The following is a 72,089-nucleotide window of genomic DNA, read 5'->3' on the forward strand; positions in this document are numbered from 1 at the left end:
ATTGGATAGGCATATGGATGAGAAGGGAATGGAGGGTTATGGTACGAGTGCAGGCAGGTGGGACTAAGGGGAAAAAAATAGTTCGGCATGGACTTGTAGGGCCGAGATGGCCTGTTTCCGTGCTGTAATTGCTATATGGTTATATGGTTATATGTGTCTTCAACTTTGCTAAATTACCACCACCCCTCACCACCCCCCCCCCCCCCCCCCCCATCGTAACTTCTCAAAAAATAAAGATCATACTTCAAACTGGTAAGTTCTCGTTCAATCTTACTATTTTACGTCGGAGTCACGTGAGTAACGACGTGAAGATTTCAAAGCTCTGTGAGTTCATGCCGTGGAAATGCGTCACACACTGCATCAGTTGACCAAGGATGAGTGAAAATTAATAACGCATTCAGACATGACACAGATATAGACATGTTGATGCTTTTTTATTAACAAATAATGATAATAGTAACCCACCTCAACCGGAAGAAAACTATAAAACAGTATCTAAAATAGATTTGGCATTTACCTCCGGTCTGGCAATGGGTTAGTTCTAAAATGTTTGGAAAGATCGTTCGTTTGACCACACTGCCCCTAGGATGTGGTCCAGCGAAACGCCCATAACCCTGCTGCTGATGTTGTTGCAGTCCTGGTGGAGTGAGATTTGAAAATGTCAGTGTTCACTCCGGTATCAGCCAGAACCCGTTTCATCCACCCGGAGATGGTCTGTACTGATACCTTCTTATGAGGCATTATGTAACTAACAAATATTGCTAGGTCAGAGTCTCTAAGTTTCTTAGTGACCTTAATATACTGGTGTAGATGTGTGGCCACACACAACCGAAGGACCATGGGACATGCCAACCAATCTAGTTTGAGACCTGATGCCCCTTGTCTACTCTGCTTGACTAAGTCATAAACATAACATGTTATTTTGCCTGCAGATGTAATCATCCTGTCCAGTCACAGCTTATACAATGACTGGACTAGTTGCGCTGAACCCAGCGCCATGAGCATAACCACTGTAAGTGAGTTTGACCAAGGACAGGGATGAAGCTTGAGCCCACCGGCGAAGCGGCGTTAGCACAATGTAAACATCCCATATTTCTGCGTACCTGGGCCAGGGAGGTTTTCAGTTAAGGATACCCATAATCCAGGTATCAGAGGGTGAGACCCGACAGAGTGGATCTTGCTCCGCGCTGCCAATATGATGAGAAGGCACGTTTGGCACAGTTAATGGCACTATAAACTTAATGATTGTCAAAGACCCATATAAAACTCCAAGACGTCAGTCATTCGTGCCGAATTATATGTCATATTAACATTTAAACATTATATTTCACATCTTCTTACTGCTGTTTTGGTGTTAACCCTGCAATCTGCAGTGCGCATGGCCATGGTTCGGTCTGACGAGAGGCCGAGCCGCAGGAACGGTCTTCTCAGTGTCCGAAAGTCAATGAAGTGATTTTATCATGCAGAGGATGGTTTCCCGAGTCACGGGCTAAACCAGCAATTGTTGTGTCTAGACATAACCATATACGGTTATATTAGCATTCCCAACGTCAGCAGGAACCGTGGCTGTATAGGCCAGTCAGGCACTGCGAGAAAGGCCTGAAGCGGGAACTGATGAGGCAAAATGGAGGAAAGACATTAAAGGACATTCCTCCCCAGTTTAGCGAGAATGCTTCTATCGCCACTGCCAAGCCACATTTTTTTGCGACTGGTGATTGAGCCTGGTTGCAAAACATCTCGATTTTCGGACAATGTCATTAAATACTTTATGATCCAACAGCCATTCTGTGTTATCATTGATTTTACGTGATGATACACCAGCGCCAAATGAGGTTATGTAAACTATCACAGGGTACTGAGTTGATCGCTCCCATGTGATTAATATATGCCACCACCAAAGTGTATCAACTTGGAGTTGAGCATGCAGATTATGCATATGCGCATAATAACCATTTTGCCGTAGAATGCACCCAGTGTCTACATGTAGTAGACAGATACAGATACCATATAACTGAAAAAATGGTTACTCATGCAAATCGCATCTGCCTCCGTAACTAGAGATGGTATTACTCATTTTCCATCTTTCAGCATTGGCATCAGGTTGTAATATAACTGAAGATTTACTGACCAAAAGTTATTACCAATGCTGAATACTGTTCGTCCACCATTGTGACTTTGATAGCTTTCGCTGGCACTAGCCTATGTCTGTTAACAAGGCCCTAAATGGTACTAAAGAGCATGGTCCTTTGCACGTTTGTATATTCTGATAATGCAAGGTCCAACTTGCGCTGCTGAAAAGAACATCCACTATATTGCCAATTACACGGGTCACTTGATGCGCTTCTACTGATTCTAATCTCTTGCCCCAGGGCGGTGTCACAGACAAATTAATAAAGTTAAAGGTAAATCCCAATAATCAATAACTCCAGTTGGTATCAACTTACATTTACCGGATGGATGAGAATCTCAAGTATTGCTTGCGGCTGAAACAGTTAATTTTAGCAAAATACAGAGTTTAGAATATCTTCCAGATATGCCATAACAAGTGATTTTGGGCTCTGGGCAGCCCAAGCCCTGGGTTTTAGTAATTTGGTAAAAAAAACCTGGGAGCTTTTATTATTGTCCCATCCAGTTAAATTTCAAATATCTCCGGTGATCCATTGAATGGGAACTGGATATTATGTATCTTTGAGATCTATGCATGCCTATGTAAATCAGTTGTTAGACAGAACGAAGTTTCCTATGCTGAAATGTCTATACTAACTTCATGGTATTATTGTTATTTGTACAAATCAAGTGTAAATATTACCAACGTGTAAATGGTCCACCTACCCGATTTGTTTTGGAAAAAACCAGACCCACCTACCTCCATGGTCACCGGTGGTCTAATGGTTAGCCCAAAACGCCCCTGATGCGGGTTCTATTTCCGTCCTTAGTTTGGAGAGAAGTACTGCTGGGGTGCGTGAATTCCATATATTTACTGAGGACCGGCTTGGGCCTTGGCCTTGGCCTGGAGGAACTTTGCCCAGATTCAGTGAACCGCTTACTGCCGATGGAGGCGTGGGGTGTGATGTCATCGACAAAATGAAGCTTTGCTTGTTGATGGTACCATGATTAGTCCGACAGCTTTGCTTCGTCATCCAGGTTTTATCTGTTCGATAGGTCTTCCTCGAAGAGAAGATTCGCCTGCTGAACATTGCTGGCTTTACATGAGCCTGCAAATTTGGTTGTAATGTCTGATGGCGAACCAGTGCATTATGAAGTGTGCATTGTACAGCACCAGGCCCGTAATATTTAAACTTTGTTGGAGTTTTATCTCCTGGATTTTCATGCCCCTTCCAATCTCACCCCAGATAGCGCTGTTCACTGCCGGTATGTCAGGAACAATATTATGTTCCACGGACATCCTTCCCACTTTGGAGTCAGTTACGCACTGACCCCTCGCACTCCACTCCACAGAGAGGGAGATCTGTAAGTGTCATGGTTTTAAGACTCAAAGTTTCGATAAGATGACACAGACATGAAAAAAATATTCAAGATGCCGAAAAGCCTTTATTTGCAATCAAATTTTGGCTTGGAACATTCAGAGACAACGCGGCCTGGTCACTCTTTAATTGTTCACTGATTTATAAAACCAGACAGCTTTTTATTACAGTTTCAGCCTTATCTTCGGCTACTTGGCATGCATGCTTCTGTAACTTTAATCTCTCACTATGTCCTTGCCCTTTAACTTAAATCTCTGAGCCTACCACGGTGTTCTAGCTAAAGCAACATTAAAAAATAAAAGCAACTTGTTTTTGTGCCTTCATGTCTGATCACATACAAATAAGTTTTCAAACATATGTATGAAGTAGGAAGTAACCTGTTTCTTCTATATAACTTCTATATAAGCAGCCTTGAAACAGGCGCTGCCGCAGGCACCGAAGAGACCTGCGCTGATATGGCCCCGTTTCATGGTCCATATCATGATGGAGCATAGAAACATAGAAACATAGAAAATATGTGCAGGAGTAGGCCATTCGGCCCTTCGAACCTGCACCGTCATTCAATATGATCATGGCTGATCATCCAACTCGGTATCCTGTACCTGCCTTCTCTCCATACCCCCTGATCCCTTTAGCCGCAAGGGCCACATCTAACACCCTCTTAAATATAGCAAATGAACTGGCCTTAACTACCTTCTGCGGCAGGGAATTCCAGAGATTCACCACTCTCTGTGTGATAAACGTTTTCCTCATCTCGGTCCTAAAAGATTTCCCCCTTATCCTTAAACTGTGACCCCTTGTTCTGGACTTCCCCAACATCGGGAACAATCTTCCTGCATCTAGCCTGTCCAACCTCTTAAGAAGTTTGTAAGTTTCTATAAGATCCCCCCTCAATTTTCTAAATTCTAGCGAGTACAAACCGAGTCTATCCAATCTTTCTTCATATGAAAGTCCTGACATCCCAGGAATCAGTCTGGTGAACCTTCTCTGTACTCCCTCTATGGCAAGAATGTCTTTCCTAAGATTAGGAGACCAAAACTGTACACAATACTCCAGGTGTGGTCTCACCAAGACCCTGTACAACTGCAGTAGAACCTCCCTGCTCCTATACTCAAATCCTTTTGCTATGAATGCTAACATACCTTTCGCCGTCTTCACTGCCTGCTGCACCTGCATGCCTACTTTTAATGACTGGTGTATCATGACACCCAGGTCTCGTTGTATCTCCCCCTTTCCTAATCGGCCACCATTCTGATAATAATCTACTTTCCTGTTTTTGCCACCAAAGTGGATAACCTCAAATTTATCTACATTATACGGCTTCTGCCATGCATTTGCCCACTCACCCAGCCTAACCTTGCATCCTCCTATAACCATATAACCATATAACAATTACAGCACGGAAACAGGCCATCTCGACCCTTCTAGTCCATGCCGATTACGTATTCTCCCCTAGTCCCGTATACCTGGGTTCAGACCATAACCCTCCATTCCTTATCCGTCCATATATCTATCCAATATATTTTTAAATGATAAAAACCAAGCATCCACCTAACATCCTCCTCACAGCTAACAATGCCCCCCAACATCGTGTCATCCGCAAACTTGGAGATGTTGCATTCAATTCCCTCGTCCAAATCATTAATATATATCGTAAATAGCTGTGGTCCCAGAACTGAGCCTTGCGGTACCCCACTAGTCACTGCCTGCCATTGTGAAAAGGAACCGTTTACTCCTCCTCTTTTTGCATTTTGCGGGATAAACGCCCGAGGACGCTATCAATGATCCATCTGGGTTAAACGTCCGAGGACGTACCCTTCTCGACAGGACTATGCGTCTTACTCTTGACTTTACCCCCTTTCTGGGGAACCATCGCGGTTCCTATCCGTCTTTACCCTTGGCTTTACCCACTTTCCGGGGTACCACCGCGGTTCCTATCCGTCTTACTCTTGGCTTTACCCCCTTTCTGGGGAACCACCGGGGATTCAAGAGGCACCCCGAAGTCGCTGACCGCATTGCCAGTCACTCCGGTAGCGAATCTGACGGCCGGCGTCTACTCGCACTTCCGCGGTCTCCGTAGCAGGTTCCTCGCGGTTCGTAGCCAGTCTTACCCGCGGTGCGCGACCGGGTTTACCCGCGGTCCATAACCGGTTCCCCGCGGCCCCGACCGGGTTTACCCGCGGTCCATAACCGGTTCCCCGCGGCCCCGACCGGGTTTACCCGCGGTCCATAACCGGTTCCCCGCGGCCCCGACCGGGTTTACCCGCGGTCCATAACCGGTTCCGCGCGGTCCCGACCGGGTTTACCCGCGGTCCATAACCGGTTCCGCGCGGCCCCGACCGGGTTTACCCTCACTAATTCTTCTTCATTGCACAATAACCAGTCTATGGTGGCCTGTCCTCTAGTCGGTTCGTCTACATATTGGTTTAGAAAACCGTCGCATATACACAGAAGCATAAATGTTTCAGTGTTTCTGTTAGAAACACAGAAACTAGCAAGATTAGGCCACTCGGCCCTTTGAGCCAGCACCGCCATTTAATATGATCATGGCTGATCGTCCAAAATCTGTACCCCGTTGCTGTTTTCTCCTCATAATACTTGATTCCGTTAGCCCCAATGGTTATATCTAACCCTCTCTTAAATAACGTACCCAGTTCATTAGCCTCCACTGCGTTCTGTGGCAAAATAATCCACAGGTTCGAAACTCTCTGGGTGAAATCGCTTTTCCTCATCTCAGTCCTAAATGGCCTGCCCCGTATTCTTTACCTCTGGACTCCCTCAACACCGGTAACATTTTGTGTGCATCTATCCTGTCCAACCCCTTAAGAATGTTACATGTTTCTATACTTTCACACGTTTTCGCACATTTAGATGGTGTAATGGAAGTTCCTCATTTAAACTTTGCCACAGAAACTTCCAGAATTGTCAGAAGAGTTGCTGGATTCCGCCAGTGATATGTTTTTGTTTTGCTCCAGACTCCCGTAACTTCAGTTTCGTGTGTCTCCAGGGAACAAGTATAACAGTTTTCTTCTTAACTGGAGACTGTACCAATTATGGTCTAGGGTTAAGGATTGTATTTGAAGAATATTATTAATTTTTAGTGGAAATTGAAATGATGATCCTCTTAATTTTGACTGAGCAAATACAATCATGAATCTGTCTTGTTTAATATTGCAGTCGTCATGGAAAGACACCCTGTTGTCCCCAAGGTTTAAACATCAAATACGTTTATATTGCTCCCTTGTTACCTTCTTCTTTATAATTTTGAACAGATTATTTGGAAAAGAGCTTGTAATCTTCTACAAAGTGAGGTGTTATTTAAACATATCAACATACAAAATAGATGCAGGAGGAAGCTCTTCGGCCCTTCGAGCCAGCACCGCCATTCATTGTGATCATTGCTGATCGTCCTCTATCAACAACCCGTGCCTGCCTTCTCCCCGTATCTCTCGAGTCCACTAGCCCCTAGAGCTCTATCTAACTCTCTCTTAAATCCATCCAGTTATGTGGCCTCCACTGCCCTCTGTGGCAGGGAATTCCACAAATTCACAACTCTCAGGGTGAAAAGGTGCTTTCTCACCTCAGTCTTAAATGGCCTCCCCTTTATTCTAAGACGGTTGCCCCTGGTTCTGTGCTTGCCCAACATTGGGAACATTTTTCATGAATCTATGTTTTCCAGTCCTCAGCAAAAAACTCAGCGACACAGGCAGCATCTCTGGAGAGAACGAATGGGAGACGTTGTGTCGAGACCCTTCTTCAGACTTCAGACTGAGTTACACATGCATTTTGTGTCTAACTTCCAATGAAATCAGCATCTGCATTTCTTTTCTCCAACACATAATAAGATATGTGGAAACGGTGAGATAGTATTGATTGCTCTCTTGTCTGCCGAAGGGGCAGTAAGGTAAATTTGTCTAGTCTCCTCTCGAAAAAAATATATGTGTCAATTCTGTTTTGTCGTTAGAAATGCTACATCAGAAGGAGCCTTTGAGGAATATAAAATAAGCAAGTAATAACTCGTGGCCCCAGAGGGATCAAGTGTAGCCAGCTCCTTTGATTAAGATGGGCAGCTGAGAGAATCCATGTATTCATTGGCTGGTGAGCTTCACGTCAGTGTTTGGGCATCTAATTGGAGAGGATTTTCGGGTTAGGATTGGGAAGGACATGGCCTAGTTATGGACATTCAGCACGGCCTTATCCATGGTAGGTCATGTTTTATAGATTGTATTTCGTTTTTTTGAGGATGTGACAATGGTACAGGGCAGGGCAGTGGATTTTGCCTTCATGGATTTTGGTAAAGCAATTGATAAAGCCCCTCATGATAGACTGAACCAGACGATTAAAATGCATCGGATACACATGTTATGCTCCACCTCAGAGCAATTTCGTTGGCCCAATCCATATGTGGTGAACATACGCTGCACTCTCTCAAAAGTGATAATATCCTTCCTCCAATTAGGGGACAAAAATTGCACACAAAATTCCAGGTGCGGTCTCACCAGGGTCATGTGCAACTGCAGTAGGACAATTTTGCTCCCAAACTCAAATCGTCTTGCAATCAAGGCCAACAAGCCACCAACTTTGTGTAGCAATGAACTGCAGACGTTATACCTCGAAAATAACTCATTGCCGACTGCACCCATGTAGAACTCACTGACTACACCAACTCCATGACTAATTTCCATCATACGCTAAAATTCACCTGGACCATCCAACGCTTTCGCCACCTCCTACGAGATCCCACATATGGCCACATGTTCCCGTATCCACGCCTTTCTGCTTTTTGCCGAGACCGTTTCCGCCGCAATCCCTGGTCAACTCGTCCCTTCGCAACTATGTACTTTCCCTTGCAACCGCAGGAGATACACCACCTGTCCTTTTACCCCTCCCACCGATTCTACCCAAGGACCCTTTGCTGGTGAAGCAGAGGTTCACGTGCACCTCATCCAACCTCACGCTGTTCCAGGTGTCAACAACTGTACATTGGCGAGAGCTAGAGCAGACTAGGCAATCGTTTCGCTGAACACCTCCGCTCAGTCAACCTCAATCTACCCGATCTCCAGGTTGCTTAGCAGTTTAATTCACCCTCCATTCCCAATCTGATATTTCGCTTGTGTAGCTTGCACTTCAGCGGTATAAACATTCTTAGCTAACATCAAGTAGCCCTTGCTTTCCCTCTCTCTCCATCCCCTCTCCATTCCCAGTTCTCCTACCATTCTTGCTGTCTCCGAATACATTCTATCTCTGACCCGCTCACTCCCTTGACACCAGTTTCGACCCTAAACCTCAACCATTCCTTCTCTTCAGCGATGTTGCGTGCCCCGCCGAGTTTCTCCATCATTTTGCGCATTCCTTTGATTTAAACCAGCATCTGCAGTACTTTCCTACACATTGAGAGGTTGAGTAGGCTGGGTCTCTATCCCATGGAGCGCAGGAGAATGAGGGGTGAACGTACAGAGATGTACAAAATCATGAGAGGAATAGATCGTGCAGATGCACAGTCTCTTGACCAGAATAGGGGACTCGAGGACAAGAGGATATATGTTCAAGGTAACGGGAAAAATATTTAATAGGAATCCGAGGGATAACGTTTTCACCGAAAGGGTGGTGGGTGTATGGAACACGCAGACATAGGTGATAGGTGAGACTGGGACTATTCCATTATTCAAGAAGCAGTTAGACGGGTACATGGATAAGACAGGATTTGGAGGGATATGGATCAAGCGCAGACTAGTGTAGCTGGGACATTGTTGGTCGGTGTGAGCAAGTTGGGCCGAAGGGCCTGGTTCCACACTGTATCACTCTATGGCTCTCTATGACCAAGTTAACATATTGGGCTGAACCTTTTTGCCTACATTTGGCCAAAATGTAAAGGTTGTTGTCCTTTATCTGAGAGCTTAAACAGTGCGGAAGAGGATTAAACGGAGTAGTTGGAGAATGAATGAATGAATGAATTACATTTTATTGTCACTATACACATGTATAATGAGATTAAAACCAGCTCCTACTCAATGCAGACATGTAATTAATCAAAAACAAAACAAAGGGGGGGGGGGATAAGGCGCACAGTTCTGCGGCGCTATATACATATCTATTAAAAGACAATGGATGAATAGAATGGATAAATATGATTCCTATATACAGTTACAGTACAAATTACAGTAGGTGGATAGATGGAAGTCCGGGGGTTTGGCTGTGAAGTCAATACATGTGTGAGTTCAGGGAGGTTATGGCTTTTGGAAAGCAACTGTTCTTGAATCTGTTTGTCCTTGTTCTGATGCACCTATAGCGCCTCCCTGAGGGCAGAAGGTCGAACAGGCCAAATGCAGGATTGGAGCTGTCCTTGATGATGTTCTTCGCCCTGCTGAGGCAGCGGGAGGTGTAAATGTCAATCAGAGAGGGGAGAGGGCAGCCAATGATCTTCTGTGCTGCCCTAACTACCCTCTGAAGCCTCTCCCTGTCTGCCATGGTGCAGCTGCCATACCATGCTGTAATGCAGTATGTCAGCAGGCGTTCAATGGACGAGCGGTAGAAGGTCAGCAGCAGGTTGGAGTCCAGGTTGTGCTTCCTGAGGACCCTCAGGAAGTGCAGCCGCTGCTGAGTTCTCTTGATAACCGCTGTGATGTCATTGGCCAGGAGATGTCAGCGGAGATGAGGTCGCCGAGAAACCGGAAGGTGTAGACCCTCTCCACACACTCACCGTTGATGTATAGGGGGGCTAAGTCGGTGCTGTGCCTCCTGAAGCCGACAATGAGCTATTTTGTTTTCTTGGTGTTCAGAGCCAAGTTGTTTTCTGGGCACCAGGCTGTCAACCTCAGGACTTCCTCTCTGTAGGCTGCCTCGTCTCCCCTTGAGATGAGTCCGACTACTGTAGTGTCGTCAGCAAACTTGAAGATGCGGTTGTTGTTGTGGGCCGGACTACAGTCATGGGTGTAGAGACAGTATAGGAGGGGGCTTATCACACAGCCCTGTGCGGAGCCGGTACTCAACATGCGAGTGGAGGAGAGGTGGGGGCCGAGTCTCACAGTCTGGGGCCGGTTGGTGAGGAAGTCCTTTATCCAGGCACATGTGAGAGTGGGGAGGCCGAGAGTGACCAGTTTGTCGATGAGAATGTCCGGAATGATAGTATTGAAAGCTGAGCTGTAATCCACAAAGAGCATCCGGACGTAGCTCTGCCCCTGCTCCAGGTGGCTCAGCACAGAGTGGAGAGCTACGGTGATGGTGTCTTCTGTGGATCTGTTTGTGCGATAGGCGAATTGGTGGGGGTCGAAGTCTGGAGGGAGATAGTCCTTGATGTGCTGGAGGACCAATCTCGCGAAGCACTTCGTGATTACCGGAGTGAGGGCCACGGGACGGTAATCATTTAGGCTGGTGATGGGAGACTTCTTCGGCACTGGGACGATTGTGGCTGGTTTTAGGCAGAACGGGATAACTGCCTGGTCCAGGGAGAGGTTTAAGATTCTGGTGAAGATGACGGTGAGCTGGTGGGCACCTTACCAGACCATCTGGGCTGGCAGCCTTCTTGGGGTTCACTGCCAGGAGCACCCGTCCGACATCGTGCTCCCTTACAGTGAGTATAGTAGTACAGGAGCCAGGTGAGGATGGGAGCAGGGCTGTAGCAGATGAGTGCTGCTGTTGTGATGTTTCAAAGCGGGAAAAGAAGCAATTTAGCTTCTCTGCCAGCGACGCACTCAAGTCTTCTGTCGTTGTGGCACAGCCTCTATAGTTTGTGATGTCTTATATGCCCCGCCATACCTCCCGTGTATTATTGCTGGACAGGTGGGACTCTATGCTCCTCTTACTGTCCGCCTTGGCTGTTTTAATTCCACTTTTCAGATCGGCTCGAGCAGCCCTGTACAGAGCTCTGTCACCTGACCCGAAGGCAGCATCGCGGGCTCTGAGGAGTGTGCGGACCTGGCTGGACATCCAGGGTTTCTGGTTTGGGAAAACCCGAATGATTTTGTCCACAGTCACGTTTCCGATGCAGAACTTGATATAGTCCAGCACCGTTCCTGTGAATATTTCCAGATCCTGGTGTTCGAATATGTCCCAGTGTGTCTGTGTAAAGCAGCCCTGTACTTTGGAGAGTGCATTTTCAGACCAGGTTGTAACACACTTTATGGTGGGCCTGGCACTGCGTCTGAGGGGGATGTACGCTGGGGAGAGCAGGAGGGAGAGATTATCTGACTGGCCGAGTTGGGGGAGGGGAATGGCTCTATACGCGTTCTTGATATTGGTGTAAACATGATCCAGCGTGTTCTCCTCTCTAGTAGAACACTTGACATGTTGATAAAATTTCGGCAATACAGTCTTCAAGTTTGCCTTATTAAAGTCCCCTGCAATTATGTGAACACCATCGGGGTGGGCCCGCTGCTGTTCGTTAATGGTGTTCAGCAGGAGAGAGAGCGCCGTGTTTACATTGGCGTCGGGTGGAATATACCCAGCCGTGACAATCACTACTGTTAGTTCTCTTGGTAGAAAAAAAGGCCGGCATCTTACAGACATGTACTCGAGGTCAGGGGAACAATGATTGTCTATGATTGTCCCGTTGTTGCACCAATTTTCATGCACGTAGATACAGAGGCCCCCTCCCCCGCTCTTACCGGAGTCCATAGTCCTGTCCCCGCGGAGCAGAAAACGTCCTGCTAGCTGCATGCTAGCATCAGGTATCCCCGGGTGAAGCCAGGTTTCGGTGATAATCAAAACACAGCAGTCACGAACATATCGATTTCCAGCGAGTTGTAATTCCAAGTCATCCATTTTTTAACCAGGGATCTGGCATTGGAGAGATACAGGCTCGGTAGAGGTGGATTATGTGGTTGTTTTCTTAGCCTTAGCAAGACCAGACCTACGGCCTCGCTTCTGCTTCCTCTCCCTCCTCCGTCTGCGCCGCCTCCTAGACCCGACAACAATCCATGGAGAGCCCGATGGTCTCGCTATGTCGTCTGGGGTGTTATGCGTGTGATGAAAGGCACTCGAAACAGATGCCTGATGCTGGTCACCGATGTCCATGAGGTTCTGGCGGGTGTAGCAGATGTTCGCAGAACCGATAGTGAAGACGTACACGAACAATAAAACGTACACGGACAACAAGAAAGAGCACCGAGACGGAGAGCCGTGAGCCGCTGCGACCGTGCGCGCCGCCATCTTGAGAAGGCAGAAAAGGTGAGAGGCGTGACAAATTAAAGGTAATTTTAAGGTAATACAGGCAATTTAAGTAAACCATTTGACTGGTTGCAACAGAAAATTGGAAAATTAAGCAGCAAATAAGGAAAAAGGCAGTCAACAGAGCGGCCTATTGCGTGATATGTTGTGTGGTGGTAAAGCGCAGGTTTTTCGCGATTGAGTATTCGGCGAGGAGGCTGTGGGAAGGAGGCTATCGGCAGCAGAGAAGGGAATATGTTTAATTCAGCTATGTGAGTATGTCTCGTTCGTCATCTACTGAAATAACGGCAGGCAAGCTGTTTCAGTGTGTTTTTTACAGAATGTGAAAAGTCAGGTTGTCAGCCTCTGACAACTACACCTGCGGAAATTATGTCCAGGTGCAGCTCCTGAAGGACCGTGTTAGGTAACTGGAGCAGCCAGGATAACGACAGGTTCGTGTGCAAGACATACAGTGGGGTTGTAACACCGAAGATACCGGAAGAGCGAAGGTGGATGACAACGATGAGGAGAAGTAAACATGGAGTGTAGAAGACCTCAGTGGGTGTACATGTTTTCAATCGAAAACATGTACACCCACTTGGGAGCTGTCGGGGAGTACGACACCTCAAGTTTGAGTGCAAGTCAGGGCTATGACTCCTTCCCAGGTGCTGAGGCTCAGCGGGGAACAGTGACGTAAAGCAGAGCATTACTGGTGGGCGACTCGATAGTCAGAGGTGCGGACAGGAGATTCTGCTGCAACAGTCATGAATCCAGGATGGTGTGCCAGGTACCTGATGCCAGGGTCCAGGATGTCTCGGTGCCGCTGCAGGGTATCCTCGAGAGAGGGGAGCACCTGGAGGCTGTTGTGCATGTTGGCGCAAATGATATAGGTAGGACGAGGAAGGAAGTTCTGTCACACAAGTTTAGGGAATTATGTGATAGGCTGAAAAGCAGGACCTCCACGATAATTATCTCAGGCTTACTTCCAGTATCTCGTGCTCGTTAACGTAAGACCTGGAAGTTAGGGGAAATGAATGTGTGGGTACAGAATTGGTGCAGAGGGCAGGGATTGAGATATCTGGACCATTGGGATCTCTTCTTGTGAAGGGTCACCTGTACAAAAGGGTTGGTTGCTCCTTAACTGGAGGGGTGCCAACATCATGGTTTGCCTATGCCACGCAGGATGCTTTAAACTAGATTGGTGGGGGTGGGGGCGTCTCATGCAGGACAGAGGCAGGTGAGAAGTTAGAAGTTGGTATGGAGGGTGGTGAAAGAAAGGTTAATGGACAGAATCGGCAGGTGAAATTTAGAGAGCGAGGAAGGAGGGTTAGGTTACACTGCAAGTGTTATAAAGCAAGAGGCCTGACGGGTAAGGCAGATGATATTAGTGTATGGATAGGTACGAACGACTGAGACGTTTTGCCATTATTGAAACCTGGATAAGAGTCAGACAGGACTGACAGCAAATTGAGTACAAGAGCCTCAGGAGCACAGGAGTACAGGAGCCTCAGGAGAAACGGCTAATGGGAAAGATGAGGAGGTTGCATTGTTGGTTAAGGAGCATGTCGCGGCAGTGGTCAAAGGTGACATTGTGGACGGTTCGCCTAATGATGCAATATGGGTGGAGCTGATGGACCGGAAATGGATGATCTCCTTGATAGGGGTGTACTACAGACCCCCCGAATAATCAATGGGAATTAAAAGAACAAATATGCCAGGAGATTGCAGGCAGCTGTATGTCAAATAACGTTGCTGTAGTAGGTGTGAAAATCATAGTGTGAAAGGTTTAAATGGGGTGAATTTCCTCAAAAATGGTGGAGAGTTTTCTCAAGCAGTATGTAGAAGCCCCACACAAATTAGAGGGAAACTATGTGGATCTTGTGTTGGGAAATTCGGAAGGGCAAGTCAATGAAGTGTTTATGGAGGAGCCTTTTGGGACCAGTGGCGAAAGTTCGATTTGGTTTAAGACAGTTTTGGATAGGGACGGAGAGCGTCCACGTGTTAAAATGCTCAACAGTGATAAGGCCGACTTTGAGGGTATGAAAAAAGGTCTCGCTCCTGTTGATTGGGGCAGGTTGTTTACGGGGAAAGGAACATCAGCCAAGTGGTCTGTTTTTAAAAGTGTGATGACAACGGCACAGGATATGCATGTCCCTATTAAAATGTCCCTAGGAAAACGTAAGGAAGCTTGGCTGACGAGAGAAATAGAGGCATCGGTTAAGCATAAAAAGGAGGCGTTGGACAGGCATAGGCAGCTGTGGATGAGTTTCCTAAATAAATAAGGAGCAAAGTTAAAAAAATCTGAAGGGCAAAAAGGGGCAGGAGATAGCTCTGCAGATAGCATTAAGGCCAAACCCAATGGAGTTTTTGCAAATACATAAGGGGTGAAAGGGTAGCTAGAAAGAGAGAGTGTGGCCGCTTATGAATGATAGCGGTCAACGTTCTGTGGAGCCATAGGAGACAGGCATGGCCCTCAATGAGTATTTATCTTCTGCATTTACCGGGGAGAAGGGCAGGGAGACGGAGAAACTCGGGGCAGTCAATGGAAGTAGCCTGAGAGCAGTCGGTGTTATGGTTGAAGAGGGGCTGAAGGTACTATCGTGTATAAAAGGAGACAAATATCAAGGGCCTGATCAGATAATCCGAGTACCTTGAGGGAAACCAGGGGAAATTGCGGGAGCCCTGGTTGAAATTTTCAAGTCATCTTTAACAACAGGAGAGGTGCCGGACGACTAGACGGTGGCAACTTTTGTGCCTCTATTCACGAAGAGCTGCAGCGAAAATTGCTGCGGACTATACGTCAGTGAGCTTAACATCTGTTGTTGGAAAGTTAATAGATGTATAGGATATGCAGGCATTTCGACGGACAATGGCTGATTAGGGATAGTCGGCATAGTATTGTAAGTGAGAGGTCATGTCTCACAAATCTGATTGGGTTTTTGTAAACATGACCAAAATGGTTGATGAAGGCATGTTAAAATAAATTACTTACAGACCAGTCAAACACAAAGTAAGGTACGATTATTGTATTCGTTAGTGGGAGTGTGCGTGGAGCTATACAACTTAGATTTCCTGTCGCACAACTCTCCGAACAAAGAATGGTTAGTACAGTTATAGTAATTTCTTAACAATAAACACACCCACCAAGTCTGATATAGCATGATTGAAAGATTCTGTGGCCTTTCCGGAAATAAGTAATGCTAGACCCATATCAAGCTGTACTTATGCTCCTAGAGCTTACCCCCATAGTCTAGTTCAGTAAAACACAGAATCAAGTAATTATGGCCAATAATAACATTCCTTACTTCTATCACATGAGAACCCAGAATACAATAGTGACTGCTTCATTCCAATGGATATCTTAACAAACAGATGCTGATGTATTTTCCCAGAATTTCAAGCTTCCCGAGTTTTCGTGATTTCATGATTTCAGTCTGATGAGTCTTCACCACCAGAGTTTTCGTGGGCGCGAATCCATTTTGATAATTTACCCATGATGATTCGTAGTACAGTATGACGGCTCTAAGAGAACCTGGAAGAAAGTTCGTTAGCAGTCCCAATTTCCACTGATACTCTTACAGTGGTGGACATGTATCCATGCATTCCTTCATTCTATGTTCAACAAAAGGCCTCTCCCTATATACTGGTCCTACTCTACCACATAATTCTCTCGACACTAAAGTTAAGGCTAGAATGTGGTCGGTCACCTCCGAAGTCACGTGATGGAGATTGATCATTTTTATTACATTTTGATTCTATGGTATGGTATTTTTGAGGGTCTATCATAATGATTTCAGCTGGGTTCAGTCCAGATATCCCTACAGGCATGACTCCTATTTGAAACAAACAATGAGAAGTAATTTTAATCAAACAAATTTCAGTCTTGCCTTCAATTTAGCCAATTTAGTTTCTAGGGTCTGATCTGATCTTTCTACAAGTCCAGCAGCTTGTGGTCGATATTCACAATACAATTGCTGCTGGATCCCCAGCAGTTGGTATAATTTTCAATAATTTGTTCCAATATGACGTGGATCATTATTTAAACTAAGTCGAATAAGGATGCCAAATCTAGGGATATTTGTTCATCAACACCTTGATAACCATAATATGGTTGTGTTCTTCATTAGGATGGAGAGTGACATCGTTAATTCAGAAACAAGGTCCTGAACTTAAAGAAAGGTAACTTTGAGGGTATGAGACGTGAATTGGCCAAAATAGACTGGCGATTGATTCTTAATGGGTTGACGGTGGATATGCAATGGAAGGCATTTAAAGACTGCATGGATAAACTACAACAATTGTTCATCCCAGTTTGGCAAAAAAATAAATCAGACAAGATAGTGCATCCGTGGATAACAAGGGAAATCAGAGATAGTATCAAAACAAAAGATGAAGCGTACTAATTAGCCAGAAAAAAAACAGCCTACCAGAGGACTGTGAGAAATTCAGAGACCAACAGAGGAGGACAGAGGGCTTAATTAGGAAAGGGAAAATAGATTATGAAAGAAAACTGGCAGAGGACATAAAAACTGACTGCAAAAGCTTTTATAGATATGTGAAGAGAAAAAGATTAGTTAAACAAATGTAGGTCCCTTCCAGTCAGAAACGGTTGAATTGATCATGGGGAACAAGGACATGGCAGACCAATTGAATAACTACTTTGGTTCTGTCTTCAGTAAGGAAGACATAAATAATCTGCCGGAAATAGCAGGGGACCGGGGGTCATAGAAACATAGAAACATAGAAATTAGGTGCAGGAGTAGGCCATTCGGCCCTTCGAGCCTGCACCGCCATTCAATATGATCATGGCTGATCGTCCAACTCAGTATCCCGTACCTGCCTTCTCTCCATACCCCCTGATCCCCTTAGCCATAAGGGCCACATCTAACTCCCTCTTAAATATAGCCAATGAACTGGCCTCAACTACCCTCTGTGGCAGACAGTTCCAGAGATTCACCAGAGGGTCTAATGAGATGGGGGAACTGAGTGAAATACAGGTTAGCCCGGAAGTGGTGTTAGGTAAATTGAATGGATTAAAGGCCGATAAAACCCCAGGGCCAGATAGGCTGCATCCCAGAGTACTTAAGGAAGTAGCCCCAGATATAGTAGATGCATTAGTGATAATTTTTCAAAACTCTTTAGATTCTGGAGTAGTTCCTGAGGATTGGAGTGTAGCTAATGCAACCCCACTTTTTAAAAAGGGTGGGTGAGAGAAAACAGGGAGTTACAGACCAGTTAGTCTAACGTCGGTAGTGGGGAAACTGCTAGAATCAGTTATTAAAGATGGGATAGCAGCACATTCGGAAAGTGGTGAAATCATTAGATAAAGTCAGCATAGATTTATGAAAGGTAAATCATGTCTGACGAATCCTGTAGAATTTTTCGAGGATGTAACTTGTAGAGTGGATAAGGGAGAACCAGTGGATGTGTTGTATCTGGACTTTCAGAAGGCATTCGACAAGGTCCCACATAAGAGATTCGTATACAAACTTAAAGCACACGGTATTGGGGGTTCAGTATTGATGTGGATAGAGAACTGGTTGGCAGACAGGAAGCAAAGAGTAGGAGTGAACGGGTCCTTTTCACAATGGCAGGCAGAGACTAGTGGGGTACCGCAAGGTTCTGTTCTGGGACCCCAGCTATTTACGATATATATTAATGATTAGGACGAGGGAATTGAATGCAACATCTCCAAGTTTGCGGATGACACGAAGCTGGGGGGCAGTGTTAGCTGTGAGGAGGATGCTAGGAGGCTGCAAGGTGACTTGGATAGGCTGGGTGAGTGGGCAAATGCATGGCAGATGCAGTATAATGTGGATAGATGTGAGGTTATCCACTTTGGTGGCAAAAACAGGAAAATAGATTATTATCTGAATGGTGGCCGATTAGGAAAGGGGGAGTTGCAACGAGACCTGGGTGTCATGGTACACCAGTCATTAAAAGTAGACATGCAAGTGCAGCAGGCAGTGAAGACGGCGAATGGTATGTTAGCATCCATAGCAAAAGGATTTGAGTATAGGAGCAGGGAGGTTCTACTGCAGTTGTACAGGATCTTGGTGGGACCACACCTGTAGTATTGCGTACAGTTTTGGTCTCCTAATCGGAGGAAATACATTCTTGCCATAGACGGAGTACAGAGAAGGTTCACCAGACTGATTCCTGGGATGTCAGGACTTTCATATGAAGAAAGACTGGATAGACTCGGTTTGTACTCGCTAGAATTTAGATGATTAAGGGGATCTTATAGAAACTTACAAAATTCATAAGGGGTTGGACAGGCTAGATGCAGGAAGATTGTTCCCGATGTTGGGGAAGTCCAGAACAAGGGGTCATAGTTTAAGGGTAAGGGGGAAATCTTTTAGGACCGAGTTGAGGAAAACCTTTTTCACGCAGAGAGTGGTCAATCTCTGGAACTCTCTGCCACAGAATGTAGTTGAGGCCAGTTCATTTGCTATATTTAAGAGTGAGTTAGATGTGGCCCTTGTGGCTAAAGGGATCAGGGGGTATGGAGAGAAGGCAGGAACAGGGTACTGAGTTGGATGATCAGCCATGATCATATTGAATGGCGGTGCAGGCTCGAAGGGCCGAATGGCCTACTCCTGCACCTATTTTCTATGTTTCTATGTTTCTATAACAGTAGCCGCTTCATTATGAAGGGTTAGACATGTTTTTAACCTCCGGCCGAATGCATCGACTTTGACACCAAATACCTGCAAACCTGGCCCCTCTTCTCATTTGATGTAATCCTTCTTTAATGTCTTAAATAGACTTGTAGACAATAATAGTTATTTATCACTAGGTGGTTAGCATTGACATCTTGGAGGAGACTTGCTACTTACTATAAATCTATCTTATTAATGTAGTACTATTATCTCACGTTCCCAGGTTCCATGGGTAATTTCACTGTCAGACTAGTCCCGCAATTCCTGACACTTGCTAGAGTTTGTTCTCTCCTTGATACCCGCTGAATAGGCCTGTCCCTCTTCTGACTGCTCTTCTGGGGGTGAGTCAAGAAATTAAACTAGATTAATTTATATACCGTGCACAAAGCAAATGTTTCAATGATCTCTGAAATTTATTCCATGCCATTCTGATGGGCCATAGTTAAGTGCTACATTTGTTAAGTGTTATTCCAATAATTTTCTGATAAAGGGTAGTTAAATGTGGGTGCAGAGTGGGTGTCCCCGGGCGACAGAGCAATGTTTATCTCCATATTTTTACTTGAGATAGCCCGTTCAGGCAAAATAGTGCAGTAGAGCTAGAAGGGATAGTTGTACAATGATCTTTCCAAATTTGGAGCTTGCCTTGATGATCACTTTGGAGGCATCCTGTAACTTTTTTTAATTGACTGTGACTCGATTCGTCTTCCTTGCTGGTACGAAGTGCTGGGTTAGTTAAAATGGTAGCAGGGTTTAGCACTGGTATATATATGAAGCAGATTTTCAACTGAGTTAATTGTTGTTAAATTCCGTATCAGTTTATGTTGATTTTCTTCATTCAGTTTCGGAGCTGCAAGAGTAAGGATGTTACCACGTGGAGCAATTCGTACATGGTTTCGTTTTAGTTTTATGCCGGCATTTCCCTAATCTATTTATCAGTGTTGCTGGTGGCCAATGGTTTTCATGGTAAGGTATTACCACTTTCAGGGGAGCTAGTTGAATGAGATTGATGCCCACACATCCTACCTGAGCTGTGTCTTCTGCCCGTTCTTGCAGGTTCACATCCTCATATACCTCATTCCCCAGATGACGTCGTTGATAGGTAACACTGTCCTGAAAGTCTGATAAAACTCAACAACATTTATGTTGGACATTTTTGCGCTAATTGTCCGGGTCTGCCATAATGATTGCTCCTCTCCACTGCATCCCTAGGTATCTTGCCTCTTCATACAGCTCCCTCCTCTTCTTTCAACTAGTGCCAAATGTATTTGCGTCAGTTCCTTCATCTCACCACAGTTACTTTGTCTCGCTTCTTAGTTTATTTATTGCATCTAATTGCTTCTCATACTTTGTTTTACTTTGGCTCTCTGTTGGGCCTACCATGTTCTATTGTTCTAATTGGCTATAATTAAAGCAGACTCCCGAGGCTGCTACTTTTCTTTAGAGTCCACCAGGTGTATGTAGGCCTTCATGCAGTTTTTTATCTGGGTTATTCTCCCTTTCTGTCTCTCTGCACCAATCGCAGTGCTGTGAGAGGGTGTACTCACCTGCCTTAGATGCTTCTAATAGGACATGATGAATGGCGTCAAGTTATTTTGTCCGTAATTCTAGACTGGCTGGCTGATCAGGACTGCGAAAATGGGTTGGTTTGTGAGAAGGGTGTCTGTCTTCTTGATCCCTGATCCTTCGACCAGCTCACCCTCGACTCTTACCGATCCCTAGGATTTAAAGTTCTTCTCTATTCCCTAGGATTTAGAATGTTCCTGCAACGTCTAGTGTCCCAGAGGTTCCTCAGATCTCGTGACCCTCTTCTTTGACCCCTTCCTCCTGTTCGTTCTTTCATTGGACCTGATCCGCTCCAATGCCCTGTTTCAACACAAATATAGCAATTAATCTGGCCCTACCACTCTATTCCTTCTCCAATGTAGTTGAGGTGAAATCGTGTCCAAGGCAGATATGTCATTGAGGTAATCTGGTGGGAATTGTTTTTTTCCAAATCACTAGCTATCTTTACTTAGGGTTTCCCCTTCCTAAATCTAATTTTGACGTCTCTTTTTTAGCCACGCACTCTGTCTCTGTTTTGTCTGCAGGCCCTTTATGCTCTCTCTTCGGTGTTATTTCCACATTTCCAGCTGGATCAACTCATCTTCGGAATGTATTTGCAAGGGCAGTGAAAACTGCCTCGTTTCTTGCACTATCCTCTGCCATTACATCATCCGATGCCTCATATGTTGCATATCCTAAGGCTGCTAGAAATATGATGCATTCTGTGAGAGTAACTGACGCTTGCACCGCCTCCCATTGGTCTCGGGAGCTTGCATAATGCCCACGCATTGTAAATTTTAATTAGGCTTTAAAGGCAGCAGACAATTTATTTTTATCAGGAATGTTGTCTAACACTGTCGTTGTCTCGTGATGCTTCCATGAGGTGAGGACATCTGTGGTACGGGTATTATTTGCACCAACTGCACTAACCAAATCAAAAGTACATTCCTAACTGCAAACTGCGGACTGGTTATTCGCTCTGCTCTCATAATCTTTATTATTAAATCTCTGATCTTGACCGCTTTTGGCCCACTGTGCTGTAATATCCGACAGAACGCCGCCACCTACGGCCGTCATTTTTGGCCACCTCGCTCGCTCAAATGGTGGTTTTGGTGCTTTGGCTTGAAGTTAAAGGCTCTACTTACTGCAAATGGTGGCTTGGGTGTGGCTTGGGTGTGGCAAAGTTGAAAGACATCAGTTACTGCAAATGGTGGCATGAAGTTGAAAGGCACGATTTACTGCAAATGGTGGCTTGGTTGCTTTGGCTTGGTTGAAAGGCACTACTTCCTGCAAATGGTGGCTTGGGAGCTTTGACTTGAAGTTGAAAGGCACTAATTCCAGCAAATTATGGCTTGGGTGCATTGGCTTGAAGTTGAAAGGCACAACGCACTACAAATTGTGGCTTGAAGTTGAAAGGCACTTCTTACTGCAAATGGCGGCTTGGGTGTGGCTTGAAATTGAAAGGCACTACATACTGCAAATGGTGGCTTGGGAGCTTTGACTTGAAGTTGAAAGGCACTGTTACTGCAAATGGTGGCTTGGTTGCTTTGGCTTAAATTTGAAAGGCACTACTTACTGCAAATGGTGGATTGGGTGTGGCTTGAAGTTGAAAGACACCACTTACTGCAAATGGTGGCATGAAGTTGAAAGGCACCACTTACTGCAAATGGCGGCTTGATTGCTTTGGCTTGAAGTTGAAAGGCACTACATACTGCAAATGGTGGCTTGCGAGCTTTGACTTGAAGTGGAAAGGCACTACTTATTGCAAATGGAGGCGTGGGAGCTTTGACGAAGTTCAAATGCATTATTACTGCAAATTATGGTTTGGTTGCTTTGGCTTGAAGTTGAAAGGCACTACGTACTGCAAATGGTAGCTTGGGTATGACTTGGGTGTGGATTGAAGTTAAAAGACACCACTTACTGCAAATGGTGGCATGAAGTTGAAAGGCACTACTTACTGTAAATGGTGGCTTGGTTGCGTTGGCTAAAAGTTGAAAGGCACTACTTACTGCAAATGGTGGCTTGGGAGCTTTGACATGAAGTTGAAAGGCACTACTTCCTGCAAATAATGGCTTGACTGTGGCTTGGGTGTGGCTTGATGTTGAAAGGCACTACTTACTGCAAATAGTGGCTTGGGAGCTATGGCTTGAAGTTGAGAGGCACTATTACTGCAAATGGTGGCTTGGGAGCTTTGGCTTGAAATTGAAAGGCACGACTTACTGCAAATGGTGGCGTGTTTGCTTTGGTTTGAAGTTGAAAGCACTACTTACAGCAATTGGTGACTTGACGTTGAAAGACACTACCTACTGCAAATGATGGCTTGGTTGCTTTGGCTTAAAGTTGAAAGGCACTACTTACTGCAAATGGTGGCTTGGTTGCTTTGGCTTGACGTTGAAAGGCACTACTTACTGCAAATGATGGCTTTGGTGCTTTGGCTTGAAGTTAAAAGGCTCTACTTACTGCAAATGGTGGCTTGGGTGTGGCTTGGGTGTGGCTTGAAGTTGAAAGACATCACTTACTGCAAATAGTGGCATGAAGTTGAAAGGCATTACCTACTGCAAATGGTGACTTGGGAGCTTTGGCTTGAAGTTGAAAGGAACTATTACTGCAAATGGTGGCTTGGTTGCTTTGGCTTGAAGTTGGCTCGTCAACCGACCATAAGGTTTTTTATGACTGACCCACAAGGCTTTACATCTCCCTCGAATATTTTGGTTGTGTCTATGTAGGATAGTAGGTGGGTCATGGCACATAACCGTGGTTCTGGCGGGTAAGCCCGGAATTCCACGAGTGGACAAGGTGTTCCTGGTCTGCTCTGTGTGATCAGTCTCTGGGTAACGACAGAGATCTGGTCTGGAGCTGTGAGCATGCTGTCCATTCGCAATAGGTGTAGTGTCTGGACCCTCTGGGCATCCCCTGAGGTATGTCAGGACCACTCTGACATCCCATGGATGGGTGTACCTTGGTCTAGGGGGTTAGAGTTGTAAATACCCTTCATTAGTTTGACCACCAGCGGTTGGTCCATGGCCTGTTGTCCTGCAGCTGGTTTTAAATAGACAGGCAGGGCACTTCTAGCTATGTTGATGGCTCTGTAGCTGCGTCCTACATCGTGGTGAAGGTTCGCCAGGAATTCCAGTACGTTGTTAACTGTAGCGGTTGAGTAGGTGGCCCTGTATCCAAACAGTACTTCTCCCATTTTTTGATGCTGGACAAGTGCTGTTTTTAGTGGATGTTCGGAGGGATGCTGACATGGTGTCGACGGTTTGTTCTGATAATCCCAGTCCCAGAAGTGGTTTGTGCAGAATCTGCAACCCAGGAGTTTGATTTTTCTTTTGTTTTTCATGGCACGGGTTGCTTGTGCCCGACACTGGGTGTTAATAACTCTGGGTCACTGGGGAATACCATCGGGGCTTCAACAACCATGTCATGGGGTATTGGGAACCATGGCTGTGTAGGCCCGTCGGGTACTATCAAAATACCTGAAGCAGAGTCCATTTGTATTGTGGGTAGTCCCCGACTGTTGAGGCAGAAGGGAGGAAATGCATAGACGAAGAATGTCTCCAATCCAGCGCGAAAGCATCTGCCGCTGCTGCCTCAGGGTTTGGTTCCCAAGCGACATACATAGGTACCTGGTGATTTAGCCTTGATGCAAATAAATCGATATCTGGCGTGCCATATTGCTCGATAACTTTTGCGAAAAAAATGTTTTGGGGTTTTAACATCCATTCGATGTTGTCATTAAATTTACGTGACCTGGTGTCTGCCACTGTATTTCGCTTACCTGGCAGGTAAGTTGCCTGTAGCCAAATCTGTCTTTGGACACACCATTGCCAAATTGTGTTGACCAACGTGTCGCATGATACCAATTTTATGCTGCCCATATGGTTAATGTAGACCACCACCGTAGTATTATCTATTTGTAACCGTACATGCAAGTGATGCATATTTATGCATATGCTTTTAAACCATAAAGGTCACCCAACATCTCTAGATAATTAATGCCCAGTGTAAGTGGTAACGATGACTCTGGGTTAGTCCATCTACTACTTGTGCTGGATATAGAGTTAGCTGTCTTGAGAACTGGCATCTGTTTGGATAACTGACGAAGGGTCAGTGATGATAATAGGCTGAAACTATGCCAAACGTTTTTTGCCTACCACTGTAGTTCTGATATTGCTTCAGTGGGTAACTTCATGACACGGTCATATGACTTGAATGTCGTTTTTGGTGCAAAGGTCCAAATTATGTAGCCGGAAATGCTGCTACCATTTTCCCAATTACTCTGTTACTTGTCGAGTAGTTGGGAGTTTGTTGACCATTAAATTGTTGCATGATTGTGCCAATTCAACTATTTTGTCTCTTGTCAATGTTACAGTCACGTAGACTGAATTGATTGTGAAACCCAAGAACTCCATTATAGAGGATGGCTTCAATTTAGATTTATCTGGCTGTAAGGCAATCCCAGGGTTTCGAATAACTGTTTGGTAGCTGATATAGCTAACATAATCAATTCAATGGTCTTGCCTCCCATTGAAGATATCATCCAGATATGCCATGACAATATTTGTCTTCTGAATATTGCCAGAGCCGGTTTTAGTGTCCGTGAACACTTTTGGGCTGATGTGAATCCATTGGGTAACGTTTTAAACTGCTATAGCTGCCCCATCCAGGTACATTTCAGGTATCTGCGATGATCCTTGTGAATGATATTAAATAGTAAACATCTTTATGATGAATGCTTGCCATGAAGTATCCTTTGGAATTTAGTTGTTTGGCAGTAACAACCGGTTCCATTTTTAAATGTATACACTTAACAAACATATTTAGTGAAGTTAAGTCAATGATGATGCGACATCCACCATCTTTTTTGGGTTTAGTGAATATATTTGATACGAATTGCAAGGGTTCAGGTTTTCCCATGATACCTTTTGTAATTAGTCTCACCAGTTCAGCTTTTCCCTCTCGTTTCTTTAACGGAGTGGGGGAAAATACCCTCTGGGGTGAATGTTGACCTGGTGGCAATTTTACTAGTATGAATTGTATTTGTATCCACTAATGCCATTGGGTATATACTGATCACTCGTGATAGACTCTCATGTGTTAGTATTACTCTATATACTGGTAGGAACCAGACCCAACCACCTCCATGAATATGGGTATTCTTCTGTTTCCTGTCGGTCCAACGAGTGTTGCACGTCGTCTGACGTGGCGGTCATGTTGGGGGGTGGCACATTTTCCATGGGGTCCGCTCTGGGCCCTGGTTTAAAGAAGACTTTCGGTGATAGAATGCGGACCCCGAGCTTTCATCAATCCCATATGGTAGAGGTCGACTGATGGACGCGATGGGGTGCTGCTGCGTAGGAATTATTGTTTTTGGTTTGCTCATCCCGGCCCTGCCCTCATGAGATCGAAAGTTTTGTAAAACATCGTTCATGTCCTTCGTATGCTTTGTGAAGTTTTTCCCAAAGAGCAGTGGGTCTGGCTCAGTGGCTGAGGTTTTGCACAACCCCGCAAATGTAGGATTTTTATGGCAGGTCTTATGATTTGTTTACGAATGTTGTGGTCATCTCCGTATTTGCCCAATGAACGAGCAAAAACGAAGACGTCAGGTTTTAACGGCCTCCTGCGCGTGGGGTTGCCACGTAGCGGTCCACCATACCTAGCAGCTTTCCTGTTCCTGCACCCCTTGCACACTCCAGAGATCTTCAGTCATTGTCCCCTGTTCTTGACCAGCCCACTCCTGGTCACCAAAGCTACCCTCGGGTAAGGAGGAAGCAAAGGAAAGTGCACAAGGCACTGTGGAGCGAGCGCCAGAACTCCCCCAGCGAGAGCGCCCCTCACGAAGCGCGTCTCGCTGGAGCTCCTGCTCCAAGAGCCGCTCCATGCGGCTCAGGCGGCTGTCTCCCCTCCCCGTGCGGGTGGAGAGACGTCGCCGTCCGACAAGTCGGAGCCACCGGTCCTACCGTCTTGTTGCTGCCCCCGCGAGATGGAACGCGTCTCCGTGGAGTCGAGCGGGGGGCAGGTCTGTTCAGGCGGCTGTCTTTCCCCCCGTGCGGGTGGAAAGACGTCCCGTCCGACAAGTCGGAGCCACCGACCGGACGCCTCTTCCGTGGCGTTACTTCCAGCCCGCTGCTCAGGCGCTAGCGGGCTGGGCTCGGCACGGGCGGTATAGCGGAGCGCCGGGTAAGCGGTCCTACCGCTTTGTTGCTGCCCCCCCCCCCCCCCCAGATGGACGCCCCTCCGTGGAGTCGAGCGGGGGGCAGGTTTATTCTAGAGACTTTCTTCTCTGCCTGAAAGCAGAAGGCTCCCTGTGAAAGAAAAATCCGACCTCAGCTTACCTGACGGTCCGTTGTTCACCTCCATAGCGGGAGCGCCTGACTACCGCTGCGCCGCTATTGTTCTGCTGAACGTTAAGTCGCGCATTCGTGCTGAGCGGGTTCTTAACGGAATCACTCACGTGACTCCGAAGTAAAATTGACTTTGACTTTGCTCTGCATTGTTTAACTCTCTCTCTGTTGGATGTATACAGCTCATCCTTCCTCTTCTTGGCCTCAGCTCTTACCTTTCTTTTATCTCATCTTCCTTTTCTGTCTCCAAGTCGCTATGATTATCATTTTCTTCCCTGCAGGGTTGCCAGAGTCCCCCTCCCTAAGGGATCTTATATGGGGGAGGTGGGCTACACTAGTCCCGACTGTGTTTCTCATCCCCCTCTTAGATAAATAGATACATAAAAATAGGTGCAGGAGTAGGCCATTCGGCCCTTCGAGCCTGCACCACCATTCAATATGATCATGGCTGATCATCCAACTTAGTATCCCGTATCTGTCTTCTCTCCAGACCCCCTGATCTCTTTAGCCACAAGGGCCACATCTCACTCCCTCCTAAATATAGCCAATGAACTGGCCTCAACTACCCTCTGTGGCAGAGAGTTCCATAGATTCACCACTCTCTGTGTGAAAAACGTTTTTCTCATCTCGGTCTTAGAGGATTTCCCCCTTATCCTGCAGCTGTGACCCCCCTGTCCTGGACTTCCCCAACATCGGGAATAATCTTCCTGCATCTAGCCTGGCCAACCCGTTAAAAAAAATGTTCGTTTCAATAAGATCCCCCCTCAATCTCCTAAATTCTAGCGAGTACAAGCCGAGTCTATCCATTCTTTCTTCATATGAAAGTCCTGAAAGTTCTATAATCAAGGTCGCTACGACAGACAAGTCGGCCCCGGGGAACTTTTGCTTAGGTTTCCGTGTTCACATTACCAATTGTTTATTATCTTTTCCAGCGCTATATCTATTTTCCTGATCGTAATATTTATATGAGGGTCTAAATGACACAGATGGTGTATTGGAGTTCCTCAATCACTCTTATCCAGAGCTTGTCCCATATCAATAATATTTCCACAAACTAATCCGACTAACCCAATCAATGTTTCCACAGACTTATATCCGTTCTATCCAATCAATCAAATGTATCAAAACAAAATTCCACAGACGAATACCCGACCTATCCAATCAAAAAAAATTATCAATAAAATTTCCAAAAGCTAATATCTGACCAATCCAATATTCAATAACCCCCCAGAAAAAAATATGAAATAAAAAATACAAATACAATCTTATCTTGCGTTGTCTGTGATAAGGATTTTGGCAGGGAAACAGATCGATCTCGGACTGAGGGACCAGAATTTTTTCGGTTGTTTTCTTTGAGAGGCCGGTCTCAAGGGCTCCGTCAAGTGCACTTTTCTTCCCGCCCGGTCCCGGTCAAATTGCGGCCTCTTATTCAGCCATCTGTGATACTCCAATGCAACATCCTGCCGGCCAAAGCAATGTTAAAGTTAATTACTTATCACAGACATGTAAAACACAAAGTAATTTTCTCAAACTGGATTCCCATCGCACTCATGAACCCTCTCCGCTACTCCACCCCGTCTACCAGATTGAAAATCACCACGTGGTCGTCTCTCCCATCCCAACCCCTACAAGTACAATTCTGGAAATTTGTTTTGATAATTTGTCGTGCTCTCCTCAAGAATTTGATTAAAACGGATTTGTTTTAACCTCACTCCCTCCATACCCCCCTTAAGATGGAAACTGTTGATGACCCTACCCTCTGGGAGCGTCGGAGGAACGTTGTAAAACGCCACTTAGTCTTTCCCGCGGGAAAACTCCCACCACTCACCCCACCCCCCACAAGGATAGATCTGGAAATTAAACATCTCCCCTATTCGCCCCCCCTCAAATGAAAACACCCACGTGGGGGAGGAGGCGACATCGGCGCTGACCACCCCCCATCCCACCCCCCTACAAAGAAAGTTCTGGAAAATAAGCCTCTCCTCTATTCTACACCCCACCCCCCCAATGAAAACACCCAAGTGGGGGTTGGGGCAATGTCTGCGCTGACCGCCCCCCTCCCGCTCCCCCCACATCCTACTTCCCCCCCACAAATAAAGTTCTGGAAATGTCACCTCTCCCCTATTACTCCCCACAAATAAACTGGGAAGTCCCCCCATCCCACCCCCCCCCCAACACGGTATATCGCAAGTTTTTAAAGTAAATATAATCTCTGCTCTATCTCACCTCCAAGATGAAATTCGTCTTCCAAGAAATCTAAATGATTCCATTGTGATGTACCCATTCCCCCAACACAAATTGTTCCCCCAACGCAATATTCCACCGCTCACTCATAGCTCCAACAGCGTAGGCGCGGCTCATTCACCCCACCGCCTCCTCTTCTTCACCTTCGCTCTCCTCTCCCCTCCCGTTCTCCACCCTTCCACTCCATTAGTCACCTCTCCCTCTCTCTCCTTTTCCCTACCCTCAGTCACTACCCCTCACCTCTCCCCTTTCGCACTCCCGCACTAAACACAATGTTTAAATAACATTTCGTCTCCACCCCTCCCTACCTCTCCTCTCAACAATGCAATAGCTTATCCCAACACTTTTGATTGGCAGCTGCGACCCCATTGTGATGTAATTGTCGGACACGGCAGCGTATTTAAATGAGATGCCATTGTGTTTGCAGGAACGTGAGATCCCATTGTGATGTCATAGGCACAAACTGCCAGAATCCCCCATCAACTGTCAGAGCATCTGTCAAGTTATTGATCTCAAAGCGGTTTAAAAAAAACCTTTTAAACGTCAATAACGTGAAATATAACATCAATCTAAACAAAACGACCACGGAACAAAGGTGAGTGGTGGTGCAAAATGTTTTGCGCTACCGTATACCGTTTTGGCGTAGGTCCCAGATCACACACATCTAGAAACAAACAAGATGAACATTTTAGCAGTATACTAGACCAACTAATCTACGGGAGGCATGGTCCCCCAAAGTAATACTCCACCACTCACCTATAGACCACACGGGAGGCCTGGTCCCCCCAACGCAACCCATTCCCCAAGGCTATATTCCACCACTCACCCGTTTATCCAATGCAACCTGTTCCCCCACCGCAACATTGCGCAGCGGCTGCGCATTTCGCTTTAATCAAAATGCATTGCACTGTAACTTTAAAACATTGCAAAAAATAAAATGCACTCTCCCTCCATGCTGCCAGGAATATACTTGATACTTGCTGAAAACTTGCTGGAAGGACTGAGTGTTCCTCGATTGCAATCTGGACAAGGGATAGAAAGAGAGAGAGAGGAGAGAGAGAGGAGGAGGAGAGAGAGAGAGAGAGAGAGAGAGAGAGAGAGAGAGAGAGAGAGAGAGAGAGAGAGAGAGAGAGAGAGAGAGAGAGAGAGAGAGAGAGAGAGAGAGAGAGAGAGAGAGAGAGAGAGAGAGAGAGAGAGAGAGAGAGAGAGAGAGAGAGAGAGAGAGAGAGAGAGAGAGAGAGAGAGAGAGAGAGAGAGAGAGAGAGAGAGAGAGAGAGAGAGAGAGAGAGAGAGAGAGAGAGAGAGAGAGAGAGAGAGAGAGAGAGAGAGAGAGAGAGAGAGAGAGAGAGAGAGAGAGAGAGAGAGAGAATATGAGAGTTTTAGTAATATACTCGGTCAAATGTGACCCGCTGGGCCCAGTCCCCCAACGCGGGGACCGGAGTCATAGGGGGGGGGGGGGCTGGTCCCCGAACGCGGCATCAGTGTTCACACTCGAGACAGGCGCCCCCGGACTCTCACACTCTCCTTTCCCCTATCCGCAGTTACTCCCTCCCTCACCGCTCCTATTTTGCACTACGGCATTAAAGACCCTGTTCAAATAACATGTCTTCTCCTCCCATCCCATACTCCGTCAACTCTCATAGCTTGTGTATTGGCAACAGACAACACATTATGATGTCATTTTCGGTTGTCGGAATCTTCACGTCATCTTGTTCAAATTAGATCACATAAAAAATGGGAGAATCTTAAGATAGCTAGCGACGGGACTCAGAGTTCAGCAGTGTAATGGTGTTATTGAAAAAGCCTGTTTGTGCAAAACCTGAGGCTCCTGTACCGCCTCCCTGATGGGAGGAGGCCAAACAGTCCATGTTAGGGTGGGAAGGGTCGTTGATGGTTTTCCCGGCCCGACTCAGACACCGTTTTCGGTGGAGGGCATCCATGACAGGGAGCGGGGCACCGATGATGTGTTGAGTGGTTTTCACCACCCGTTGCAGTGCCTTCCTGTCAGCTGCGGTGCAGCTGCTGTACCATACCGTGAAGCAGGTGGTCAGGATGCTATCGATGGCACAGCGGTAGAAGTTGGACAGGATCAGTGGGGACAGGTAAGCTTTCTTAAGCCTCCTCAGAAAGTAAAGGCGCTGCTGTGCCTTTTTGATCAATTTGGTGGTATTGAGGGACTAGGACAGATCCTCTGAGATGTGTACGCCGAGGAGTTTATAGTTGAAGACGCGCTCCACCTCAGTCCCGTTTATGTGGATGGGGGTATCTCTGCCACCTCTGGTCTTCCTGAAGTCAACAATGATTTCCTTCGTCTTCTTGGAGTTGAGGACGAGGTTAATGTTGGCACACAAGGCTGCCAGGTTCTGGGCCTCCTCCCTTTAGCCTGATTCATTGTTGTCGCTGATCAGTCCTACCACCGTGGTGTCATCGGCAAATTTTATGATGGCGTTGGAGCCATACTAAAGGACGCAGTCATGTGTGAAGAGGGAGTAGAGGAGAGGGCTGAGCACACAACCCTGTGGCACGCCGGTATTCAGTGTTAAGTGGAGGAGGTGAGGTTGTTGATCTTAACAGACTGTGGTCTGTTGGTGAGGAACTCCAGTGTCCAATTGCAGAGGGAGGTGGTGATGTCAGGTCCGCTGAGTTTGGTGATCAAGCTGGCGGGGAGGACAGTGTTAAAGGCGGAGCTGAAGTCGATGAACAACAACCTGATGTAGGAGTTGTTGTTGTCCAGGTGGGTCAGGGCAGAGTGTAGGGCCGCAGTTACGGCGTCCTCTGTAGATCTGTTGGTCCGGTAGGCAAACTGATGGGGGTCCAGTGTGGGGGCAGGCTGGCTTTGAGGTGAGCCAAGATCAGCCGCTCAAACCACTTTGCGATGACTGGGGTGAGTGCCACTGGGCCGACGTCATTGAAAATCCCTGAAGCTGACTGTTTGGGCACTGGCACAATGGTTGAGGTCTTGAGGCAAGTAGGGACGACACTCTGGGCCAGTGACAGATTGAAAATGTCACTGAAGACCAGGGATAGTTTTCCAGCACATGCCCTGAACACCCGCCCGGGGATGCCATCGGAACGGGCAGCTTTGTGTTCATTCACCTTGCTCAGTGCGCCTTGTACAGCAGAGGTGGAGAGACTGAGGGGGTGTTCGTTCGGGGGTGGGGCAACTTTGATAGCTGGTGTTTTGTTGTCCCGGTCAAAACGAGCATAGAAGTAGTTTAGCTCGTCTGGAAGGAAGGGAGGCGTTGGGGGGGGGGGGGGGGGGGGGGGGGGGGGGGGGTTAACTTTATGGTAGTCGGCAATGGACAAGATCCAGCTCGATGGCGTTGTCCGGGGTGTTGTCGTTGAGCCATGTATCGGTAAAGACCATGGCTTTGCAGTCGGCGAACCGTTTATGTGAGGTGATCCGCAGCCGTAGTTCATCGATTATATTCACCAGGGACCGACTATTGGCGAGGAAAATGCTTGGCAGAGCTGGCTGGTGAGGGGTTAGCTTTAGCCTAGCCCGATAGCCTCCCCGCTTCCCACGTCTTTGTTTGCGGACTCTGCGCCGCCTCGAGGCACTACCTATCGGAGGAGCCGGCACACTAGACCGCGGTGTCCTGGTGATCTCCGGCGGTAGTTGGAAGTCGCTATCAGAAGCTCTTGACGGCCATACAAAGCCTTCGGAGCGAGCGAGGCACTAACTAGAGCCGCAGAGCCTCGCGATGTGCCTGGTGATCTTTATGGGCTTTGGGTAGTTGGAAGTCGTTTTCTTAGTTCTACTGAATACTTACCGGCGTTGTTCCAGCGACTTCTGATCACGGGCTTGTAATCAACCCTGCCATGTGCCAGTTTGGCCTTCGCTCGCTTTCCTTCCTGGAGCACCACGTCACCTCGCAGGGCACGACCACGCTGCCCGCTAAGGTGAAGGCCATTCCGCAGTTCCGTCGGCCGCTGCTCGCTTTCAAGGGCGTGCAGGAGTTTGTCCGCATGGTGAATTTTTATCATCGTGACGGCGGCGGTCCGAATCATGCGGCCTTTGTTTCGATGCCTAGCCGGTAAGCCGCGGGACCTCGTGTGGGATGATGAGACCGCGGCTGCTTTCGACGGTGTGAATGAGGTGTTAGCCAACGCCACCGCACCGGCGGCCTGCGCCCCGATGTGCACGTGACGCCATCTATCAGAAGGGTTTTATGGCAGCTGTGCATTTTTTCAGCCGTCACCACCGGTGTTGGATTTCGGGAAGGTTTTCCCGTCCCCAGTAGTCTATACATGGGGATCAGTATTCTAGGGGCGCCAGCCGCTCCCTCCCAGGATATCGCCCAGGATTGCATTACCGGCATCACCGGTAGTCATGACTGAGAGGGGCCTACTTACCTGCGACCCTCAGAGCGATGCTACTGCGCTTTCGACCGGGAGGCCTTTATTTGGCTGTCCGACATTTCTATTATTTCTTCGAGGGCATGCCTTTTACGGCCATCACGGACCCTAAGCCCTAGACGTCTGCCTTTACAAAGGTGACCGACCCCTGGAGAGTTCGGCAACAACAGCACCTGGCGTTCGTGTCGGAGTTCAACACCGACGCTCAACACGTGGCAGGCAAGCAGAATCTGTTTGCAGATGCTTTGCCGCACCCTCGCCGGGGCACGCCGCAGCGCATGCGAGCGTGGCGAAATGGCTTTTACCGAATAAGGTGAAGGCCATTCGGTCCTCGCAGCCCTTCCGTCGGCCGCTGTTTTCGACGCTATACATGGCTTTCCATCCGGGCGACTCCTGCGAAGGGCGTGCACGGAGTTTGGCTGGGCCGCACAGGGTGAATTTTTATCATGCGCTTCGTGACGGTTGGACGAAGGGACTAGTCCGAATCATGTGGAATTTTTGTTTCGATGCCTAGCCGGTAAGCCGCGGGACCTCGTGTGGGATGATGAGACCGCGGCTGCTTTCGACGGTGTGAATGAGGTGTTAGCCAACGCCACCATGCTGGTGCACCGGCGGGTTGCTGCCCCGACTGCCCTCCCTCTGGGCGCCTCGGCTCTCAGAAGGGTTTTGGACCGGCCGCTGGCAGCTGCTTGCATTTTTCAGCCGTCACCACCGACAATGGGCAGTGGGCAGGTGCTATAGACCTGCACGGGTTTAAAAGGTAGCAGCGCTCCCGTCCCCGAGCCAGTCTCGTGCAGAAATAGGGGCTACATCAGTCTAGATAATAGGGGCAGGGATTACTGTCTCAAAATGCTGCCGCTCGAGAATGGGCTTCTGCTTCCTTTGAAATAAAGCCTAACCACTGCGCATATTTTGCGATCTAATTTCCAGTATGATATCGCCCAGGATTGCATTCGACCACGGACCTTGACAATGGACCATCAACACATGGAGGTTCACGGCAGCCATTGGGATCAAATAAAATCACCTCTGTCTTCTTTTCATTAAATCCAAGAAAGTTTAGGGCCAACCAGGACTTAATGTCATCAAGACAAGAGGGAAGCGGGATTTTACAGAACGGCGTCTTACCTCAGCGGCGATAAAGCTGGGTATCATCTGCATACGGTTGGCAGCTCAGTCATTGGAACCCAGAGGGCTGCGTGGGCTGGCCCCCAGCTCGAAGTCACCCCTCAGGGGGCTGGAGGGGTTGGCAGTTCACTGCCGGCTATACCTTGAAATTCCATGTCAAGCAGAGTGCAGGCCGCAACATTCAGTTTCGGGGCATTTCAAGCAGAGTGTAGGCCACCAAATTCAGTTTCCCAGCAATTCAAGCAGAGTGCAGCCCGCAACATTCAATTTCATAGCATTTCAAGCAGCGTGCACGGCACCAAATTGCCTAACAACTCATTGGCTTGTCATTAGAGCTAACAAATCATTTATTGCAAGTACATTTACAAACTCACAGTTCATTTGATTCACAGCTTAGAATCACTGTCGTGGACTCTCCCTCATGATCTTCCAGTGTGACTGACTCACGTCCAGGCATCCGGGGTTTTATAATCCCGCCCCCCGGAAGAGACGGTACTTTCATTGTGGTGATTGAACGGCGAGAGGATCAATCAGCTGATGTCAATATATTTTAAACACTCGTAACTTTTATATTTTTCATGCTCGGGGCTGCCTCAGCGGAGGACTGTGAGTACGATGGCCAAAAATCATAGCGTTACATGGTTGCGTTTTTTTCAAAAATCAATACATAGCGCAGACAGGAAATGGTCAAGATGAAACTTAGAAACGTAGAAACACGGAAAAATAAGTGCAGACGGAGGCCATTCGGCCCTTCGAGCCAGCACTGCCATGCATTGTGATCATGGCTGATCGCCCCAATCAATAACCTTTGCCTGCCTTCTCCCCATAACTCTTGATTCCACTAGCCCCTAGAGCTCTATCTACATCTCTCTTAAATCCATCCAGTGATTTGGCCTCCACTGCCCTCTGTGACAGAGAATTCCACAAATTCACAACTCTCTGGGTGAAAAAGTGTTTCCACAACAGTCTTAAATGACCTCCACTTATTCTAAGACTGTAGCCCCCTGTTTCTGGACTCGCCTAATATTGGGATTTTATTTCCTGCATCTAGCTTGTTCAGTCCTTTTATACTTTTATGTTTCTATAAGATTCCTCCTCATCCTTCTAAACTACAGTAAATACAAGCTTAGTCGTTTCAATCTTCCCACATATGACAGTCCCGTTATACCAGGGATCAATCTCGTGAACCCTCACTGCCTCAATCACAAGGATGTGCTTCCTCAAATTAGGAGACCAAAAGTGTACATAATACTCCAGATGAGGTCTCACCAGAGCCCAATACAACTGCAGAAGAACCTTTTTACCCTTACAGTATACTGACATCCTCTTGTTATGAAGGCTAAAATTCCAATAGCTTTCTTCACTGCCTGCTGTACCTGCACGCCAGCTTTCAGTGATCCGTGTACAATGACACCCAGGTCTCGCTGTACCTTCCCTTTCCCTAACCTAACCCCAACGAGATAATAATCTGCCCCCTTATTTTTGGCACTAAAGTGGATAACCTCACATTTATCTATATTATACTGCATCTGCAACGCATCAACCCACTCACTCAACTTGTCCAGGTCACCCTGCAACCTCCTAACATTCTCTTCACAGTTCACACTGCTACCCAGCTTTGTGTCATCCGCAAACTTGCTAGTGATGCTCCAAATTCACTCTTCAAAATCATTAATATATATGGTAAACAGTTGCGCCCCCAACACCGAGCCTTGCGGCACTACACTCGCCACTGCCTGCCATTCTTAAAACGACCAGTTCACTCCTACTCTTTACTTCCTGTCTGCCAACCAATTTTCTATCCACGTCAACACCCTACCCCCAATACTATGTGCTCTAATTTTAGTCACCAGCCTCCCGTGCGGGACCTTATCAAATGCTTTCTTAAAGTCTAGATACACCACATCCACTGGCTCCCCTTCCTCCTTTTACTTGTCACATGCACAAAAGATTCCAGAAGATTAGTCAAGCATGATTTCCCTTTCATTAATCCATGCTGACTTAGACTAATCCTTTTACTGCTATCTAAATGCCACATTATTACCTCTTTAATAATTGACTCCAGCACCTTTCCCACCACCGAAGTCAGGCTAACTGGTCTTTAATTCCCTGTTTTCTCTCTCGCTCCTTTCTTGAAAAGTGGAATAACATTAGCTATCCTCCAATCCACATGAGCTGATCCTGAATCTATTGAACATTGGGAAATGATCACCAATGCATCCACTATTTCTTGAGCCACCTCTCTGTGGACCCAGGGATGCAGATCGTCAAGCCCAGGGGATTTATCATCCTTCAGTCCCATTAGCCTACCCAATACTACTTCTCGCCTAATGAACATTTCTTTCAGTTACACGACGCCCTTAGATCCTCTGTCTCCAGTACTTCTGGGAGATTGTTTATGTCTTCCTAAGTGAAAACAGATCCGAAGTACCTGTTCAACTCTTCTGCCATTTCCTTGTTCGCCATGGGAAGTTCACCCTTGTCTGCCTTGAAGGGATCCACATTTGACTTTGCTATTCTTTTTCCCTTAACATATCTAAAGAAGCTTTTACTGCCCTTCGTTACATTCCTGGCCAGCTTCCCCTCGTACTTCTTCTTTTCAGCCCGTTTTGTTTCCTTCTGTTGTCCTATGAAAATTTCCCAATCCTCTGGCTTCCGGCTACTCTTTGCTATGTTATACATCTTTTCTGTTGGCTTTATTCTACCCTTAACTTCTCTTGTTAGCCATGGTTGTTTCCTACTCCCCGAAGAATGTTCTTTCTTTTTGTAATGAAATGATCCTGCGTCTTCCGGATTATGACCAGAAATTCCTGCCATTGCTGTTCCACCGTCATTCCTGCTAGGATCCCTTTCCAGTTTATCTTGGCCAGTTCCTCTCTCATGCCTTCATAGGCCGCTTTGTTCAACTGCATCACTGACACATCCGATTTAACATTCTCCTTATCAAATTGCAGATCAAAACTATTCATATTATGATCACTACCACCAACGATTCATTTGCCTCCAGTTCTATGATCAAATCTGGTTCATTGGACACACTAAATCCGGAATTTCCATTTCTCTGGACGGCTCCCTTCCAAGCAGCTCTCAGAATCCATCTCGGAGGCACTCTAGAAACTATCTTTCTTGGGAGATATTGAACAATTGATTTTCTTCGGTATTCACCAAGGAGAAGGATATTTAATTATGTGAGGTAAGGGAAACAAGGAGAGTAACTATGGGAACTATGAGATTCAAATAAGAGGAAGTACTGACGCTTTTGAAATACATAAAAGTGGATAAGTCTCCAGGTCCTGATAGGATATTCCCTAGGACATTGAGGGAAGTTAGTGTGGAAATAGCAGGGGCTATGACAGAAACATTTCAAATGTCATTAGAAACGGGAATGGTGCCGGTGGATTGGCTTACTGCGCATGTTGTTCCATTGTTTAAAAAGGTTCTAAGAGTAAACCTAGCAATTATAGACCTGTTAGTTTGACTTCAGTGGTGGGCAAAATAATGGAAAGGATACTTACAGATAATATATATATATACGCATCTGGATACGCAGGGTCTGATTAGGAACAGTCAACATGGATTTGTGCCTGGAAGGTCATGTTGGACTAATCTTCTTGAATTTTCTGAATAGGTTACTAGGGAAATTGATGAGGGTAAAGCGGTGGATGTTGTCTATATGGACTTCAGTAAGGCCTTTGACAGGGTTCCACGTGGAAGGTTGGTTAAGAAGGTTCAATTGCTGGGTATTAATGTTGGAGTAGCAAGATGGTTTCAACAGTGGCTGAATGGGAGATGCCAGAGAGTAATGGTGGATGGCTGTTTGTCAGTCTGGAGGCCTGTGACTAGTTGGCTGCCTCAGGGATCTGCGTTGTGTCCACTGTTGTTTGTCATATACATCAATGATCTGGATGATGGTTTGATAATTTGGATTAGTTAGTATGCAGATGATACTAAGATAGATGGTGTTGTGGATAGTGAAGTCGATGTTCAAAGTCTACAGAGAGATTTAGGCCGTTTGGAAAAGTGGGCTGAAAGATGGTGTTTAATGCTGAATTATGTGAGGTAAGTGAAAGGATAAGTGTGAGGTGCTACATCTTGGCAGGACAAATCAAAATAGGACGTACATGGTAAATGGTAGCGAATTGAGGAATGCAGTTGTACAGAGGGATTTAGGAATAACTGTGCATAGTTCCCTGAAGGTGGAATCTCATGTAGATAGGGTGGTAAAGAAAGCGTTTGGTATGCTGGCCTTTATAAATCAGAGCATTGAGTATAGACGTTGGGATGTAATGTTAAAATTGTACAAGGCATTGGTGAGGTAAATTCTGGAGTATGGTGTCCAATTTTGTTCGCCAAATTATAGGAAAGATGTCAACAAAATAGAGAGAGTACAGAGGAGATTTACTAGAATGTTGCCTGGGTTTCAGCAGCTAAGTTCCAGAGAAAAGCTGAACAAGTAAGGTATTTATTCTTTGGAGCGCAGAAGGTAAAGGGGGGACTTGATAGAGGTGTATAAAATGATGAGAGCGATAGCTGAGTTGACGTGGATAAGCTTTATCCATTGAGAGTAGGGAATATTCAAACAAGGGGACATGATTTGAGTATTAAGGGACAGAAGCTTTGGGGTAACATGAGGGGGAACTTCTTTAGTCAATGAGAGGTACCTGTGTGGAATGAGCTTCCGGTGGAAGTGGTGGAGGCAGGTTCGATGTTATCATTTAAAAATATATTGAATAGGTATATGGACGGGAATGGACTGGAGGGTTATGGTCTGAGTGCAGGTAAAGGAGACTAGAGGAGAATAAGTTCGGCTCGCACTAGAAGGGCCGAGATGGCCTGTTTCCGTTCTGTAATTGGTATGTGGTTGGGGTCCTGGACCAACCTGATTTTCCCAGTCTCCCTTAATATTGAAATCTCCCATCATTAAAGTGGCATTACCTTGTTACATGCCAGTTTTAACTCCTGCTGCAACTTACACACTCCATCCGGGCTACTATTTGGGGTTGGTGGGGTAACACCAATTAGTGTCTTCTTGCATTTGCAAGTCCTCAACTCAATCCACAGTGGCTCTACCTCGTCAGTCCCTATGTCTTCCCTCACAAGGGACTGAATTCCATTCCTCACCAGAAGAGCTACCCGCCTGCCCACCTGCCTGTCCTTTCTAAAGAATGTATAACTGTGAATATTAAGTTCCCAGGCCCGAGCCACCTGCAGCCAAGTTTCGGTATCCCCTCAATGTCATATCTACCAATCCCTAACTGAGCCTCAAGCTCATCTACTTTACATCTTATACTTAGCGCATTCAAATACAATGCTTTTAATTCCTTACGCATCGATCCCTATCACACTTGGCCATATTCTCCTATGCTTTGTGAGCTTTCTTTACCGTTAATTCTGGGGTTATTAACAATCCCTTTACTCCCTTTCCCTTTAACTCCATGCTGGACTATACCATTTGATATCCCGCACCTCCCCCCTCCCCTTATTTGGTTTAAAACCACCTATGTCGCACTGGCAAACCTGTCTGCCGGAATGCTGGTCCCCCCTTTTAGTTATATAGATGGTCGTACCAGATACAGTGGATCAATGGAAGTAACAAACAGCAACCTTCCATCACGCTGAAAAGACTGACCGATAAACCAAGAATGACGGTCTTCATCAAACACCTATGACGAGTTTGTTTTTTGCTGTGTAAATTCGTGGAAAATTATAGCATTGCGTGGCAATGTGTTGGGTTCTGTTGCAGGTGTGATGATGAATTAGTCACTCATTTTGAGGACCTGATCATTGGTGATAATGTACGAGTCAATTGTTCGATCCATTTAACCTGATCATTGGTGATAATGGGATAATGCGCTTGCGAGGTAATTGTCTTCAGGAACCTGACTTTTGCCTTTACACACAAACCATGATATGATTGAAGAAAGCGCGCCAAACTGCTTCTGCCTGCCACTGTTTGTATACTTGTACTATGTACTATGCCCATTGTAAATCACGTGTTCTGGGGAACACTTGGAACCCCAAGAGAGTGACAGGTCATGGCGCAGAGTAAGTCCCCCCGGGGTGAAAAATAAACGTTTTGAATCAAGAACGTTGGTTCAGTATATTTACTGAAGAAATATCGAGGGGAAAACAATCCAATTTAACACCTTCGCTTTATAAACCTATTTGCAATCACTTCTAAATCGCCCCTCTCGCATATTCCTGGCAAAAGCAGACAGACGTAGGCCTTCCCCGCATCCCACCACTGCCTTAGCGAATAGAAATATCCCTGCCTCTCTCTCCACTTCACCCAGAACTGCCTGAAAGAATCACAGAATTGGCGATCCTCGAGCAGTAGGTTATTTAAATGCCAGTACACGGACCCTGCACTGAGATAATGTCCACTCACACCTGGCAGTGGTCCGAGCACGGCACCGGCCGCATGGAGGCCGCCGAGACGCAAGAGATATAGGCCTTGGAAACGTACAAGCGATCAATATAGGAACCACCACCCTCAAACCTGTACGAGAAGGCACTAGAGTCGGGCTAGAAATTCCGCCACGCATCAACCAGCTCAAAATACTCTACCAGCTCCCTTGTGCTACTGTCCCACTTAGGAAACCTGAACGGAAACCTTTGGAGACTTAGCGCCCCACCCAAGGTGTCCGTGCGGTTCCCGGAGGTTGTAGGTGGTTGCCGGAGGTTGCAGGTAGTGGAAGCAGGTAGGGAGGCCGACAAAAATCTCCGGGAATCATGGTGAACCCAAAGCGTCCGCTCACCGCGAGGGTACAATTAAAATCTCCCCCAAGGAAAACACACTCACCACGGTCAATGGTATTTAACAAAATAGTCACAGTCTGGTTTAGGCACGTCTACATTGCGCCGATCCTGGGGACATACACATTGATAAAGTGTAATGGCACTTCATCCAGGCACACGACCAGATACAGCAACCGACCTGGTATAATTTCCTGCACATTGAGGATCTCCAGCTGGAAAGTGGGGGCCAACGGGAAAGCTCCCCCACTCGAATTGGAGTTAAGATGGGCCATGTAGAACCCCCTTTCCCATTCCCGGAGCCAGGTGAGTTCATCATTTGCCACAGTGTGTGTATCCTGCAAGAAGCTCACCGCGTACCTCCCACCCTTGAGCACCGAGAGGTTGTGAAACCTATGGAAAGAACCCCTGCCCCATTGATATTCAGGCTGGCTGTAGTGATCTTCATTTTGAATTTACACTAAATATGTTGCCAGCACGCGATAACGGAGTGGAGCCGCACCTATCTTTCTTTCTTCTCTTCAGGCCTTGCAAAGATCCTGGAACTGGCGCCGCTCATTTTTCGTTAGACCCGCCTCCTTCCCCGTCTTTTGAAGGATGGCTTAAATGGACTGAATGGGTTTCGTCAGTCCGAACAGCAGTTTGCAGCCAACTGCGCGTTAATCCTACTCCCTCTGGAGTCCTTTAAGAACTTCCGGATTTTCCCAGACTTCAACAAGTCAAGGCACGGGGTTGCGGGCAGGGCAGTGTTGACGGAGCCCGCGTCACCCGCATCCACGCACTCAATGTCCGAGTGAGTCCAGAAGATTCCTACCCTCAGCCGCCTCGCTCACCCCTCCATGTGAGATGGGAGTGCCGGCCACATCACACGGACCCTCCTCCGTCACCATCCCTCCCCCAGGATCAGTGACAGGATCAAGTACCGGTACCTCTGACTGCGACAAGCTTCCTGATAAATGGCCAGTCTCTGTAAACAGATTGGAGACAGTGAAGTTGTAGGAAATCTCTGGGACTGGCAGTGAGCGGGCCTGTCTGGAGTCCAACTAGAGGACACAATCCGAAACGACCCTTCGCACCTCCGCACCCGCCCCAGCACCGTCACCCAGAGAGTTCCCGTCCTCCACCACCAGGGGAATCACCTCTCTGTGGTCCTCTGGGGCCGATGTTCCTGGAGTCTCCCATATTCTCTCAGCTGGCGGGGCAGCACACACCTCATCTCGGCATGTTCCGTCAATGGGGATCACAGTCTGGGGACCCAACCCCACACCCGTCTCCCCCTTCGGGCTGCCCCTTGTCATTCTCTGAGCCAGGGGACGCTTACTTGGGGGGAAAGCCCCCACGGGTAGTGCGTCAACACCCTCCGGTGGTCCCTCTACTGCAGAGGCATCGTCCAGCTTAGAGGAAGCGTGCCCTGGGTACTCCATCTTGACAGGGGGTAAAGGCCCCCGTTCAGGTTGCCCCTGGCCGCAGTCCATTTCGGAGGACCCATGCCTCCTCCTCTTCCAGCCACTAGCGTGCGGTGGTACAGTGAGCTCCATTGTGGAAGTCCCTTCCTCCGCACGACCGTCTACCTGCTCAACCACTCCAGCTCCCCGTCGGACCCTAGGGTGCGTATGCTTCCCTGGGCTGGGCTCAGAGGCGAGCACGAGTTTATCTACGGGTCTCGCTTGGAGGTGCTTCTTCTTTTTCTTAGCATTACTCCCCTGCTGACGCACCCATCCAACCCCCTCAGCCCCAGATGGTCCAGCAGTGCTTTCCTGGGCCAGCGTCGTAGAACTTGCTGCCCGGCATCTGGGACAACTCCTGCGAAAAGGTCCGCCCTCTTTGCAAGCATGACAACGCAATTGACCGAGTTCCAGAACACACTCTAGGAGAAACCATCCAATTCCACATTGAACATCCCCTCTGTGTCTGTCCCCTGTGCCATGTATATACACCCAGCACTTACAAGTATATATCTAGGAGCATCAAACGTGTACAACAATTTGGTGAGCTCCGACCGCACCTAGCCTGTCTAGAAGTGGGAGCAAGCGCCCATCAAAGATAAAAGTGGGAACGTTGGGCAGAATAACCGGCATCACGGGATCCCCCACCCCTCTCCGCCATGGGTCCACCACCGTAAAATCCCCGCCTGCCGTTACCCTCCCCCCCCCTCCTTTCCAGAGCTAGATCCACCGCCTGTTCAGTGTTTAGTATACATTCAAACTTCCCACTGACCACAGCGCCTGGGACTATCGCTTCCCTGCCACTAGTCTCACCCAGACCACCTAGAATGGACTGGAAAGACAGGTTGTTCTGCTAATGCATTTGTATGCCCCAATAACTTATGGGACTTAAGGGCCTGTCCCACTTGCATGCGATTGCATGCGTCTGGCGCGACCAAATGTGGTCGCTTGAGGCGTACGGGCCGCGTGGGGCTGGTCCCACTTCGAAGCACGGAGGTGTATGGAGGTGTGCGGGACTGGTCCCGACATCGCGAGGGGCTCAGAAAATCCCGCACTGTCCGAAATTTCCGCGCGCCAACGGCCTGTCGGCCCGCAGGCGCATTGAGGTATCGGACGTCCCTGGCCAGCCTGCCCCGAAAGCATTGGACAACCCTCAACCGCTTGAGCACAGGCATCGGACCCGATGGCGTAGCGATGAAGAGGTGGGGCCTCGTGGACAGCGCCTCTTGCGCGTGTGGGGACCCAACACAGACAGTGGAGCACATCGTCGCCAGTTGCCCCAAACACCGGCCACCGAATGGTGAACGAGGTCTGATTGACCTGGACAATGAGACGATGGCCTGGCTCGCCTCAAAGGAGCTGCAGGTCTAAAACACATACGAAGGAGGAGAAGATGGCGTACGCAGCATCTTGACGTCGTACAGCGTCTTGACGGCGTACACCTAGCGCGTCGCGTTACGCGATGACTTCACCGCCCGGCGTGCCGTTGCGTGATGACGTCCACGCCCGACGACGTGCGACGCCCAAATTCAGTCGGCCCGCCTCCTGCCCAGCTGATTGGTGAGTATTACGCAAATTACTTCACGCGCGAACGTAGCGCGAATTTAGCGCGTACTTACCGCGTACTTACCGCGTACTTACCGCAAACAAAGCGCGAACTCCGCTTCCGTTTGCTCGCGTCAAACGCAAGCAGTCGCATGCAAGTGGGGCAGGCCTTTAGTCTCGGAGTCTTGAATAAAGACACAATATTAGCCACCCTCTGCAAACGGGAAGTACACCGATGGCGAATAATAAAGCCTTCATCTCAGCCAGGATTCTCATTTTGGATTCTCTTCTTCCGACAATGTTCTTGGAGAGACCTCATCAAACCCCAGAAACTAATCGTAATTCATTTGTTTTCAATTCGTCCAGCACGATTTTTGATATAAACTGGAGGATTCTGAGGGATAGGTTATACGGGCATTTAGACGGCCACGGGCTGATTAGAGATAGTAAGCTTCTTTAGATATGTTATGGAGAAAAGAGTAGCAAAGTCAAATGTGGGTCCCTTGAAGGCAGACACGGGTGAAATTATTATGGGCAACAAGGAAATGGCAGAAGAGTTGAATAGGTACTTCGGATCTGCCTTCACTAGGGAGGACTCAAACAATGTCCCAGATGTACTGGCTGACAGAGGATCTAAGGTTATAGAGGAACTTAAATAAATTTTAATTAGGCGAGAAATAGTATTGGGTAGCCAAATGGGACTGAAGAATGATAACTCACCTGGACCTGATGGTCGGCATCCCACTGTCCTCGGGGAGGTGGCTCTACAAATAGTGGACGAATAGGTGATAATTTTCCAATGTTCAATAGATTCAGTATCAATTCCAGTGGATTTGAGAGTAGCTAAGGTTATCCCACTTTTCAAGAAGGTAGCGAGGGAGCTTACAGAAACGGTGAATTACACACCAGTTAGCCTGACTTCGGTGGTGGGAAAGATGCTGGAGTAAATTATTAAGAGGTAATAATGGGGCATTTGGACAGCACTAAAAGGATTAGTCCAAGTCAACGTGGACTAATGAAAGGTAAATCATGCGTGACTAATCTTCTGAATTTTTTGAGCATGAGACAAGTAAAATGGATGAAGGGGTGCCAGTGGATGTAGTGTATCTAGACTTTCAGTAAGCATTTGATAAGGTCCCACAAGGGAGACTGGTGACTAAATATAAAAGACTTAAAAAAAAGACTTATAGCAACATATAAAATTATAAAAGGACTGGACATGCTCGATGCAGGAAAAATGTTCGCAATGTTGGGCGAGTCCAGCACCAGGGGAGTCTTAGAATAAAGGGGAGGTCATTTAAGACTGAGGTGGGAATAAACGTTTTCACCCAGAGTTGTGAATTTATGGAATTCCCTGCCACAGAGGGCAGTGGGGGCCAAGTCACTGGATGGATTTAAGAGAGAGTTAGATAGATATCTAGGGGCTAGTGGAGTCAAGGGATATGGGGAGAAGGCATGCACGAGTTATTGATAGGAGACGATCAGCCATGATCACAATTAATAGCGGTGCTGGCTCGAAGGGCTGAATGGCCTCCTCCTGCACCTATCTTCTATGTTTCTATGTAAGCATGAAATAGACAATAGACAATAGATCATAGGTACGAGCCAGCACCGCCATTAAATGTGATTATGGCTGAAGCATGGTTTTGTACATTGGAGGTCATGCCTCATAAATCTGATTGAGTTGTTTGAAGACGTGACAAAAAAGGTCGATGGGGCAGAGCTGTAGATGTTGAGTATATGGACCAACAAAGCATTCGACAAGGTCCAACATGTACATTGCTCTGGAATGTTAGATTGCATGGTATCCAAGGAGGTATAGATGAATGGATCGCAACGTTGTTTTATTGAAAGAAGCAGGGGGTGATGGTGGAAGGTTGCTTCTCAGACTGGAGGACTGTGATGACGGGTGTGCCTTAGGATTCGGTGCTGGGTCCGTTACCGTTTTTCTTCGACATCAATGATATGGATGAGAAAATACAGGGTAAGATTAGCAAGTTCGTTGATTATACAAAAGTAAGTGGTTTTGTAGATGGTGAAGATGGTTGTGAAATATTTCAGCAGGATCTGGATCGATTGGCCAGGTGGGCTGAGGAATAGTTGATATAATCTAATACAGAGAAGTGTGAGGTGTTGCATTTTGGGACCTCTAAGACATACACAGTGAATGGTAGGCCTCTGAGTAGTGTGGTGGAGCAGAGGAATGTAGAGTGCAAGCGCATGGTTCCTTGAAGGTCGAGTCGCAGGTAGATAAGGTGGTCAAAAATTATTTTAGCACATTTACCTTCATCAGTCAGAGTATAGAGTATAGAAGTTGGGAGGTCATGTTGCAGTTGTACAAGACGTTAGTGAGACGACATTTAGAATATTGTCTTTAGTTCTGGCCACCGTGTTATAGGAAATATATAGTCATGCTTGAAAGCGTTCAGATCTTGTAAACAGGAGATTCACACGATATGTAATCCAAGATCATCTTCAATCGATATGCAAACTATAGCAGTACAGTAGATTATTAATTCTCAAAGCATCCTGACTGCTTATAGAACTGAGCAGTGTAGGAAGTGGGTGTTAATATAAATGGCACAGTAAGGTGGGGTTAGTGATGCTAACCTATTATGATTGGTTGTCATGCATACGCCAATCTACAGATATGAATTACGAGGATGTTGCCAGGACTAGTGAAAATAGAAACATAGAAACATAGAAAATAGATGCAGGAATAGGCCATTCGGCCCTTCGAGCCTGCACCGCCATTCAATATGATCATGGCTGATCATCCAACTCAGTATCATGTACCTGCCTTCTCTCCAGACCCCCTGATCCCTTTAGCCACAAAGGCCACATCTAACTCCCTCTTAAATATAGCCAATCAACTGGTCTCAACTACCTTCTGTGGCAGAGAGTTCCAGAGAGTGAAAAATGTTTTTCTCATATCGGTCCTAAAGGATTTCCCCTTTATCCTTCAACTGTGATCCCTTGTCCTGGACTTCCCCAACATCGGGAACAATCTCCTGCATCTAGCCTGTCCAACCCAAATAACCATATAACAATTACAGCACGGAAACAGGCCATCTCGGCCCTACAAGTCCGTGCCGAACAATATTTTTCCCTTAGTCCCACCAGCCTGCACTCATACCATAACCCTCCATTCCCTTCTCATCCATATGCCTATCCGATTTATTTTTAAATGATACCAATGAACCTGCCTCCAACACTTCCACTGGAAGCTCATTCCATACCGCTACCACTCTCTGAGTAAAGAAGTTCCCCTCATGTTACCCCTAAACTTCTGTCCCTTAATTCTGAAGTCATGTCCTCTTGTTTGAATCTTCCCTATTCTCAAAGGGAAAATCTTGTCCACATAACTCTGTCTATCCCTCTCATCATTTTAAAGACCTCTATCAGGTCCCCCCTTAACCTTCTGCGCTCCAGAGAATAAAGACCTAACTTATTCAACCTATCTCTGTAAACTTAGTTGTTGAAACCCAGGCAACATTCTAGTAAATCTCCTCTGTACTCTCTCTATTTTGTTGACATCCTTCCTATAATTGGGCGACCAAAATTGTACACCATACTCCAGATTTGGTCTCACCAATGCCTTGTACAATTTTAACATTACATCCCAGCTTCTATACTCAATGCTCTGATTTATAAAGGCCAGCATACCCCTTAAGAATGTTGTAAGTTTCTATAAGATCCCCCCTCAATCTTCTAAATTCTGGCGAAAACAAGCCGAGTCTATCCAGTCTTTCTTCATATGAAAGTCCTAACATCCCAGGAAGCAGTCTAGTGAACCGTCTCTGTACTACCTCTATGTCAAGAATGTATTTCCTCAGATTTGGAACCAAAACTGTACACAATACTCCAGGTGTGGTCTCACCAATACCGTGTGCAACTGTAGTAGGACCACTCTGCTCCTATACTCAAATCATTTCACTATGAAAGCTAACAAACCATTCGCTTTCTTCACTACCTGATGCACCTGCATGCCTACTTTCAATGACTGGTGTACGATGACACACAGGTCTCGTTGCATCTCCCCTATTCCTAATCGACAACCATTCAGATAATAATCTACTTTCCTGTTTTGCCACTAAAGTGGATAACCTCACATTTAACCACATTATACTGCATCTGCCATGCATTTGCCCACTCACCCCAGTCAACTTGTAGCTTTACAGTTAACACTGCTCACCAGCTTCGTGTCATCCGCAAACTTGGAGACGTTGCATTCAATTCCCTCGTACAAATCATTAATATATATTGTAAAATGCTGGGGTCCCAGCACTGAGCCTTGCGGTACCCCACTAGTCACTGCTTGTCATTCTAGGGCCGACAGATGGCGCAATTGGCTAAGTGTTCGGCTGGCGACCGGAAGGTAGCCGGTTCGAATCTCGCTTGGAGTGCATACTGTCGTTGTGTCCTTGGGCAAGACACTTCACCCACCTTTGCCTGCGTGTGAATGTGTGTGAATGTGTGTGAGTGATTGGTGGTGGTGGGAGGGGCCGTAGGCGCAGATTAGCAGCCACGCTTCCGTCAGTCTGCCCCAGGGCAGCTGTGGCTACAGAAGTAGCACACCACCACCGAGTGTGACTGAGGAGTGAATGAATGCTTCCTGTCTGCCAGCCAGTTTTCTATCCACATCAATACTGAACCCACAATATCGCGTGCTTTAACTTTGTATACTAATCTCTTACGTGGCACCTTGTCGAAAGCCTTCTGAAAGTCCAGATGAAACACATCCACTGGTTCTCCCTTATCAACTCTACTAATTACATGCTCGAAAAATTCTACAAGATAAGAAATGAGCTATAGGGTCAGTTGAGTAGGCTGGGTCTCGATTCCTTGGAGCGCAGGAGGATGCGAGGTAATCCTATAGAGTTGTACAAAATCATAAGAGGAATAGATCGGGTAGATGCACAGAGTGGCTTGCCCAGAATACGGAAATTGAGGACCAGAGCATATAGGTTCAAGCTGAAGGGGAAACGTTTTAAAAGGAATCTAAGTATAGCTTTTTCACGCAAAGGGTGTTGGGTGTATGGAACAAGCTGCCAGATGAGGTAGTTGAGGCAGAGACTATCCCAAGAAACAGCTAGACAGGCATACGGATAGAACTAGTTTGGAGGGATGAGGGCCAAGCAGAGGCAGGTGCACTAGTGTTGCTGGGATATTCAATATTCAGGAGGGATAGACAGAAAGGAAAAGGAGGTGGGGTAGCGTTACTGATTAGAGAGGGGATTAATGCAATGGAAAGGAAGGACATTAGTTTGGAGGATGAGGAATCTGTATGGGTAGAGCTGCACAACACTAAGGGGCAGAAAACGCTGGTGGGTGTTGTGTACAGGCCACCTAACAGTAGTAGTGAAGTTGGAGATGGTATCAAACAGGAAATTAGAAATGCGTGCGACAAAGGCAAAACGGTTATAATGGGTGACTTCAATCTACATATAGATTGGGTGAATCAAATTGGCAGGGGTGCTGAGGAAGAGGATTTCTTGGAATGTATGCGGGATAGTTATCTAAATCAACATGTAGAGGAACCAACGAGAGAGCAGGCTATTTTAGACTGGGTATTGAGTAATGAGGAAGGGTTAGTTAGCAATCTTGTTGTACGTGCCCCCTTGGGCAAGAGTGACCATAATATGGTTGAGTTCTTCATTAGGATGGAGAGTGACATTGTTAATTCAGAAACAATGGTTCTGAACTTAAAGAAAGATAACTTTGAGGGTATGAGATGTGAATTGGCCAAGATTGACTGGCAATTAATTCTAAAAGGGTTGACGGTGGATATGCAATGGAAGACATTTAAAGACTGCATGGATGAACTACAAAAATTGTTCATCCCAGTTTGGCAAAAGAATAAATCAGGGAAGGTAGTACATCCATGGATAACAAGGGAAATCAGGGATAGTATCAAAGCGAAGGATGATGCGTACAAATTAGCCAGAAAAAGCAGCATACCGGAGGACTGGGAGAAATTCAAAGACCAGCAGAGGAGGACAAAGGGCTTAATTAGGAAAGGAAAAATAGATTATGAAAGAAAACTGGCAGGGAACATAAAAACTGACTGCAAAAGTTTTTATAGATATGTGAAAAGAAATAAATTAGTTAAAACAAATGTAGGTCCCTTGCAGTCAGAAACAGGGGAGTTGATCATGGGGAACAAGGATATGGCGGACCAATTGAATAACTACTTTGGTTCCGTCTTCACTAAGGAAGACATAAATAATTTGCCGGAAATAGCAGGGGACCGCGGGTCAAAGGAGTTGGAGGAATTGAGTGAAATCCAGGTTAGCCGGGAAGTGGTGTTGGGTAAATTGAATGGATTAAAGGCCGATAAATCCCCAGGGCCAGATAGGCTGCATCCCAGAGTACTTAAGGAAGTAGCTCCAGAAATAGTGGATGCATTAGTAATAATCTTTCAAAACTCTTTAGATTCTGGAGTAGTTCCTGAAGATTGGCGGGTAGCAAACGTAACCCCACTTTTTAAGAAGGGAGGGAGAGAGAAAATGGGGAATTACAGACCAGTTAGTCTAACATCGGTAGTGGGGAAACTGCTAGAGTCAGTTATTAAAGATGGGATAGCAGCACATTTGGAAAGTGGTGAAATCATTGGACAAAGTCAGCATGGATTTACGAAAGGTAAATCATGTCTGACGAATCTTATAGAATTTTTCGAGGATGTAACTAGTAGCGTGGATAGGGGGAGAACCAGTGGATGTGGTGTATCTGGACTTCCAGAAGGCTTTCGACAAGGTCCCACATAAAAAATTAGTATACAAACTTAAAGCACAAGGCATTGGGGGTTCAGTATTGATGTGGATAGAGAACTGGCTGGCAAACAGGAAGCAAAGAGTAGGAGTAAACGGGTCCTTTTCACAATGGCAGGCAGTGACTAGTGGGGTACCCCAAGGCTCAGTACTGGGACCCCAGCTATTTACAATATATATTAATGATCTGGATGAGGGAATTGAAGGCAATATCTCCAAGTTTGCGGATGACACTAAGCTGGGGGGCAGTGTTAGCTGTGAGGAGGATGCTAGGAGACTGCAGGGTGACTTGGATAGGCTGGGTGAGTGGGCAAATGTTTGGCAGATGCAGTATAATGTGGATAAATGTGAGGTTATCCATTTTGGTGGCAAAAACAGGAAAGCAGACTATTATCTAAATGGTGGCCGATTGGGAAAGGGGGAGATGCAGCGAGACCTGGGTGTCATGGTACACCAGTCATTGAAGGTAGGCATGCAGGTGCAGCAGGCAGTAAAGAAAGCGAATGGTATGTTAGCTTTCATTGCAAAAGGATTTGAGTATAGGAGCAGAGAGGTTCTACTGCAGTTGTACAGGGTCTTGGTGAGACCACACCTGGAGTATTGCGTACAGTTTTGGTCTCCAAATCTGAGGAAGGACATTATTGCCATAGAGGGAGTGCAGAGACGGTTCACCAGACTGATTCCTGGGATGTCAGGACTGTCTTATGAAGAAAGACTGGATAGACTTGGTTTATACTCTCTAGAATTTAGAAGATTGAGAGGGGATCTTATAGAAACTTACAAAATTCTTAAGGGGTTGGACAGGCTAGATGCAGGAAGATTGTTCCCGATGTTGGAGAAGTCCAGGACAAGGGGTCACAGCTTAAGGATAAAGGGGAAATCCTTTAAAACCGAGATGAGAATAACTTTTTTCACGCAGAGAGTGGTGAATCTCTGGAACTCTCTGCCACAGAGGGTAGTTGAGGCCAGTTCATTGGCTATATTTAAAAGGGAGTTAGATGTGGCCCTTGTGGCTAAGGGGATCAGGGGGTATGGAGAGAAGGCAGGTACGGGATACTGAGTTGGATGATCAGCCATGATCATATTGAATGGCGGTGCAGGCTCGAAGGGCCGAATGGCCTACTCCTGCACCTAATTTCTATGTTTCTATGTTTCTATATGTTTGCTGGCGTGGGCAAGGAAGTTCGAAGAGGCAATTTCCACACTATATAACGTTATAACTCTCTGACCCTAAGGGATCGCCATTACATTTCCCTATATTCCGATTCTTAACATAGAAACAAAGGATTGCGGGTACACAAACATGCTGGAGATTCTAAGCGGGTGCAGCTGCATCTATGGTGCGAAGGAAATAGGCGACGTTTCGGGCCAAAACCCTTCTTCAGACTGATGGGGGGGGTGGGGGGGGGGGGGGGGAGAAGGAAGTAAAAAGGGGGAGGAGGAGAAACCCGAGGGCGGGGGGGGGGGGGGTGCGCGGGGGTTGGGAGGAGACACCTCGAGGGTTAAGGAAGGGAAGGAGACATCAAGGGCTGGCAAAATTGGGAGAATTCAATGTTCATGCCATTCGGACGCACGCAACGCAGGCGGAATATGAGGTGCTGTTGCTCCAATTTCTGGTGTTGCTCACTCTGGAAATGGAGGAAACCCAGGATAGAGAGGTCGGATTGGGAATGGGATGGGTAGTTGAAGTGCTGAGCCACCGGGAGTTCAGGTAGGTTATTGCGGACTGAGCGGTGGTGTTCGGCGAAACGATCGCCCAACCTCCGCTTAGCCACCCCGATGTAAATCAGCTGACATCTAGAGCAGCGGATGCAGTAGATGTGGTTGGAGGAGATACAGGTGAACCTTTGTCGCACCTGGAACGACTGCTTGGGTCCTTGAATGGAGTCGAGGGGGGAGGTGAAGGGACAGGTGTTGCATTTCTTGCGGTTGCAACCGAAAGTGCCCGGGGTGGGGGTGGTACGGGAGGGAAGGGAAGAATTGACAAGGGAGTTATGGAGGGAGCGGTCTTTGCGGAAGGCAGACATAGGGGAGATGGGAAGATGTGGCGAGTGGTGTGGTCACGTTGGAGGTGGCGGAAATGGCGGAGGATTATTTGTTGTATTTGCCGGCTGGTGGGGTGAAAGGTGAGGACTAGGGGGACCTCTGCCCTTGTTGTAAGTGCGGGGATGGGGACAGTGAGCAGTGTTGCGGGGTATGGATGAGACCCTGGTGCGAGCCTCATCTGTGGTGGCGGAGGGGAATCCCCGTTCCCTGAAGAACGAGGACATTTCCGATGCCCTGGTGTGGAACGTCTCATCTTGGGAACAGATGCGGCGTAGGTGGAGGAATTGGGAGTAGGGGATGGAGTCTTTACAGGGGGAAGGGTGGGAAGACGTGCAGTCCAGATAGCCATGTGAGTCACTGATTTACATCGGGGAGACTAAGCGGAGGTTGGGCGATCGTTTTGCCGAACACCTCCGCTCAGTCCGCAATAACCTACCTGAACTCCCGGTGGCTCAGCACTTCAACTCCCCCTCCTATTCCGAATCCGACCTCTCTGTCCTGGGTCTCCTCCATTGCCAGAGTGAGCAACACCAGAAATTGGACGAACAACACTTCATATTCCGCCTGGGTTGCTTGCGTCCGGGTGGCATGAACATTGAATTCTCCCAAATTTGCTAGCACTTGCTGTCTCCTCCCCTTCCTTAACCCTCGAGCTGCCTCCTCCCATCCCCCCGCCCTCGGGCTCCTCCTCGTCCCTTTTTCCATCCTTCTGCCCCCCCCCCCACCCCCATCAGTCTGAAGAAGGGTTTCAGCCCGAAACGTCGCCTATATCCTTATCTCCATATATGCAGCTGCACACGCTTAGTATCTCCAGCATTTGTGTGTACCTTCGATCTCCCAGCATCTGCGGTTCCTTCTTGAACAAAGAATTGTGGGTACTTGTTTATTCTTGAGATAAACACTAAATGCTGAAGTCATTCGTGCAGCATCTCAGGTCTTTGGAGTCTGAAGAAGGGTCCCAATCTGAAATATTGAGTACTCCAAAACCTTAAGAGAGGAAATGTTATGGTGGTCATATGGGATTTCAATATGCAGATAGACTGGGAACATCCGTGGTACTGGTATCCAAGAGAGGGAATGTGTGGAGTGATGATTAGATGGCTCCTTAGAGCAGCTTGCAGGTTAGCCTCCATTGGAAAAGGCAATTCTGGATTTTGTATTGTATATTGTATGCTAGTTGGCCATAATATGACATAATAGTAAGATTAAACGAGAACTTACCAGTTTGAAGTTTGATCTGTATTTTATGAGGAGAAACGTTGAAGGAATACGTGAAGAACCCCGCTTACTACGCATGCGTGGCATCCTTCAAAGCAGTGGTGTGAGGTCACAGAAACACTATAATGACCTAATATATTAAGATTATCAAAGATATACCAGTTTAAGATATAACTAATCGAGGGTGGGAGCGGAGGGCACGTATTCCCTCAACGTTCCTCCTTATAAAATACAGATCAAACTTCAAACTGGTAAGTTCTCGTTTAATCTTACTATTTTACTTCGGAGTCACGTGAGTGACTATGTGAAGATTTCAAAGCTCTGTGACCTCATGCCGTGGAACGAGTCCATGCTTCACAACTGCCTTGGTTGTGGGGAGAATGATGTTAACATCATTAAACATAATAAGATATTGAAACCCAACTGTAAAATATTAAATCCAATTATTGCCCCTATTTATGCGGTGAATTATATGCAGAACTTAAAATTGTTTCTGGAATTCTTCCAGGTTCAATAACTGGTTCGTTATAAAGTCGTTGGATAGTTTCCTCCGTTGACCATTCTACTATATTGAGGGTTTTGTCCATTGGTACGTCCAGCTTCATAGCTGCCAATGTAGCTGCAGCCCTGATGGAGTAAGATTTAAATTTCCCCTTAGAGTCCACTCCAGCCATTGTTAGGACTTGCTTAGCCATTTAGAGATGATCTGGACTGTCACTGTTTTGAGTGGCTATTAGTAGCTGATAAACGTGACATTTCTTCCTCTGATGATCTAGCATACTTCATGTATGATAGTAAATGAGTTATAATACAGCAACGACCATCTGTCGTATAGGTTCTGTACTTTGTTTTAGGCCTGCTGCTGCTGTCTGTTTTCCCCCTGCCTCTGCGGTGCTCCAGCGCGGTCCAGCGGGTCCAACGCGTACTCAGTGCTCTCGGGCACTGACCGCTCGCCGCTATTTTTAGACCTGCGGAACCCCCGTTAACGCGCCAGTTCCGCACCTTCCAGCCCCTCGGACCCATGAATTAGTAAATCCACTAAATGACTAGTGGGGCTGTTTCCGAGTTATCGGGAAAACTGCTCCAGCGACCGTTGTCCTGGCTCTAAAGTCGGCCCCGTTCTGTTTAAAAAGAAATTAACGGCCCCCGGCTGCTGCTGGCTGCCTGCAGATCTGCAGACTCTCCCCAGCCAGCTTCATCAGCCTTCTAGATAAAAAAGGGTAAGTAAAGAAAACGAAGTTCCCTTGCGTTCCTGTTGCAAGTTCAACCCCTGCCGATTGGGAGGAACGTCCTTACTCCAGCGATGGCGAGTTCGAATGCGTGTAGCGATATGGCACGCATGCGTCGTAAGCGGGGTTCTTCACGTAGTCACTCACGTGACTCCGAAGTAAAATTGCATGCTTTCATTGAATTTGAGAGAGAGAAGATTAGTGTAACTTCTCCCTCTCCAATTGTAGATTAAACCGTACCGTATTATGGTCACTACCTCCCAATGGCTCCTTAAACTCAAGTTCCTTTATCAAGTCCGGTTCAGTTCACAACGCTATATCCAGAATTGACTTATCCCTGGTAGGCTCCACTACAACCTGCTCTAAGCATCCATCACGGAGGCACTCCACAAACTCTCTTTCTTGGGGTCCAGTACCAACCTGATTTTCCCAGTCTACCTGCATGTTGAAATCTCCCATAACAACCTAGCATTGCCTTTACTACGTGCCAATTTTAACTGCTGATTCAACTTGCACCCTATATCCAGGTTACTGTTTTGGGGCCTGTACATTACTTCCATTAGGGTATTTTTACCCTTACAATTCCTTAGTTCTATCCATACTGACTCTACATCTCCTGTTTCATTGTCACCCCTTGCAGGGGACTGCATTTCATTCCTCACCAACAGATCTACCCCACCCCCTCTCGCACATGTCTGTCTTTTCGATAGGAGGTAGACCCTTGAATATTCAGTCCCTAGCCCTGGTCCTCTTGCAGCCATGTCTCAGTAATTTCTACAATATCATACTTGCCAATTTCTAACTGTGCCTCAAGCTCGTCCACTTTATTTCTTACACTTCACGCATTCATATTCGATTGGCCCTGGCCTATCCCTGTGCTGCGAGGGGTGGTTGTTGAGGCAGATACGACAGTGGCATTTAACAGATGTTGTGTATAACAAGGTATGCGTGTAATGGAGGCATATGGATGATGTGCAGGCAGGTGACGTTTCCCTTGCCATCATGTGTAGGAAAGAACTGTAGATGCTGGTTTAAATCGGAGATAGACACACAATGCTGGAGTAACTCAGCGCGACATGCAGCATCCATTGAGAGATGGAATGGGTGACGTTTCGGGTCGAGATCCTTCTTAAGTCTGAAGAATATGAATATGAATAGGAATACGTAATTGCCAAATGTGACAAAGCACAGCGCGATTCTTTGCTTGCACACACAACGTATACAATTATCATCCACCAACGGCTCTGACAAAGTGACAAAGCACGCCAGCTCCCCTTTTTGTCCCCCCTTCCCCGCACCACAGTGGTTCCCGAATTCTGGCCGCGCTACCGACCCGAAGCGTCACCCATTCCTTCTCTCCAGAGATGCTGCCTGTCCCGCTGAGTAACTCCAGCATTGTTGTGTCTCCCTTGGCATTATGTTCGGCACGATCATTGTGGGCAGTAATTCGTTTTCCTGCGCTGTGCTGATATATGCTCTATTGTGATAGACATGATGGAAACCTCCAGAACAAACTAATGCTGACACTTGGCACATGCAACATGGGCTGGGGTATACTTCTCTATTAGTAATCGGGATATAATATAGTGAAGAGTCAGACTAGATTGTGGGTGTGTGGATTCCCTGTCCCCAGAGGCATTAACACCATCCATATAAATTACATTGAACCTGCAAAGGTGTTGGAACATTCAGAGGAGTCTTGGTAGCTACCGAGTACTCCCACTCAATATTGTCATTCAATGGAACATTTTATCAGACTCGCGAATTAAAGTAACCAAATTTATTGTAGCTATTGACATTGTGGTGAATCATCTGCTGAGATCTTTAATCTTAAACGTACAAACGCATGATGTCCTTAGCGTTTGGGATATTCTACGAGAGGGTGTCCATAAATAAACATAGAAATAATGAAAATAAGTGCAGGAGGAGGCCATTCAGCCCTTCACATTCACATTCACATTCATTGCGATCGTGGCTGATCACCCACAATCAGTAACCCGTGACTGCCTTCACCCCATATCTCTTCATTCCGCTAAACCCAAGAGCTCTTTCTAACTATCTTCCAAATTCACCCAGTCAATTGGGCTCTACTGCCTTCTGTGGCAGATAATTCCACAAATGTACAACTTTCTGCGTGAAAAAAGTGTTTTCTAATCTCAGTTTAAAATGGCCTCCCCTGTACTCTTAGACTATGACCTCTGGTTTTGGACTCCCCCAACATTGTGAAAATCCTGCCTGCGTCTAATTTTTTCAGTCCTTTTATAATTTTATATGATTCTGTAAGGTACCCTCTCATCCTTGTAAATTCTAGTGAAGACAAGCCAAGTCTTTCCAATCTTTCCTCATATTACAGTCCCACCATCCCGGAACGTGGACGTACGCTGCAAGGATGGCTTCCCTCAAATCCAGAGACCAAAACTGCACACAATACAACAGATATGGCCTCATGAGGGCCCTGTACAATTGCAGAAGCACCACTTTACTCTTATAAGTATACCCGTTTTGATGAACAAAGACAATTAGACAAGTTCGGTCTTCGAGAGGTTCACTTCACAAGTCACAACAATTGCCGTCTAAATTGGATACAGGGCGGAAGTTTTGGGCCAATCTGATAATATATACAATATGAAAGGCATCGATAAGATAGAGTCTGAACCTTTTCCCCAGAATGGAAAAGTGAAATACAAGAGGGCTAAAGTGCGAGGGGCAAACGTTGGAGCAGAAGTGCCGAACATTTTTATTACCCAAGTTGTGGAAGCTTTGAAAATGCTGCCAGGGGTGGTGGTGAGGCAGATGCGACAGTGGCGTTTAAGAGGCTTTTGATTATATTCAAGTAGCTAAGATATGCTATTACATTTATGTTCGGCACAGACATTGTGAGCCAAAGAGCCTGTTCTGCTCCTGTGCTGCTATGTGTTCTAAGTCTAGTTCCGGCTCCGTCGGCTATCATATAATCAACATGCACATCATCTAAATTCAATGGGTCTGGTGCAGAATGTTCCCAGAGATAAAACACACCCAAAAGGCGAAGTCATTATGTTGAAACAACAAAAAGCTAAAATATGCATATTATGGAATGAAATAAATAAAGAATGAAACAGTGGCACAATGGGGCCATGTGATCTTTGATCGGGTGCGCAGTCATGAGCAACTGTTCAACAGTCGTCACAAACCGTCACAGCTTACTGGACATATATAAAATATATAACATATCAAAGGACTGGACAAGCTAGATGCAGGAAAACATTTCCCAATGTTGGGCGAGTCCAGAATCAGGGGCCACAGTCAATGGATAGGGGGGGGGGGGGTCATTTAAGACTGAGGTGAGAAAGAACGTTTTCACCCAGAGAGTTGTGAATTTATGGAATTCCCTGCCGCAGACCGCAGTGGAGGCCATGTCAATGGATGGATTTAAGAGTGGGTTAGGTAGCTCTAGGAGCTAGTGGAGTCAAGGGATACGGGGAGAAGGCAGGCAGGGATTATTGATAGGGGACGAACAGCCACGATCGCAATGAATGGCGGTACTAGCTCGAAGGGCCGAATGGCCTCCTCCTGAACCTATTTTCTATGTTTCTATGTTTCTATATTGCTATTGGATTATTATTGTCACGAGTACTTAGGCACAATGAAGACATATGTTATAAAAATATGTTTCCGGAAACAGTACAGCCCTCTCAATCTCCCCCACAGCGGAAAACATTCTATGCCAAGTAACAGCTCAGTCATTTATTGCAGCTCGAAGGAAGCTAAAAAAAGCCACGGTTTCATTTACTCTCTGTACAATTACAGTGCACCATCTGGACTTATATCCATGTGGCATAAAGCACAAGGTCACGTTGGATTCACAGATGCATTAGTATCAACTAGTACCTGACATTCGGCACATGGGGAACATGCGGGGAGGTGGGGAGATGCCATGATCAGAATGGACATGATCTTGGGCCAAGTTTGGCAGGCTGATAGGCGACTCCCACAACTGTGTTCACGGTGTCTGTTTAACCAGCGGATTTACCATGGAACGCTCCCTGCCCACTGTTCCCCAAATGTTATTTCTGCTCTGACATTACTTGTGTCTCTGTAGATTGTTGTTACAGCAAACGGGATACACCCAGGACACAACGTTATTGATTTTAGTGGTGGGGATATTTACAATTGAATAAAACAACATTCTTGGCGCATTCACCTATTTGCTGATCATGACCATCCTGGAATCAATCCATACCAGTGTCTTTATAAAGCATCAAGCTCGCAGTGTGGACATCTGCAGATGTCTGCGTGAGCTGAACGGGGCCTGCTGTTTTCCGAAGCTCGGGGCCATGGCGAAACAGTGAGTTTTCATTCATCTCTGAGGAGGTTCTTTGTCATAGAGTCGAGTGATACAGTCTAACAACAGGCCCTCTGACCCACTTTGCGCACAATGGTCAACATGTCCCAGCTACATGAGTGCAAGCTGCCTGCGTTTGGTCCATATCCCTCCAAATGTTTCCTATCCATGTACCTGTCCAACAAAGTCTTAAACTGCGGGATAGTCCCAGCCTTAACTACTTCCTCTCGCAGCTTGCTCCATACACCCACCACCCTTTGTGTGAATGAGTTGCTCATCAGATTCTTATTAAATCTTTTCTCCTTCACCTTGATCCTATGCCCTCTGGTCCTCGATTCCCATACTTTGGGCAAGAGATTCTGTGCATCTATCCGATTAATTCGTATCATGATTCTGTATACCTCTATAAGATCACCCCTCATCCTCCCGTGCTTCAATAAATAGAGACCGAGCCTACTCACTCACTCACTATTGCTAAGACCTTCTATTCCTGTCAACATCATCATTAATCTTTTCTGAATCATTTCATACTTGACAATATCTTTCCTATGATATGCTGCCGAGAATTGAACACAACATTCTAAATGCCGTTTCACCAACGTCTTATTCAACTGCAACATGACCTCCCCACTTTTATATTCAATACACTGACTGATGAAGGCCAATGTGTCAAAAGGCTTATTGACCACTGTATCTACCTGCGACTCGATCTTCAAGGTGCCAATCACCTGCATTACTAGATACTACTGCTCTACAACTCTACCCAAAGCCTAACATTCACTGTGTGGGCGCTTCCCTTGTTAGACATCCCAAAATGCAACATTTTATATTTCCCTGTGTTAAATTCCATCAACTATTCCTTAGCCCACCAATCTTTCACAACCATCTTCACTATCTGCAAAACCACCCGCTTTTGTATCATCAGCAAACTTGCTAATCTTGCTCTGTATGTTCGCATCAAAATCATTGATTTAGATGACAGACAGTAACGGGCGAGCACAGAACCCTGCGGCACACCACTAGTCACAGGACTCAAGTCCAATAAGCAACCTTCCGCCATCACTATCTGCTTCTTTCAATGAAGGCAATTTGCTCTCCATTCAGCTATTTCTCCTTGGGTCCCATGCGATCTAACATCCCAGAACCTACCTTGCGAAACCTTGTCGAATGCCTTACTGAAACCTTATATACAACATCTACAGCTCTGCCTTCATCGATCTTTTAGGTCACGTCTTCAAAAAAAGACCCTTCAATCGCATGCAGAAACCCCTCCCAGGGGAAATTTACTAATGTTGTCAAAGGTGTCATTAAGCAGTAGAGCAGATTTACGTGGACATGCCTAAGAATGGAGAATCTGAGCTATTGGGAGAGGTTGGGCACGTTGTGGTCATGTTCCATGGTACGCACGGAGCTGACGCGTGATTTTATTGAGGTGTTTATAATTGTGTGGGGAACGGATAGCGTGAACGTGCAGTTTTTTCACCTGGGTAGGAGAATCCTAATCCAGGGGGCATACGTTTAAGACGAGTTATAAAATATTTAATAGGACACTAAAGAGTCAGAGGAAGTAGTTGAAGCAAGTATGTTGAACACCGCTTCAAATACATTTGCATCGGTATGTGGATAAGCGCTCTTTAAAGTGGTTAGGGCCAACTCCATGCAAATGAAACAATTTTAGTTTGAGCATATTGGTCGGCATGAAAAGTGTTAGTCCGAAGGACCTCTTTCTGTGGTGACTGATAGGATGTGTTCATCTTTTCAGCCGGTGGATTTCACACCACCGTGTCCCGTTGTCGTTTACATTAATAATCTCGCGGAAAGGAGCAGAGTGTACCACCACTCGGAGGGTCTATACGTTCGGCGGTTATGTTTTCCGTATCTAGAGGAGAAAGCGGGGGAAATCCGCGGTACGCATTAACTGATTTTGGTTGTCCCAGTCTCATATCCGGAAGATAGTAGCACTGTTCGGCGTTCCCCCGTCCCCCACTTAGGCCTCCCCCCTCTCTCCCAGCAGCTCCCTCCTACCCACTCCTCGATATTCAGTGAACTGACGGGCTGAGGGTATACATTTTGATACATAATGTTCTTGTAACTATTCAGAAAGAGAGGGACTTTGTTGTGCAAGTACGCAGGCGGTCGCGCAGGCAAGTAAAGTCGTTTAGAAATAATGTGGGATTCTGTTCTTTATTCATGGCGACAGTGAATACACGCGGTGCGGTAGGGGTTATGCTCAAACTTCGTTAAACAGTGATCCAACTTTAAGTGGAATGCTATGGGCAGTCCTGGTGGCCTCAGTGTAGCGAAGTGAGAAGATGAATAGTCGCAGTCTTTTCCCAAGGTAGGGGAGTCCAAACCTAGAGGGCATAGCTTTAAGATGAGAGGGGAATGATTTAGGAGGAGCTTGGGAGACAACTGTTTGACACAGAAGGCGGTGGGTATATGGACCGAACTGCCAGAGCAAGGTGCAAATGTGAGTCCCTCTTCAACACCACTATCCGGCACTGGCCAAAGTCTGTAATGCAATCAAAACAAAGTCTATCGGAGACGGTAATGGGGTAGGATTATGGTTAGTAATGCAGCATTCAAGAGCTCGGTGATTGTTTGGAAGAAACTGTTCTTGAATCCGGAGGTTATGGTGTTCAGGCTCCTGTATTTTCTTCCCGATTGAAACAGCGAGGCAAAGCGTGGCTGAGTGGTAAGGGTATGTATGATATTGTCTGCTGATTTCTCCCAACGTCCCGTACAAATCCCCTCAATGGTGGGCAGGTCATAACCTGTGATGGACTGGTAGTGTCCACCACTCTTTGGAGTTTTATTTGTTGCTGGGCGTTCGAGTTGTTGATGCAGGCCAACCTGTCACTGGGTTCTCAACATTACACATGTAGTTCAGTTTAGTTTATTGCCACATGTTTCGTGGTATAGAGGACAGTTATTGTTGGGTTCTAACCAGTCAGCGGAAAGACAATACGTGATTACAATCGAGCCATTTACATGTATAGATATATGATAAGGGAATAGCGTTTAGTGCGACATAAAACTAGTAAAGTTCAATCGCCGATAGTCCGATGGTCACCAATGAGGCCGATAGTAGTCCAGGACTGCCCTCTAGTTGTGGTAGGATGATTCTGTTCCTTGTAGAATTTTGATAGACTATTTGTCGACAGACCGAATCTCCTCAAACCTCTAAGGAAGTACAGGCATTGGTGAGCCTCATGGCACGTTTGAGTACAGAGTAAGGCTCCCTCCCCACTGTACCAGTCGCTTTCCACCTAATCTTGAATAATCACAATTACCTTTCCCACAATATCAGGTCAGGTTTGTCAAAAGACCGCAGAGTCGAGGGTTTCATTGTCACGTGTTATGGATAAGAGGATATAAGAAGATCAAAACTGGGAGTTAAATATTCAAGGCTACACATCCTATCGTAATGACTGAAAGGGCAGAGGGGGTAGAGTAGCACTGATGGTTAGGATTGAAATGTAGTCCTTAGCAAAGGGCGTAATTGGATTAGAAGGTGTAGAGTCCCTGTGGGTAGAAGTGCAACACTGCAAAGCTAAAAGGACTCTAATGGGATTATTTGCAGTTCCCCAAACAGTAGCCGGGATTCGGGTACAAGTTGATTCAGTGAAAAAAATCGGTGTGCAGGAAAGGTAATGTTACGGTTGTCATGGGAGATTTGAATATGCAGGTAGACTGGGAGAATCAGGCTGGCACTGGATCCCAAGAGAGATGATTTGTAGTGTGCCTCCAAGATACTTAGAGCAGCTTGTCGTGGAACATACCAGGGGTAAGGCAATTCTAGATTTAGCGTTGTGCAATAAACCAGATTTAACAAAGATAACTTGAGGTAAGGGAACCACTCTGACGTAGTGACCACGATATACGATGTAACCTACAATTTGAAAGGGAAAAGGTGAAATCGGGTGTGTGGGTAATACACCTGGGCAAATGGGACTACCGAGGCATGAAGGTGGAGCTGGCAAAGATAATTTCATTCCATAGAGGAAGAAAGATTCCAGGAGGAGAGGAAGATGACGAATACTGACAGGGGAGGTTACATTCTCATTGGTAAACTGGTCACTCTCGGCCTCCCCACTGTCACATGTGCCTGGATAAAGTATTTCCTCACTAACCGGCCCCAGACTGTGAGACTCGGCCCGCACCTCTCCTCCACTCGCAGGTTGCGTACCGGTTCCCCACAGGGCTGTGTGCTAAGCCCCCTCTTATACTGTCTCTACACCTACGACTGTAGTCCGGCCCACAACAACAACCGCATCGTCAAATTTGCTGACGACACTACTGTGGTCGGACTTATTTCAAAGGGAGACGAGGACGAGGCAGCCTACAGAGAGGAAGTCCTGAAGTTGACAACCTGGTGCTCAGAAAACAATCTGGCTCTGAACACCAGGAAAACAAAAGAGCTCATTGTCGACTTCAGGAGGCACAGCACCGACTTAGCCCCCCTACACATCAACGGCGAGTGTGTGGAGAGGGTCAACACCTTCCGGTTTCTCGGCGTCCATATCGCTGCTGACATCTCCTGGACGGACAACACGACAGCGGTCATCAAGAAGGCTCAGCAGCGGCTGCACTTCCTGAGGGTCCTCAGGAAGCACAGCCTGGACTCTAACCTGCTGCTGACCTTCTACCGCTCGTCCATCGAGAGCCTGCTGACATACTGCATTACAGCATGGTATGGCAGCTGCACCATGGCAGACAGGGAGAGGCTTCAGAGGGTAACCAGGACAGCGCAGAGGATCATTGGCTGCCCTCTCCCCTCCCTGATGGACATCTACACCTCCCGCTGCCTTAGCAGGGCAAAGAAGATCATCAAAGACAGCTCCCATCCTGCGTTTGGACTGTTCGACCTGCTGCCCTCTGGAAGGCGCTATAGGTGCATCAAATCCAGGACAAACACTCAGGAATAGTTGCTTTCCGAGAATTATAACTACTATAAATTCAAATTCACACATGCACTGACTACACCGCCCAACCCGGACTTCCATCTGTATATATGTATATATGTATGTAGCGCCGCAGAATTTGTGCACCTATCCCCCCCCCCCCATCTCCCTTCTGTTTTTTGTTTTTTCTGTTTCTTGTTTTTTGTGCTAAATTGTATGTATGCACTGAGTACGAGCAGCTTTCAGTTTCACTGTACATGTATAGTGACAATAAATGGCATATATATATCTATATCTAAGGACAATGTCAAAGCGAAAGAGAATGCCTAAGATAGAGCGCTAAGGTTCGGCGAATTCAAGGGGTAGGGAGAGAAGTTTAAATCACCTGGACTGGAGGGACTACACCCGGATGGACCACATGGTTCTGGGCGAGGTGGCTGCATAGATTGTGCAGCAATTAGTTGTAATATTTCAAGAATCACTGGAGTTAGGAGTAATTACTGAATATTGGAAAATGGCGAATATCACCCGCTGTACAAGAAGGAAGCAAAGAGCGGAAACTACAGGCCGGTTACCTTGACTTTGGTGGTTGATAAGATTTTAGTACAGTATTGTGTACAGTGTTGGTCTCCTAACTTGAGGAAGGACATCCTTGTGATTGAGGCAGTGCAGCGTAGGGTCACGAGATTGATCCTTGAGACTGCCATATGAGGAAAAATTGAAAAGACTAGTCTTGTATTCACTGGAGTTTAGAAGGATGAGGGGGTACCTTATAGAAACATTTAAAATTATAAAAGGACTGGTCAAGATAGATGCAGGAACAAATGTTACAAATGTTGGGCGAGTCCATAACCAGGGGCCACATTTTTTTCAGGGTAGGTCATTTAAGTCTGAGGTGAGAAAAAACGTTTTCACACAAAGAGTTGTGAATTTGTGGAATACCCTGCCACAGAGGGCAGTGAGGGCCAAATCATTGGATGGATTTAAGAGAGAGTTAGATAGAGCTCGAGTGGCTAGTGGAGTCAAGGGATATGGGGAGAAGGCAGGCATGGGTTATTGATTGGGGTCGATCAGCCATGATCACAATGAATGGCGGTGCTGGCTCGAAGGGCCGAATGGCATCCTCCTGCACCTATTTTCTATGTTTCTATGTTTCTAGAGGCAATTGTATAAAGGATGAGTTTACACTGTTCTTAGAAGATCACGATAGAATAGACCGAAGTCAGCATGGTTTTGTGAAGGGAAGATGTTGCCTGGCGAATCTGCTGGTGTTCTTTGAGGAAGTTAATCGCATGACAAACAGAGGGGAGGCTGTAGATGTTGTTTACCTAGATTTTGAGAAGGCCTTCGATAAGGCGTCGCACGGCAGGCTGCTGGGGAAGATGAGAGTCCATGGTATTAAAAGGAAGCCACTAGCGTTGATAGCGGGTTGGTTGGATGGCAGAAGGCAAATAATTGCAATAAAAGGCGCGTTTCAGGTTGGCTGCCAGTGACTAGTAGAGTTCCGCAAGTGTCGGTGCTGGGGCTGCTTCTCTCCACGTTGTATATTAACGATTTGAATAAGGGGTTTGAAGGATTTGTGGCCATGTTTGCAGATGATGCTAAGATAGGTCGAGGGGTAGAGAGTGCAAAGGACGCATGGGCTTTGCAGAAGGACTTGGACATGTTATGAGAGTGGGCAGAGAAGTGGCACATGGGTACCATCTGTAGTTGAAAAATTACCGGAGAGTATTCTGAGGGAGAGATTATACAGGCATTTAGATAAACAAGGGCTCATGTTTACTGAAAGCAGTGAAGAAAGCTAATGGCATATTGGTTTTCATAACGAGAGGATTTGAATAATGGAGTAAAGGAGTCTGTTTGCAGTTGTACATGGTCCTGGTGAAACCACATCTGGAGTATTGTGTACAGCTTTGGTCTCCTAATTTGAGGAAGGATATCATTGATATTGGGGAGGGCAGCGCAGGTTCACGAGATTATTTCCCGGCATGGCGGGGCTGCCATATGAAGAAAGATTGGAAAGACTGGGCTTTTGAAGGATGAGAGGGTTTCTGATAGAAACATATAAAATCATAAAACGACTGGACAAGCTAGATAGGAAAAGCATTTCCAATGTTGGGGGAGTCCAGAACCAAGGGCCACAGTCTACGAATCAACGGGAGGCCATTTAAAACTGAGATGAGAAAACAAACTTTTTCACCCTAAGAGTCGTGCATTTGTGCAATTCTATGCCACAGACGGCAGTAGAGTACAATTCACTGGATTAATTAATGAGAGAGTTAGACAGGTCTAGCGGCTAGCGGAATGAAGGAATTTAGGGAGAAGGCAGGCACGGGTTACTGATTGTGGATGATCATCCATGATCACAATGAATGGTGGTGCAGGTTCGAAGGGCTAATGCCTCTTCCTGCACTTATTTTCTATTAAGGATAGTCTGCATGGTTTTGTACGTGTGAGGACGTCGCCCAAATCTGATTGATTTGTTTGAAGACGTGACCAAAAAGATCGATGATAGCAGAGCTGTAGATGTTGCGTACATTGATTTCAGAAAGGCATTTGACAAGGTTCGCCATGGTAGGCTGCTCTGTAAGGTTAGACCGCGAGGGATCCACAGAGAGTTAGAAGAATGGATAACAAATTGGCTCATTGGAAGGTAGCAGTGGGTGCTGGTGGAAGTTTGCTTTTTGGACTGGAGGCCTGTGACTAGTGGTGTGCCTCAGAGTTCGGTACTGGGCCAGTTACTCTTTGTCATCTACATCAATGATTTGGGTGAGAAAATGCAGGGCAAGATTAGTATGTTTGCTGATGATACACAAGTGAGTGGTTTTGCAGATAGTGAAGATTGTTGTGAAAGATTGCAGCAGCATCTAGATCTGGATCGATTAGCCAGATGGGCAGTGCAATGGTTGATACAACGTAATACAGTAAAGCGTTAGGTGTTGAATTTTGGGACGCCGAACAAGGGCAGGACCTACACAGTAAACGGTAGGCCTCTGGGTAATGCTGTAGATCAGAGGGATCAAGCAGTACAGATAAATGGTTCCTTGAAGGTCAAGTCGCAGGTATATTGATAAGGTGGTCAAAAAGGACTTTGCCACTTTGGCCTTCATCAGTCAGACTATTGAGTGTAGAAGTTGAGAGGTCATGTTGCAGTTGTACACAACGTCGGTGAGACCGCATTTAGAATATTGTGTTCATTTCTGGGCAGCATGCTTTAGGACAACTATTGTCAAGCTTCAAAGGGTTCCGCCAAGATTCACCTTTGAGTGGGTGATCTATTGGGAGAGGTTGAGTGGGCTGGGTCTCTATTCCATAGAGCGCAGGAGGATGAGAGGGCATCTTGTAGATGTGTACAAAATCATGTAATCATATAACAATTACAGCACGGAAACAGGCCAACTCGGCCCTAGTCCGCGCCGAACACTTATTCTCCCCTAGTCCCATCTACATACACTCAGACCATAACCCTCCATTCCTTTCCCGTCCATATCCCCATCCGATTTATTTTTAAATGATAAAATCGAACCTGCCTCCACCACTTCTACTGGAATCTCATTCCACACAGCTACCACTCTCTGAGTAAAGAAGTCCCCCCTCATGTTACCCCTAAACTTCTGTCCCTTAATTCTCAAGTCATGTGAGAGAAGGCAGGTACAGGATACTGAGTTGGATGATCAGCCATTATCATATTGAATGGCGGTGCAGGCTTGAATGGCCGAAATGCCTACTCATGTACCTATTTTCCATGTTTCTAAGTTTCCATGTCCTCTTGTTTGAATCTTCCCTACTCTCAATGCGAAAAGCTTATCCACGTCAACTCTATCTATCCCTCTCATCATTTTAAAGACCTCTGTCAAGTCCCCGCTTAACCTTCTGCGCTCCAAATAATAAAGACCTAACTTGTTCAACCTTTCTCTGTAACTTAGATGCTGAAATCCAGGCAACGTTCTGGTAAATCTCCTCTGTACTCTCTCTATTTTGTTGAAAGCCTTCCTATAATTATGCGACCAAAATTGTACACCATACTCCATAATTGGCCTCACCAATGCCTTGTACAATTTTAACATTACATCCCAACTTCTATTCTCAATGCTCTGATTAATAAAGGCCAGCACACCAAAAGCTTTATTTACCACCCTATCCGCATGATATTCCACTTTCAGGGAACTGTGCACAGTTATTCCCAGATCCCTCTGTTCACCTGCATTCTTCAATTCCCTACCATTTACCACGTACGTCCTATTTTGATTTGTCCTGCCAAGATGTAGAACCTCACACTTATCAGCAATAAACTCCATCTGCCATCTTTCAGCCCACTCTTCCAAATGGCATAAATCTATCTGTGGTCTTTGAAAATCTACTTCATTATCCACAACACCACCCATCTTAGTATCATCTGCATATTTACTAATCTAATTTACAGCACCATCATCCAGATCATTGATGTACATGACAAACAACAGTGGACCCGATACAGATCCCTGTGGCACCCACTAGTCACCGGCCTCCAAACTGACAAACAGCCATCCACCATTAGTCTCTGGCATCTCCCATTCAGCCACTGTTGAATCCATCTTGCTACTCCGCCATTAATACCAAACACTTGAACGTTCTTAACCAACCTTCCATGAGGAACCTTGTCAAAGGCCTTACGGAAGTCCATATAGAAAACTTCCACTGCTTTACCCTCATCGATTTACCGAGTAACTTCTTCAAAATATTCTTGAAGATTAGTCAAACATGACCTTCCAGGCACAAATCCATGTTGATTGTTCCTAATCAGACCCTGTTTATCCAGATGCTTACATATATTATCTCTAAGTATCCTTTCCATTAATTTGCCCACCACTAAAGTCAAACTAACAGGTCTATAATTGCTAGGTTTACTCGTAGAACCCTTTTTAAACAATGGGACAACATGCGCAGTACGCCAATCCTCCGGCACTATTCCCGTTTCTAATGACTTTTGAAATATTTCTGTCAGAACCCCTGCTATCTCTACAATAACTTCCCTCAATGTCCTAGGGAATATCCTGTCAGGACCTGGAGAACTATCCACTTTTATATTTTTCAAAAGTGTCAGTACTTCCTCGTCTTTGAATCTCGTAGTTTCCATAGCTATTTTGCTTGTTTCCCTTACCTCGCATAATTCAATATCCTTCCCCTTGGTGAATACCGAAGAAAAGAAATTGTTCAATATCTCCCCCATTTCTTTTGGCTGTGTAGATAGCTGTCCACTCTGACTCTCTAATGGACCAATTTTATCTCTCGTTATCCTTTTGCTATTAATATAGCTGCAGAAACCCTTTGGATTTACTTTCACCTTACGCCAAAGCAACCTCGTATCTTCTTTTAGCTTTTCTAATTTATTTCTTAAGAATCTTTTTACATTCCTTATACTCCTCAAATACCTCGTTTACTCCATGCTGCGTATATTTATTGTGGATCTCTCTCCTTTTCGAACCAAGTGTCCAATATTCCTTGAAAACTATGGCTCTCTCCAATTTTTACTATTTCCATTCAAGCGAACAGGGACATAAATATTCTGTACTCTTAAAATGTCATCTTTAAATGTCCTCCATTTCTCATCCGCTTCCTTCCCATCAAACAAAATGTCCCAATTCACTCATTTTAAATCCTTTCGCATTTCCTCAAAGTTAGCCTTTCTCCAATGAAAAATCTCAACCCTAGGTCCAGTTCTGACCATCTCCATAATTATATTGAAACTAATGTTATTGTGATCAGTGGACCCGAAGTGTTCTCCAACACATACCTCCGCCACCTGACCTGTCTGATTTCCTAACAGGAGGTCCAGCAGTGCCCCTTCTCTAGTAGGCACCTCTATGTATTGCTGCAAAAACTATCCTGCACACATTTTACAAACTCCAAACCATCCAGCCCATTTACAGAATGTGTTTCCCAGTCTATGTGTGGAAAAATGAAATCTCCCACAATCACTGCCTTGTGCTTACTACTAGCATCTCCGATCTCCTTACATATTTGCTCTTCCAATTCTCGCTCCCCATTAGGCGGTCTATAACACACCCCTATAAATGGTGCTATACCTTTCCCATTTCTCAGTTCCAACCAAATAGCCTCCCTAGACGAGCCCTCTAATCTATCCTGTCAAAGCACTGCTGTAATATAGTCCCTGATAAGAAATGCAACACCTCCACCTCTTGCCCCTCCACTTATATCACACCTGAAGCAACGAAAGATTGGAATATTTAGTTTCCAATCACAGCCCTCCTGCAACCATGTTTAACTGATCGCCACAACATAATACTCCCTGTTGTCAATACAGGCTCTAAGCTCATCTACCTTACTTACAATGCTTCTAGCATTTAGTAAAGTCAAGTCAAGTCACATTTATTTACATAGCACCTTTAAAAAACCAAACTCGTTGGCCAAAGTCCTTTACATTTGTTATAAGAACAGCATAACAAAACAAACTACATACATCTATATTACTAAATCTCTGATCTTGACCGCTTTTGACCGACTGTGAGTACGGAAAAGCTATTTCCGAGAGAACGCCGCCAACTACGGCCGTCATTTTTGGCCACCTCGCTCAGAGCCCCCTCCGCCGTATGAGTGCGGAGGATCTGTTCAGGCGATGAAAACTTAGAGAGATATTAATGTTTTTACAAAATTCCCCATACTCTCTGCTGCCACCGCTGGCGGCAGAGGGAGCGACTATAAATCCAGGATGTGTCGTGCCTCTCTCAATCTTTGCCAGACCAGGAAACGAGAAGGTCACGGCTCTCTGAGCAGCGGATACCACTGTATACTCCACGATGAGTCCCCTCGATGCGGTTGTAAAGTGGCTGCAGCCCCTTTAAACACGATTATGTTCACAAAATAAATTTCGGTTGTCACGTGTCTGCAGCCCAATTCTTTCCCTCGCCTTTTTTGTAACAAGTTTGTGTTCACAAAATGAATTT

This window comes from Leucoraja erinacea, chromosome 2 (genome assembly GCF_028641065.1).
Source record: "Leucoraja erinacea ecotype New England chromosome 2, Leri_hhj_1, whole genome shotgun sequence".
Lineage (NCBI taxonomy): Eukaryota > Metazoa > Chordata > Chondrichthyes > Rajiformes > Rajidae > Leucoraja > Leucoraja erinaceus.